The sequence below is a fragment of the Neoarius graeffei genome, chromosome 26 (assembly GCF_027579695.1).
Source record: "Neoarius graeffei isolate fNeoGra1 chromosome 26, fNeoGra1.pri, whole genome shotgun sequence".
Lineage (NCBI taxonomy): Eukaryota > Metazoa > Chordata > Actinopteri > Siluriformes > Ariidae > Neoarius > Neoarius graeffei.
The window spans coordinates 30,857,045-30,929,133 of NC_083594.1; the positions used below are offsets into that span (position 1 = coordinate 30,857,045).

The 72,089-nt window shown below is 42.9% G+C and overlaps 1 protein-coding gene across 1 annotated transcript; it reads left to right on the top strand.

Moving 5' to 3' along the window:
• The first annotated feature begins 1,880 nt into the window (after positions 1-1,880).
• Positions 1,881-57,877, top strand: katnal1 (katanin p60 subunit A-like 1). The gene is made up of 10 exons (XM_060910869.1): positions 1,881-2,126; positions 18,100-18,260; positions 21,408-21,573; positions 21,878-22,002; positions 23,313-23,418; positions 37,588-37,746; positions 37,947-38,073; positions 38,155-38,289; positions 38,510-38,636; positions 57,136-57,877. Exons 1-10 carry the CDS (start codon positions 1,965-1,967, stop codon positions 57,332-57,334), a joined length of 1,467 nt encoding a protein of 488 aa, XP_060766852.1. The 5' UTR covers positions 1,881-1,964; the 3' UTR covers positions 57,335-57,877.
• The last annotated feature ends 14,212 nt before the right edge of the window (positions 57,878-72,089 follow it).

The window sequence follows — 72,089 nt, forward strand, 5'->3', positions numbered from 1 at the left end:
GTATTAGTGTCTATTAATGTTAATAATAACTTATGGCTTGATGTATGTTTATGTTTGGCTGCTTATCATGAGTTATGTATTGCTATTTATAAATGCTCATGAATGTTTATTTACTATGAATGCATTTTATTGCTTATGTTGTGTTTATATCTGATCACTGAGTGATGTTTAGTACTGCCATTTATGATTACTGTGGTGAGTGGGAAGACCAATAACTGTTTTAAAATGCTTCTAGTTTTCATTTTAGACCTGAAACTGTGCATTTTGTATTGTTTAGGTTTTTACCTGCTGCATCCATTTTTGTACTGTTACATCTATTTTGCACTGCTGCATCCATTCTTGCAATTATTACAGCTGCAACCATTTTAATGCTACTATAACTGAATGCAGAGATTGAATAAAACAAAGAAAAGTGGAAATTGAGCCGAGTAATTCCTGTGCACACCTTGGTCGCCCTTTCCGTGGGATAACGGATCAGTCATTCATTATTTCTTGGTGAGTGGTGCATTTGGTGTCATGTACCATGACGTTTGTTGCCCAGCTGGAGTTTCCAAACATACTAGACCACCTCCGATCCTTTTCGCTATCTGTGTTGTGTCCCAGTCATAGCGAAGGAGACAATATCCATCCAGATCGATGTTTACGTCCCTGTTATGTTTGACAAGTACAGCAAGTTTGTGCATTTTATTCTGAAGTGAGTGTACATTAGAGTTATTGTTGGGAGGGGAAATCGACTTCCCCTCTGTTTGAGTCTATTCCAAATCCCACCTCTAGCTCTAACCCTCTCCTTTTCTTCCTCCTTCCATGATGGATAATTTCAGGATGGCTAAGAAGTTTTTGGGGTGTCTTAACCCATTGACGCCTGAAACGCCTGCAAAAAAACGTCTGCAAATGCCTAAGCCAGTTTTTAGAAAAGGTCCCCATCTGCCTGAGGGTTGTCTAAAATAAAAATAATTAATTGAAAACGCCTATGAAAAATTCATTATCTCAGCCTCTGAAGCACATAAAGACATGAAATAAGTTGCATTTAAAAGATAAAATTCTCTGCTTTTATTGGATCATGCTCATTCAGCATTAACGCTAACACATTTTTATAAAAAAAAACAAATCTGGCATGCGTCTTGAAAATAATGACAAATCAACAATGCTGTGTTATGCAACAACCAGCATTTGGGGCAATGTTGCGTTATGCAACAACCGGCGCTAGGGGCAATGTTGCGCGACGCAGCATCCGGCGTCAATGGGTTAAGTAAGTATCGGAGATTCAGCAGATCCTCCCGGGTGTAAATAGGAACCATAGGAACCAGTCCACTTTGCCACGGATTTCTGCTCCGAGTGCGCTTACAATATCCCAGATGATTGTCAGGATCCAGATGACTGCTGTAATCTTCATCAGCATGTTGTCCAACATGATCGCCACCAATTATAAGCCATCATAAATGAAACAAAGTCAATATTTGGTGTGAGATGACCCTTTGCTTAAAAAAAAAAAGTATCAGGTACAATGAGTGCAGTTTTATAAGGAAATGAGCTGTAGGTTTTACTGAGCACCTTGCAGAACCAGCCACAGTTCTTCTGGACACTTTGACTGACTGTCACACTCGCGTCTTCATTTTGCACCAAAACCCTTCATTATGTTTTCTTTTTTAATCTGAAAAGTGCTCTCTTATGGAATATGCTGCTCAGATTACATGCAAATTTTTTTTTTCCTGTAACATTTAATTTTGTGCTGGAAAATGAACGTTTGGAACTGTGTAATGTTTTGACTCGATAATGTAGAAGTCATAAACAAATAGGGGGCCTCAGACTTTTCCACAATACTGTATGTGCCTTTATTGTGTCATCTTCCAGGGCTTCTTTCTGACCTCCATGACTTATCTTCAGTTCAGCAACACCAGATTGATCTTCAATCAAGCAATTTTCGCTCAAGTTTGTAGATCAAGTTCCGATTGAGATTTTTCAGGATGAATTTGGCTGAGATTTGTGACAATACGAAAAAGGGAAGGGAATACGCATTGCTCGGAAACTATGACTCTTCTATGGTGTACTACCAGGGGGTGCTACAGCAGATCCAAAAGCACTATCAGTCACTTCAAGATCCTGCACTTAAGGTCAAGTGGCAGCAGGTAACACACACACCATTCACACTCACTGAAAACTGTTTATTCATCACTATTATGCTAGGAATAGGAGCAAAACCATAAAGTCCAAGCGTGACTCTATCCCCTTGTGACCTAGTTACATTAATGATAATCTTTTGCCATGGCTCCATTGAATTATCATGTTGTGACCAGTCATGATGTTGCTGGCGGTGATGATAAGGCAGTGATACTGCAACGGAACTACTGACACCTGCATAATCTGAATACTCGTACTCGGATCAAAGTTCTTCCCATGCCACCCCGGTGAAAAACCTCACAGGATCTTTAAGCATCCATGAGGATTGTCAAAGACCTGCCAAAGATCCTTAACGACAGGATATTTTATAGGATCCTTAAAGGATCTTAGAAAGATCTTCATATGAAAAATCATTTGTAAAGATCCCCAAGGATTTGACAAGGATCTTTTAAGGATCCTACAAAGAGCCTCAAGGATTCAACAAGGATCTTTCAAAGATATTAGAAGGATCCTTCTTAAGATCTTGTTAAGATCTTTGCTAGGATCCTTGAGGATTTGATCAGAATCTTTTCAAGATTTTTGTCAGTCTTCAAAATCTTTGCAAAGTTCCTCCAAGATTCTCAAATATTTAATGAGGATCCTTCAAAGGTCTTAAAAGGATCCTTTTCAGGATCTTATAAAGATCTTAACTGGAATCCTCAAGGATTTAATCAGGATCTTGTAAGGATCCTTGTCAAGGTTTTTACAAGATCTTTGTGAGGATCCTTTAAGATCCTTGAGGATCTAATGAGGATTTTTCAGTTTTTTTTTTTTTTTAAATTATCCTAATTCAACGGATTTGGCAAGGATGGAAATAGATTGAAACTTACATAATTATGATTCATAAGAATTGGATAAGGCTCCATGGAATCCTGAATAAAAGGATCTTTGAAAGAATCTTTCATGATTTTCAAGGTTTCAGAGATCTTAAAAGGATCTGGCCAATCAGTTGACTCCTTCTACTGGAAATGTCAGTGTATGTTATAATGGCATCAATAATTTTTTTTTTTTGGAATTGAATTTTTTTTGCTTTTTTAAGATTCTTGTAGATCTTGTCAAGAATATAAAGGATCATTGACGATCTTGGCAAGAAGTTAAAATATTGTTAGGGTTCACCCAGTCGGAAACTGTCAATTTACTTCTCGGGACCCCCGCCCTCGTGCCACCCAGACATCTGGGGGGGTTAGTCGCCAAGAAAGACAGGAACCCCAATGTAGTTCACATCTTTTTGTTATTATATACGAGTGTTGTGTGTAAATGACATTACTGTTTGATATCGGTGTGTGTGTGCATGAATGTGTGTGTGTGTGTCTATGGGGGGGGTGAGTGACATCATTTTGATATGTGTCTGTGTGTGTGACATCTTAATTACATCACTGTTCTAATGGAATGTTCAGATGTGTGTGTGTGTGTGTGTGTGTGTGTGTGTGTGTGTGTGTTTGACTTGCGTGCAAGTGAGCAGCTTGATCTTGGGGCAGGTCAAATAATCTCCATCTCTGTGTGTGTGTGTGTAAATCATAACAATGACATATATTTCTGATATGACATGATAGCAAGGTACAGACAGATTTTAAAGGTCATTGCTTACATACACCCCTTCAGGTCAGATATAACATAGGGCAATATGTACTTAAGATGGTGATAGAATTTTTAAACACAGGCATGTTATAAGAAAGTAAACAAAAAATAAGAACAAACCTAAACAAAGACAGTCATACGAAACATAAACAAAGAAGTGCTAAATCATGAAGGTCAAACAGGATTCAGGATTAAACTCAAAGTCTTAACATTAGAATCATAAAGTCTTAACAATCCTAAATTATATTCTGTAATTATAAAACTAACTTAAAACTATAAAACTAAAATCATTGAATGCATCTTAGATCTAACAATTAAATCTAAATCACTGCCATAGTATATGCAATAGTCCAAAATAATAAAGGATCTTAAAAAGCTCTCCCATATAAAGTCTTAACACTTTGTGCAGCAATAAGGCTAATACAAAACTATAAACTATAAAACTAACATGAATCATTGCTTTAAATTTAACTTTAATCCCAAATACACGTTGGATATGCAGCTGTGGGTGTGTGTGGCATCATTGCAGACCTTGGCGCCGTTCAGACACACCTCTGATCAAAAATACACATTTCATATCAAAATAAACAAAATGTTCCCAAACAATCTCCAGCCGAGACATAAGGTCATTTTAACTGAACAGAAATTAATCCTTAATTTTGTCACAAATTACTGCCTTCTTGGTCAAGAATTACAATTATTTATAAACCTACATAATAAACCTAACAAATATCTTTGTAGAGCCTTGCAGATCTTGCCAAGAATTTTGAAGATCTTTTGAGGAGCTTTGTTGAGATTCTCAACAGGTTCCTCAAAGACCCTCACAAAGAACTTTACAGATCCTTGAAAACCCTTAGCAAAAAGTAGTATACTTAAAGTTCATTTTATTAAGTATGCTTCAGTATAAGTATAGCAAGTATACTACAGACCATGTACTTTTAGTGTACTAGAAAGTATACAAATTTAATACTTTTTTCAGACTAAACTGGAACATTTCAAGTTTATAAAAGTATATTTTAAAGTTCATTTTAAGTTTGCAAAAGTACACTTTAAAGTATACAAGTATACTCATCTATATACTATCAATGTACTTGGTATATCCCTCTCGTATGTTTAAAGTATACCACAAGTACACTTATCGATATACTGCCATTGTACTAGTTATATACTTCGAGTCCCTATTTTTAATTTATTATTGTATACTTTAAGTATACTGTTATAAACGTTGGTTATTTCACTAGTTTGCTTGTTATACTTTAGGTTTGCTTGGCATATTACTTGTAGCTTACTATTTATATACTGGAAATATACTCCTTAAAGTATTCTTAAAGTTTACTCATACTGTGTGTACACGAGTGTGATGTATTTACAAAATCACAAGACAGAATGTTGAAAACAAGTTTGATATATTTTCAAACATTTCAAAAACAAAGACCTATGAAATCAAGTCCTTCCCTACTGGAGAAAATGAAAGGGAAAAAGTGCACATTTGCATGTAAAAATGTAAACATAATGGTCTCTTGATCAATAAAGTCAAGTCAAAAGTTTCTGTTTTTGTGTATGATTTTAAGGTACATAAAGATAATGCAATTGAGCACACATACTATATACTGTAAAGTTTTAAAGTCCAGCATTATATTAATATTATAAATTAAATGTTAAGCATGAGTCAATGACTTGACCTTATGCCCTTGGAGCAAGATATACTAAGTATTAGTACTTTGTGGCAGAAAAACGTAAAAAGTATACTAAAGTACAAGTTTTAGTATTAAAGTACAAGTGTAAGTCTTAGTATTAATATACTTAGTCTTAGACTTTTGTTTATACTTTTCAGTATAAGCCAAGTATACTTCACTATACTATTCTTAAGTATATAAAATATAGTTTATAAAAAGTCAACTTCAAGTATACTTCCTCAGTTTTAGTAAAAAATGAGTATACTCATAGTACTCTTGAATAAACTTCTTTTTGCTAAGGGAATCCTTGAAAGATTTTCACCAAGGTCAAGGCACATTGGACGGCGCCAATCTCCATTTTTATAGCCCTCGGCCTCTTGCCAATTACAGCCCCAATTCCAAAAATGTTGGGATGCTATGTAAACTGTAAATAAAAACAGAATGCAATAATTTGCAAATCACGGAAACCCTATATTTAACTGAAAATAGTACAAAAGACAACATATCAAATGTTATTTTTTGAAAAATATATGCTCATTTTGAATTTGATGTCAGCAACACGCTTCAAAACGTTGGGACCATGATGAGAACACAGATTGAGGGGATATCCAAAAGGTAACAACCCCATAGACTTGTAAATTCACTGTGAGTATGTGTTCGGTTATCCCACCGAAAGGGGGCATCAAGACGCAGTAGATCGTATTGGCTCGCGTCACAACAGTTATTAACCAAGGTGCACCACCAAGTAAACCACCAAGCCATCTAGTCGACCTGTTAAGAAGAGGAAAAGCCCTCTGTTAAGCTCCACTTCTTCATATAGCAAAATGGAGTCAACCGAAATTGTGGCCCTAAAGGGAAAGCGGGCCTCTGCACACGCAGCATTGACAAAAAGGAGTAACAAGCGCTCTCTCTCACTATTGACATTATAGAAAAAGGAGCACTCATTGAAGAAATCCGTGCACTTAGTGGTGACTTCGGCAAGGTGCATGACATCGGCCTAGAGCTCCTGGAGGCCTTAGCAGAGGTGGATGGTGCTGAAGGAGAGGCAGCGAGGGTCAAAGCAAAAACAGAGCAATGCCTTTCTGTCTACACTGAAACTATCCAGCTGGCCAGAGAAACCCTGTGGACCAAGTTTGCTCAGCCAGAAATCGAGCTCTATGCTGAAGCCACAGAAGAGAGATGTAAAGTGGTGGAAGCCACAAATATCCAAGACCTGCTGGAGCATGATTATGAAGCCCTACGTGACGGCCTACTTGAAATGATACATGAGCTAGAGCAGAAGGTGCTTGCATGGGAGCGTATCGTCTCGGACAAGGTCACCCATCATAAGCAGCATCTCTTCAAGCTCAGGAGCAGAGCACGGGACTGGGAGCTTGGCTGGAAGATATCAAGCCGCACACCCAAGCGAGAACCAAGCAGATCTGGTGTGCAGAAAACACTCAGCCAACCCACCACCCCAGCGGCCTTACCATCACCTAGCCCGCCTACCATCTTAAAACCACAAATCAGTCTGGAGAGAACACGGCTACCTGTCTTCTCAGGAGACATGACTGATTACTATCGATGGAAGGCTGAGTGGGCAGAATTGGAGCTATTGGGCAACCCACTGAGGACTGCTGCGGTCACTCGGTTCCACCTGTTGGCAAGCCTGAGTGAAAAGAGACCTTGTCTTGTCTAGTTGTGCCACGACCGATGAGATGTTCAGACGCCTTGATAACCGCTTTGGGAATAAAGCGAGGATCGTCCTGAAGATTGCTGAGGAAATCAAAGGCCTACCCCCTGTGAAGGGAAATGACCCCCGGAAAGCGATCGAGTTAATCCAGGCCGTGGAGCGGGCCCTGAGCAATCTGGTGATCTTGGGGGAAGAGGATGTATTAAAAAACCGCCTCGTTGCACAGTCATTGGAGAGAAAGTTGCCCAGCTCGTTAAAAGAAAAATGGATTGAGCATAAGGCAGAGCCACTGAATGAATTCAGCCCGCAAAACCACTTTGACTGTCTACTGAAGTTCCTCCAGAAACAGGAGGCTATGCTGGAGGAGTTGGACCAGTTGGATGACAGCCTCAGAAAAGGCAACTCCTCAGCAAAATCACCGGTGGACAAGTCAGCCAAAAAGGCATTCTCCAAAGCCACCTCAGGCCAAAGGGGGTCAAAGTTACAGGCAGGCTCATGCACAGCTTGCTCTGAAAAGACCCATGCTGGTAGGCTTTTTGCATGTGCCTCGTTTAGAGGGATGGATCTTCATACAAAGAAAAGTCATCTCAACTCGCACGGGCTGTGCTGTCAGTGTCTTGGCTCTCACATGCAAAGTGCTTGCAACAAAAAGTTCATCTGCACCAAAGCAGACTGCCGATCCGATGAGCCTCACCACTACCTACTCTGTCCCCGAGTCATGCCTCTGGAAAGTGCCAAGAGGAGGACACATAGCAAAGGCCTCGGTCTCACTAGTCGGCAAGAAGAACTCCTGGCAAAGGTCGCTCCTGAATTGAGGCAGGAATTCAGAAACGCCTTTTCAAATAAGACCTCTGCCATAACCTGTGCTGCTGGAAATGGACCAGTGGAGTATCCAGTAGTGATGATGCTGCTGGAGGTCACAACCAACTCAGGCCAGCTCATAGGCACCTTGATAGATCTCGCCTCCGACACAAATTACATCACCCATGGCCCCGCTCAGCGGCTCGGACTGAATGGTGAGAGCATTCGACTGATAGTTCATGGTGTCGGAGGAATGACCAAGAAGGTCAGAACAAGGAGGTATAGCCTCTGCCTGAGAGTGAGGACCACCAAGGGAACGGTGGTGGAACACAAGCTACTTTGCTACGGGCTGGAAAGCATCACTGAGGCCAGCCACCCTCAACAACTCCAGAAAATATTTCCTGATGTTGCTATGGCAGAGCTGGCCCGCCCTGAGACCATCGACCTCCTCATAAGTCATAGAGAAGGCCGTCTGGTTCCACAACCATTCAAGAGGGAGGGTGATTTCGTCCTCTGGGATGGCCCGCTAGGCAAAACGGTTGGCGGTACCCACCCTGACCTCTTCGAGTCTGTTGACCTGACGCTACACCAGTCTGAAACCCACTTTGCTCGAACCATGAGGACCTCCTCAAGGCTTTACAGAGAGGTCCGTGTAAGCATAAAAAGCCCGGATGAGGACTCAACACGGACCGTAACTCTCAGTAACACCAGTGCCACAAATAAAGAAATTTTTGAATGGTTCAAGTGGGACAGTATTGGGGCAGCGTGCAACCCAAAATGTGGGGGCTGCAAGTGTGGCAAATGTTCCCCGGGTGGCCAAGAGATGACCCTTGGAGAAGAAAGGGACTTGGAAAAAATAAAAGGCTGTCTCTCGTATGTCCTGGCAGACAAACACAGTGATTCTCCACACTGGGATGCTGCTTACCCGTGGAAGGCCAGCCTGGCAATTCTGCCAAACAACCGCCAAGCAGTTGAAGCAACCTTCCGGAACACTGAGGTGCGGCTGGCAAAAGAACCTTTGTGGAAAGCAGCTTATGGAGAGCAGATTCATGACATGGTGGCAAGAGGAGCAGCCATTAACGCTACGTTCACACTGCAAGGCTTAATGCTCAATTCCGATTTTTTTGTGAAATCCGATTTTTTTTGTGAGGTCGTTCACATTAACAAATATATGCGACTTGTATGTGATCCTCAGTATGAACGAAAAGCGACCTAAAAGTGTTCCGCATGCGCATTGCAGGATACGACGACGTCACACGCAGTGAGCATGGCCAGTGTTTATGGAAGTAAAACCGCCCGGTTGCGGTATGACCCATCCAATCTAGCTTGAATCGCTGCATCCCCCCAAATGGAAATCAGCTCCCTAACATCTGCGTCCTTCCATTGAGAAGATTCAGAACCTTCACAGCCCGAAGCGTCCCTCGCATTGATGTCATGCGCAGGGGCGCAGATACGTTTTTTGAACTGGGAGGGACAAAAAACTGGGGGGGGGGGGGACAAAGCTGCCAGCAAACCAACCCCAACCCCGATATGCCTGTCAAACTTGTTGTTAGTAACCATAGCAACCAAGCTCGAGCTCGCAACCTGTGCAGTCTGCGCAGCTCAACCAACCGAATATCAGTCTTTGCTTTGTGAGTTGTTGCAACTATGTATACACTGCTGTGCACCTCAATAAACCGAATGGTAATTAGTCTTTTGATTTTTCCGTGAGGTTTGCCTTATACAAAGAAAAACAGCATAGACGTTTTTTTCTCCCTATAAGTGGGGGGGACCGAACGAGGTGAATTTAAATCTGGGTGGGACGAGTCCCCCCCTCTATCTGTGCCCGTGATTATGCGCCATGTTGTTGTAACTTTTTTTGAGAGACCCGCCGCCTACTTCAGCGCAGAATAGTGACGTTTGTGGCTTGTTGATGACGTGTAAGTCGGATGAATGCGACCTGGCGGTTCAGACTGAAGTCGCATATGAAAAGAGCGGATAGGGATCGGAATTAGGACCACATATCCAAACGGCCTGGGTCGGATTTGAAAAAAATCGGATCTGTGTCGTTCATATTGTCAATAAAAGATCGGATACAGGTCACATATGGGCGAAAAGATCGGATTTGAGTCACTTCAGCCTGCAGTGTGAACGTAGCCTAAGCTCACCAGGAAGCAGATGGAAGACTGGAATGGGCCTGTGTGGTATATCAGCCACCTGGTCGCACCCAATCCTCACTCCAGCTCCACGCCAGTAAGAATAATCTGGAACAGCAGCCAGGAGTTCAAAGGGATGAGTCTAAACAACCTGCTCTATAAAGGCCCTGATGTTCTCAACCCTATCCGAGGAGTCCTCCTGAGATTCAGGAGCGGGTTGTATGCAGCTCTCGGCGATGTCAAGAAAATGTATAATTCGGTGTGGCTTAAGGACAAGGAAGTACACCTCCACCGATTCCTCTGGAGGGATGACCCCAAGGAGGAAATCAGTGAGTTTGCTGTTGTTAGGGTCAACATTGGCGACAAACCTGCCAGGTGCATTGGTCAGGTCACCATGAGGGAAACTGCTAACCTGCCCGAATTCGCATCCATGATCGCAGAACGCCGCATTCTGACAGAGGACTGCTATGTTGATGACATATTAACCTCCCATGATGACCTCCACGCTTTAATTAGGATGACCAGAGGAGTCGAAACTATCTTAAAGGCAGGAGGTTTCTTGCTCAAACCCTGGGTCCTGACCGGTCAAAGTGGGAGGAGTGAGGAACTTGACAGCGCAAGTAATGACAGGTCAACAGAGCCCAAGACACTGATACTCCCAAATCAGATGCAGGGACGAAAATTGGTTAAGAAAATCCTTAACAACTGTCACCTGCGCAAAGCAGAAAGCTAAATTGTGCCGCCAAGTAATGAGTGATCTGCCTCCAGAACGCACCCAGAGAGCCAGCCCCTTTGAGTTCACTACCCTTGACCTGTTTGGCCCCTTTGAAGTGAAGGACACTGTTCTTTCTGTGGCGTTTCCTCTGCGTTCAGCCATGGGGAAGTCGTTTGCTAATTTTATGTGCAAGAAGGATTTTCACCCAGCGTCAAAATCCAACATAAAGAAGGTATGGATGGCAGAACAGAAAATAACCAAGAAGAAGAAACAGGAGGAGCTGATGCAGACTTATGTGAAGGAGCAGGAGACCTACAACAACAGACTGCTGATGGGTGATGACAGGGTGAAAAACAGCCTGAATTTTATGTATGAAGCTCCTCCTGGTGTATCAAAAGAGGAAACCAAAGAGGAAGGAGAATCTGAATACAAGTTTGAGTGGCAGAAGGTTGCTCCTCGTGAAAAGTACGCTAAAGATGATCCTGAAGTAGAGTTCCTTAAATCTTTAACCATGAAGCTATTAACCTATAAACACGAGGCCATAAGGCCATGATGTAAGTGAAAGCCAAGTCCACTAAACATCAGAGTACACAAACGTGACCCCTCACCGAATCCAGGGACACGTCGGCCGAAACGAATTCAAGATAATCGCTAAAGAAGCATTTTTTTTTTCGAAATTTGTGATTTGTTTTTTTCCATCATGTGCAAGTTGAGATCTTGAAGAATGCAATCAGTATTTCAGATAATATATTTTGTTGGAAAAGCATACTTTTTTTTTTTTGCAAATTGTCTCGTTTTTGTCAGGACTGTAGCCTGCTCGGGGGTGTGGGTAAATTGCCATATGGGCCATTCACATGATTTAAGTCTTTTTTTTTTTTCCGCGAATCAGCTGTATGATACGGGCTGAGCGCATGGCTACTTAACTGCATACAGGTGTGTGATTTCACTATGGAATGAGTTACTAAACAGAGCGCAGAGGAGCTGACACACCACGAAGCAAACAGACACACGGTATTTACATCGGAGATGACCATTTCTAGCAAAAAAAAAAAAAAAACGCAACCTCGTTTTCCAGATTGAATGGAATACTTGAATGATTGGATGATACACGGACCATTCTAGGATTACATTCCATCAGAGGCATTGGTGTGTGCAAGGCGCCGTTTCTCTTTCTGATGGGGTAAGTTTATTAATCTAAGGCTGTGTGGTTATTTTTGCATGTAACGGAGAGTGTTGTGGTTTGGTTAAGCCTCGGTCACAACCGGACGTACGATTTTTGGCCTTTTTTTTTTTTTTTTTGTTCACGGAGAAAGACGCGCGTTGGCCGTAAGTTTGTCTTGCAACCTGAAAAAAAAAGTAAGCGCCCGTAGAGTTTGTTTGACATGACAAAGAACCTCTGCAGCCGGTCTGCGGCTCGAAAATCAGCACATCACACGTGCGCTCTCGTGCGTTTCATGCGCGCCCTCCGTGTGTTTCTTGCGTTTTTTGCATGTAGACCGGCTGTAGGAGCACATACGGCCGGTTGTGACCGAGGCTTTACATGAAACTAGTGTTGTGCTAGTTGTGTCATCATCGTGCTATATTTCTTACGGTGTGAGTAATTTTTCAACCACAAAACGTTAAAGTATACTATAGGACTTATTTTTGTACTTCATAATTGTGTTGTGCATACTTTGCATGGAAGGAAAATTGACGTGGTGATCTTTGTTTACATGAAAGTAGTATCGTGCTAGCTAGTAGGGGGTAGAGCTTTCCTTAATGTCATGCAAATGAGCACCATTATGTGCCCGCCCTACACCCAGAGTAGCTGAGATGGAAAACGTTGAGGGTGATTTTCTCCCTTTTCTGTTTTAAGAAGTATACACTTTCAAAAGGCCACACATTCTTCAAATATTGTCAGATCTCCACATGGAAGGCATCATTGGAAAGCTTAGAAACTGTACTTTCTGAATCTGTCAATAACTCAAAATGCCCCCGGGCAGACATGTGTCCCTGGATTCTGTGATCTGCCACATATATAGCAATAGGCTAAAAATGATCCTGAAGTAGAGTTCCTTAAATCTTTAACCATGAAGCAAAAACAGAAGAAAAAGACGACTGTGAGTTCCTCTAGCAGCACCTCAGACAGTAGTAGCAGCTCAGAGTCTGAATCTGAAAGGCCCAAAGCTAGAAAAGTGAAGAAGGGCAGAAAGAATAGGAGGAGGGACTCATCCAGTGAGAGCAGTTCTGATAGTAAGAATGAAGGAAGGTCGAGAGGAAAAAACAAGGAGCCTTGCAGTAGAAATCATGGTCAGAGTCCTGATTCTAAGCACAACCGAGACAAACATGCACGTGCACAGTCAGATGAGCAGGACAGACGACAGGAAAGAAGTCGGATGCACAGAAAAGAAAGTCTGCCAAATGAGAGCAAAGAGACGGAATGGAGGAATAAGAACAGAGAGAAGAGACCGTGAAAGAGAGAAGGGTGAAGATCGAACCGGCAGTCATCAGGAGGGATGTAAGAAGGCTGGTGGTCCTTCTTCCAGCAGAAGACAAAAATCCTCCTCTGGTGACCACTTGATCCACTTTCCTTGGGTCAAGTCGTCATTGTCAAAACTGGCTGGTGGTGTACGCCGAACGCTGCCACCATGCCCAGTACATTGCACACATGCGCCAGGCTGGTGGTGTACGTCGAACGCTGCCACCATGCCCTTATATTGCACAACACGAAGAACAGAGACTAACATACGCACTCGCTGCATTCCACATACCCAAGCGGGAAATCACACACCTGCCATGGAATGTACGTAACTATGGACACTGAACTGTGCATGGACGCTTGGTGCAACGCAAAAAAAAAAAAAAATTGTATATGTGGTATAATGTAATGTTTGTGTGTGACCTCACTAGATCTGTGATCACTCGGTCAAGTGGGAGGTGTTTTGTTTTGCTCACGGTGCGTGGCCGAGATAGTGGGTGGGGTTCACTAGGTTGCACGCAGCAAATGAAATTGAAAACAACGCAATGCAAGAAAATGAGTGAGAGAGATGTCTTACCTGGTTGGTGTGCAGGGCAAATTTAACTGTTGTGATGCGAGCCAATGCGATCTGAAGCTACCGATTTGGCATCCAATTGGAGCTGCACATGCGCTTTAAACCAGCGCGAGATCCAAAGTTTTAGGATGGCGTTCCATCGAGACAGCAGTACACCACTGGTAAGTCATCTCTCCTTCATTCATTCAAGCTGCGGTTTTAAATTGTACTTTTGGCCTTAATCCACTGTTTTAGTCCACTGGGTGAAATCCACTGTTTGTAAGCTTGGCGCTGGTCGCGGTATCTGATTTGATCCGACGTTTGCGTTGATAATGAATTAGTTTACTGATAATTGCATTTATGGCTTTGTGCTCTTGGTTGCGTGGATAAGTATTATTTGTGGGCTTGTCTTGTGTAAATGTAGTGTGTAAATATAGTGTTAAACTTACTGGTAATGGCTATGATGTTTAGTAACACAAATGGTTTAATGCAATGTTGAATGTTATGGCTGTGTGTTATGTTGCTAACTGCTATGTTGTGCTAACTGTGCTATGCTGTTTATTTACATTGCTAACTGCTATGCTGTGCTAACCCTGCTATGCTATGTGGTTTATTTGCAATGCTAAACTTGTGTGGCTAGAGTTAAAGAGCAAGGCTGTTGTTGTATTGTGGCCTTTTCCTTATTCAGTTAAATGTGCATTTACTGATTAATATGTTGACAGACAGGTAGTATAATGCAATTTACATTTAACTGTAATATTTATAATTCTGGGTACATATTTTCATCTTTAGCCTATTGCTATATGTTTGTGTACTCTGATGTTGTTTAGTGGACTTGGCTTTCACTTACATCATGGCCTTATGGCCTCTTGTGTTTATAGGTTAATAACCTAAAGATTTTGGAAGTAAACCTTGAATTCAACTAAAGAAATGTGGAAATGAACATGAATTCAGCTAATGAAAGTGTGAAACCACTAAAGAAAACATGGAACTAAACTTGAATTGAAAAGGAATAAAGAACCACAAAGAGTTATTACGATCTACTGTGTCTTGATGCCCCCTTTCGGTGGGATAACCGAACAGTTATTAACCAGTGGTGTACTGCTGTCTCGATGGAACGCCACTGGTTAATAACTGTTCGGTTATCCCACCGAAAGGGGGCATCAAGACGCAGTAGATCGTAATAACTCTTTGTGGTTCTTTATTCCTTTTCAATTCAAGTTTAGTTCCACATTGTGAAACCACTAAAGAAAATGTGGAACTAAACTTGAATTGAAAAGGAATAAAGAACCACAAAGAGTTATTACGATCTACTGCGTCTTGATGCCCCCTTTTGGTGGGATAACCGAACAGTTATTAACCAGTGGCGTTCCATCGAGACAGCAGTACACCACTGGTTAATAACTGTTCGGTTATCCCACCGAAAGGGGGCATCAAGACTCAGTAGATCGTAATAACTCTTTGTGGTTCTTTATTCCTTTTCAATTCAAGTTTAGTTCCACATTTTCTTTAGTGGTTTCACACTTTCATTAGCTGAATTCATGTTCATTTCCACATTTCTTTAGTTGAATTCAAGGTTTACTTCCACAATCTTTAGGTTATTAACCTATAAACACAAGAGGCCATAAGGCCATGATGTACAGTGGTGCTTGAAAGTTTGTGAACTCTTTAGAATTTTCTATATTTCTGCATAAATATAACCTAAAAAATCAGATTTTCACACAAGTCCTAAAAGTAGATAAAGAGAACCCAGTTAAACAAATGAGAAAATATTATACTTGGTCATTTATTTATTCAGGAAAATGATCCAGTATTACATATCTGTGAGTGGCAAAAGTATGTGAACCTCTAGGATTAGCAGTTAATTTGAAGGTGAAATTAGAGTCAGGTGTTTTCAATCAGTGGGATGACAATCAGGTGTGAGTGGGCACCCTGTTTTATTTAAAGAACAGGGATCTATCAAAGTCTGATCTTCACAACACATGTTTGTTGAAGTGTATCATGGCACAAACAAAAGAGATTTCTGAGGATCTCAGAAAAAGCATTGTTGATGCTCATCAGGCTGGAAAAGGTTACAAAACCATCTCTAAAGAGTTTGGACTCCACCAGTCCACAGTCAGACAGATTGTATACAAATGGAGGAAATTCAAGACCATTGTTACCCTCCCCAGGAGTGGTCGACCAACAGAGATCACTCCAAGACCAAGCCGTGTAATAATCAGTGAGGTCACAAAGGACCCCAGGGTAACTTCTAAGCAACTGAAGGCCTCTCTCACATTGGCTAATATTAATATTCATGAGTCCACCATCAGGAGAACACTGAACAACAATGGTGTGCATAGCAAGGTTGCAAGGAGAAAGCCACTGCTCTCCAAAAAGAACATTGCTGCTTGTCTGCAGTTTTGCTAAAGATCACGTGGACAAGCCAGAAAGCTACTTGAAAAATGTTTTGTGGACGGATGAGACCAAAATAGAACTTTTTGATTTAAATGAGAAGCCTTATGTTTGGAGAAAGGAAAACACTGCATTCCAGCATAAGAACCTTATCCCATCTGTGAAACGTGGTGGTAGTATCATAGTTTGGGCCTGTTTTGCTGCATCTGGGCCGGGACGACTTGCCATCATTGATGGAACAATGAATTCTGAATTATACCAGCGAATTCTAAAGGAAAATATCAGGACATCTGTTCATGAACTGAATCTCAAGAGAAGGTGGGTCATGCAGCAAGACAACGACCCTAAGCATACAAGTCATTCTACCAAAGAATGGTTAAAGAAGAATAAAGTTAATGTTTTGGAATGGCCAAGTCAAAGTCCTGACCTTAATCCAATCGAAATGTTGTGGAAGGACCTGAAGCGAGCAGTTCATGTGAAGAAACCCACCAACATCCCAGAGTTGAAGTTGTTCTGTATGGAGGAATGGGCTAAAATTGCTCCAAGCCGGTGTGCAGGACTGATCAACAGTTACCGGAAACATTTAGTTGCAGTTATTGCTGCACAAGGAGGTCACACCAGATACTGAAAGCAAAGGTTCACATACTTTTGCCACTCACATATATGTAATAATAGCTCATTTTCCTCAATAAATAAATGACCAAGTATAATATTTTTGTCTCATTTGTTTAAGTGGGTTCTCTTTATCTACTTTTAGGACTTGTGTGAAAATCTGATGATGTTTTAGGTTATATTTATGCAGAAATATAGAAAATTCTAAAGGGTTCACAAACTTTCAAGCACCACTGTAAGTGAAAGCCAAGTCCACTAAACATCAGAGTACATAAACATATATAGCAATAGGCTAAAGATGAAAATATGTACCCAGAATTATAAATTACAGTTAAATGTAAATCTCATTATACTACTTGTCTATAATGTCAACATATTAATCAGTAAATGCACATTTAACTGAATAAGGAAAAGGCCACAATACAACAGCCTTGCTCTTTAACTCTAGCCACACAAGTTTAGCATTGCAAATAAACCACATAGCATAGCAGAGTTAGCACAGCATAGCAGTTAGCAATGTAAATAAACAGCATAGCACAGTTAGCACAACATAGCAGTTAGCAACATAACACACAGCCATAACATTCAACATTGCATTAAACCATTTGTGTTACTAAACATCATAGCCATTACCAGTAAGTTTAACACTATATTTACACACTAGATTTACACAAGACAAGCCCACAAATAATACTTATCCGTGCAACCAAGAGCACAAAGCCATAAATGCAATTATCAGCAAACTAATTCATTTTCAACGCAAACGTCGGATCAAATCAGATACCGCGACCAGCGCCAAGTTTACAAACAGTGGATTTCACCCAGTGGACTAAAACAGTGGATTAAGGCCAAAAGTACAATTTAAAACCGCAGCTTGAATGAATGAAGGAGAGATGACTTACCAGTGGTGTACTGCTGTCTCGATGGAACGCCATCCTAAAACTTTGGATCTCGCGCTGGTTTAAAGCGCATGTGCAGCTCCAATTGGATGCCAAATCGGCAGCTTCAGATCGCATTGGCTCGCGTCACAACAGTTAAATTTGCCCTGCACACCAACCAGGTAAGACATCTCTCTCGCTCATTTTCTTGCATTGCGTTGTTTTCAATTTCATTTGCTGCGTGCAACCTAGTGAACCCCACCCACTATCTCGGCCACGCACCGTGAGCAAAACAAAACCGTATGTATTAAAGCTGTTCTAGATGTTCATGGCCAAGACTTTGCAAAGACACTTCATATTGGTTTTATGTACAGTTTATCACCTGTCTGTATGCGATGGCAGTCCTGCAGCCATGTCTTGCAAGTGCTGTTCATTAAATACTATGCATGTCATTAACTTGCTGAATTTAGGTTAAGCAGGAGCTGGTGGAAGAATATGAGCAGGTAAAAAGCATTGTAAACACTCTGGAGAGTTTTAAGATGGATAAGCCACTTGACTTTCCCAGTACTCGACCAGAGGACAACACGAGGGACCCTGATGTGTGGCCACCCCCCACTCCTGCGGAACACAGGTACAGCTGAGGATTATTATCCTGATCTATCACTGAGTTCATCAGAGTTTAATCAACTCCCTCTATTTTATCTTAGGCAAGTATATCCGTGTGATCAAACCAGCTGTAACAGGTTTTAGGCTGTGTGCATAGTATTTATTATTCTATCCACATTCACTGGATATGAGCAATCACGTGCTCTGATACCCTAGTAGAGTAGCCAATCAGCTCATATACTGTGAGTAGAGAAAAACAAAATGGTGGAGCATGTTCCTGAACCAACTGAGGAGGAAATAAAATACAAAAAAAAGCCACAAAATATGGAATAAAAGTATTTGATGGTAAAAACATATCTTTATTTTTCAAGAATTCTTCTCATTATTGCATTTTTCACAAATTGCTACTGTCATTTTGCCAGTTCATTTATGTTCATCTTTAAGCATTAAAACTTGTTTTTTTTTTTTTTAGACTGGTTCAAAAGCTCAAAGAAGTTTGAAAATTACAAAACTGAAATGTCCAAGGAAGAAATGTCTAAAGCTATTCTATACCTCAGCACGACAGCAAGATGGCACTTTCTACACACACACACACACACACACACACACACACACACACACACACACACACACACAAAACCACACTAAAGTCAATTCATGCAGCCATTGATCAGTTTTTAAGAAGTCCGCCTAAGCGGAAATTTTGTTGGACGTTTTGTATATAGTTTTTATTTATCGAATTTGTAAAAAAAAAATGCTCTGTTTCTCAAAATCCAGTGAATGTGGATAGAATACAACAGTTATTCCACTCAATCTCATGATACATGGCTTATAGCCAACTTGGTGCTTGCGTGCCTCGTTAGCTATCAGCTCATGTACGACTCAATTTCATGGAATAACTGTTAACTCGGGGTGTAATGACACACTCTGGTGATGATTTGATTTGATTCATGATACTGGCTATATGATTCACTTCAATTCGATTCTCATAATATTCTGAACACATTTGACTGAAACATTGACTGAAAACTCCTTTTATTGCTGAATCATAATGTGCACTTTTGTCTGTATCAAGCTAACTTCTCTGCAAAATATAATTCAATAAACAAAGTCTCAGACCTGGGAAAATGAAGCATTTAATCATAATGAGCTCTTTAGCAGCACCTGAGGCATAATTTTAACTGGAGATAGAACTCTAAAGTTGGCTAAAATCCTCCATGAAATAATGTGATCATGTGACCAGTATACACATGATATCTGTATACATATTTTAACTCTATAGGGTTACACAGCTTGGGACCTCTGATGTTTAAACAGTGCACACTGTCTCATTTTTTTCACCTGATGCATTGTTACACCCCGAAGGTTTAGTGTGTCAGGTATCTTGTCTATTTGCACCGTAATTTCTATGTGGTCAGATTCATGTGTTGATTATGTTGTACTCATACCTGATTGTTTTTGCTTTTCTATAAAATATTGCAGATGTAACTCAGAGAATATTATTTCTTCCTATTGTATATTTCTATATATTCTATCCACATTCACTGGATATGAGCAATCGCACACTCTGATTGGCTACACTACTATTAGGATACCAGCTCATATACTGTGAATAGAGAAAAACAAAATGGCGAAGCGTGTTGCTGAACTAACCGTGGATAAAATAACAACTCGACTTGAAAACAACCCCCCCCCCCCCAAAATGATCAATTATTTAAAAGAAACAGAAATAGCTAAAAGACTATAGTTTTTTGCCCACCAGTAGTGCCTGTTTCACACTCCAGCCCAGTCGGTGGCAGTAATGCACCTTTTAAGTTGACTTGCCAACTGCCAAAAAAAACCTAAAGAAGAACAAGAAAAGCCCCAAAATACAAAAAAGCAACAAAATGTGGAATAAAAGTATTTGATGGTGTCTTTTTTCAAGAATTATTTTATTATAGCATTTTCCCCAAATTGCTCCTGTCATTTCGCTGGCTTGTTAAGCACAAATGGTTTTGTCGGATGTTTTGTATAAAGTTTTTCTCATCTCATCTCTAGCCGCTTTATCCTTCTACAGGGTCGCAGGCAAGATGGAGCCCATCCCAGCTGACTACGGGCGAAAGGCGGGGTACACCCTGGACAAGTCGCCAGGTCACCACAGGGCTGACACATAGACACAGACAACCATTCACGCCCACATTCACACCTACGGTCAATTTAGAGTCACCAGTTAACCAAACCTGCATGTCTTTCGACTGTGGGGGAAACCGGAGCACCCGGAGGAAACCCACGCGGACACGGGGAGAACATGCAAACTCTGCACAGAAAGGCCCTCGCTGGCCATGGGGCTCGAACCCAGAACTTCTTGCTGTGAGGTGACAGCGCTAACCACTACACCACCGTGCCGCCGTATAAAGTTTTTATTTATTGAATTTCTAAAAAAAAAAAGCTCAATTTCTCAAAATTCAGTGAATGTGTATAGAATAAAAGTTATTCCACTCAATCTCATCGTACATGGCTTATAGACAACTCGGTGCTATGCGCCTTGTCGGCTATCAGCTCATGTACGACTCGATTTCATGGAATAACTGTTAAATGGCTAGAATGACAAAGCTCTGTACTCTGGTCTCCTTTTTAAATCCTGGATAACCCTGGTGAAAAATAAATGTGCTAAGTGTACTAAAATTTTTGTGTACAAAAGTGTACGAACTTTTGTGTACTTGAAGCCACACTAATCAATATACTTCGTGTGTTTATGATTAGTTAACTTGAGGCATGCTATTTTGGAACAACTAATTTTGTACTAAATATATTTTAATTGTAATTAAATTGTAGAAAAATGCAACTTGAAGTGTATTTAGTGTACTTTTATGTGCTAAATTACACAACTTTCACTTAAAGTATATTTTAGTATAATATATTTCTATAAAGTGTAATATAGTATAATTTAAAGTGTGCTAAAAGTGTTAGCATAAAAGCGTGATGTTAGTATACTTTTTATATATTTACAAAAAGTACAATTTGTGTAAGTACATTTTCAATATACTATTTAAAATATGAATATACTTTAAATACAATAAAGTACATTTATTTTTCACCAGGGAAGGAATGTTCACTCTGTGGTGAAGGGCCACGGACACTGTTTTATGTGTTTATATCATCGCATCTATCTTGTTTGCTTTCTGACTCCCAGGCCACCTGCTCAGGTGAAGAGACTGAACACTGGTGTGAAGGCCCAGCGCAAAGACTGGCCAAGCGTGCAGCAGCACCGTGGTGCTGCAGGGAAGGGCCAGCCAAATTCAAAATCAGACAGACCTACTGGCCGTGAGCCTCGTAATATGAAAGTTAAAGAAGAGAAAGTTAGTGGAAAAAATATATATCACATTTTAAATTAGAGCTGTATCCATTTCAGTTCAGAGCGACGAGCTGAATGTCTCACAGGAGATAAAATTACTTCTGTATAACGAATTTCAATGCATCATCTGGTTGAAGTGACAGTTCTGTCCCTAACTCTGCTAAAATCACAGTGAAATTATAGCTGGTAAACTATATAATATATAAGGTTAAAATAAAATGTATCCAGACTTAATTTCAGCTTTGCTTTACTGTACATATGAAGAGTATATCAATCATCAGTGGTCATTTTGTTTTTGTGCTCTTCAGAGTAAGCATACCCAGGAGGGGGCAGGTGAAGCAGAATTAAAGAAATTTGATGATATAGGTTACGACAGTGACTTGGTTCATGTTTTGGAGAGAGACATCATGTCAAGAAATCCAAATACCCACTGGTAAATACTGAGGAATCTCTTTTGTTTTGGACAACTATAAAACTAATAAGAAGCAATCTTTACTGAATTTTATAACTTCTTGTGGTTTAGTAGTTATACGTACAGGAGGTATTGCTTTTGTCAGAAATTTCTGAATGAACACAAAAAACCTAAATCTTGGATCAGGATTTTATTCTTTGAACAGGTGTTATTAGACACGACTCAGATCATGTACATTTAACAGAGAACAAAAATGGACTTAAAGGTAGACTGCCTTTCAGATTTTTCAAGTGTAGGTCATAAAAAGAATTTTCCCTGACATGCAATTATTTTTGTTTAGTGGACTGAAAGCTACTGAATTTGAATCACAGACTTCCAATTTTATTTATTTTTTAAAATAGAACAGTTAATTAATTGAGGGCCACATGGCCGTAATTCTCCGCTATTTTTTCCTGCTTCACCATGACCCAATTCAAGATAGTACGTCATTCATCATGTGGTGGGCTTTCAATGTTCACACAAGGCATTGTGGGATACAAATTTGAAACAGGAGAGAAAAACAGAGGATGTTAGTATGCGAATGAAATGTGAAAGACCGACTACAGTAACGGAAAGCGAAAAGGAAAGACGTTATGTTGCGAAGGAAAGGAAACATGGGACCAAACTAAGAAATATCGGCAGTCAGCAAGCACCTCAGTGTGATCAGCTGTTTGTTTAGCGACAGAATGATGGGAACGGTCAGTGCACGGTTAAGGTAAACCTGTAGATGGCAGTAATGCAACAGTGTGGATGCCAGCTGCTTTAAAACACGAAGATAAACCTGTGCATGTGCACATGGACTTCATCTGTCTGTGCAAAGTGAGCGATTTCATGCACATTATTAGCTAGGGAATCCCCTCAAATTAAATAACTTCCCAGCCACAGAGTGGCCTGATATTTTGTGAGATATTACAAAAATAAGCATATATCACAACGACCAAATTTCAGAGGGAACTAAATTTCACCAATTTTATGAATCAAAAGGCCATCTTGCTTTAACTCAACTGAAACTTGCAGAGTAATGCATTTTTTTTTTTTAAACCAGGTGGATTAGTATCAGTTTTTGGCCCATATGTATTAGCAGTTGTGATGCACTGTCAAATAAAGGAATATGGAAAATGGGCAAATTAACAATACATGGCAAAATTATATCCAAAAATCTGCTGATTTGTTTCTTCCTGGTGCTTTTCAGGATCAGATTCCTGTACTGTTTGTTACAGCACTCAGTGTTAAAAACCCCGTAGTATAGGACTGTTCGTCATACAAACTGTTGTGCATCATGACTCATGCAGGAATGATATAGCAGACCTGGAGGATGCCAAGAAACTGCTGCGGGAAGCTGTGGTTTTGCCAATGTGGATGCCAGATTTCTTTAAAGGCATCCGGCGCCCATGGAAGGTGAATATATTACAATGTATATTACAATATATTTTGCATGAGACACACACTGTCATACTTAATCTGATATAGTAAGATTAATGTTAGCAGGTTGCAGCAAGGTTTTCATGAGTCAGTGGCAATAAGCAAAAAGAATAGTAATCGATGTTGTAAAAGTCCATGTTGTATGAATGTTATAGTTTAACCCACTTGATGGTACAGCATCGTTAGTTTGATACAGTGAGCATTGTGATTTTGTTCCTTTAATACATATTGTTCCTTAAATAATAAGTGTGTATATATTTTATATACTCTCTCTCTCTCTCTCTCTCTCTCTCTCTCTCTCTATATATATATATATATATATATATATATATATATATAAGTGTGTAGAAATAGTTAAGGTGGGTGGAGCACAGAAGCACGGCAGGCCAGAACTGAGTTTGCAAAAACTCTTATTTTAGCTTTTCAGCTTTTAATTATTCTCCCACACACACACACACACACACACACACACACACACAAGTGCTCTCGTTCGGGGAGAGCCCCCTTCCTCTGCTCTCCCTCTTCAAATCAAATCAAGTTTATTTGTATAGCGCTTTTAACAATAAACATTGTCGCAAAGCAGCTTTACAGAATTTGAACGACTTAAAACATGAGCTAATTTTATCCCTAATCTATCCCCAATGAGCAAGCCTGTGGCGATGGTGGCAAGGAAAAACTCCCTCAGACGACATGAGGAAGAAACCTCGAGAGGAACCAGACTCAAAAGGGAACCCATCCTCATTTGGGCAACAACAGACAGCCTGACTATAATATTAACAGTTTTAACAGGTATAACCCTCAACTGTCCTCATGGGGCCGTCCTTCACAGGAGCGGTGCGATAAAACTCCGACCAGACACAGGGCACCAGGATGGATCAAGCAGGTCCGAGGGGCAGAAGAGGCCAGCATCTCAATCCCAGGATCAACATGTAACTCAGAGGGACAGATTGTGGGGGGGGGGGGGGGGGGGGGGAAGAGAAAGAAAACACGTTGTTAGGTATGCCCTAAAAATGACAAGTATTAAATCTGTGTGGTAGGCTCACAGAGACGAGAGTCTTTACATCAGGCATAACACACAACAATGGCATGTTAATATGGTAAAATATATCATGACCTGCTCTGGCTGGATGCTTGATTGGGTGATGGGAGCACACTCCTCAGCAATGATGAGATGCAGATGGGACCCTTAGGGCTGGCCAAGACAATTCAGTTACATTTCACCGGGTCTGGGACATGCGACAGAATGTCTGACGGCCGATTCCCTGCAGGCTACGATAGCCAGTCGAGGTCTCCACCCTCTCCACCAAAAGATTTCCTGTTGACTCCATGTAATTCAGAGGGACAGATTTGGGGTGGGGGGGGGAGGGAAAGAAAACACAGGTGGTTAGGTATGCCCAATGTCACCTGAATAAGTAGGAACAGTATACATATTGCACCGAGTACAAGCAGGGACTCCGGCAACTAACTATGACAGCATAACTAAAAGGAGAGAGCCAGAAGGTAACACAGGCATGAGGGAGCCCCGGGACATAAAGCAGCCAGCCACTACACCATCAACAAACTCGAGTGAGCAAGCGAGTGGGGACTGACAGCATCCATACATCCCAGTTTACCAAAACACTATGTCTGAGGACCCTCCAGATCTACTCCTTTACCTCATAAACACCATTAACAAAAGGCTTGACTAAACAGATATGTTTTCAGCCTAGACTTAAATGCTGAGACTGTGTCTGATTCCCGAACATTACTTGGAAGGCTGTTCCATAACAGTGGGGCTTTGTAAGAAAAGGCTCTGCCCCCTGATGTAGCCTTCACTATACGAGGTACCAGCAGATAGCCTGCACGTTTTGATCTAAGTAGGCGTGGCGGGTCATAGAGGAGCAGAAGTTCACTCAGGTACTGTGGTGCGAGACCATTTAGTGCTTTAAAGGTCAATAGTAGTATTTTATAATCAATATAAAATTTGATTGGGAGCCAATGCAGTGTGGATAAGACAGGCGTGATGTGGTCATATTTTCTAGTTCTAGTAAGGACTCTTGCTGCTGCATTTTGAACTAACTGGAGCTTGTTTATGCACTTATTGGAACATCCAGACTACTGTATTACAATACAGGCATTACAATAATCCAACCTGGAGGTAACGAAATCATGGACTAGTTTTTCTGCATCATGCAATGACATTAAATTTCTTATCTTTGCAATATTTCTGAGATGAAAGAAAGCTATCTGGGTGATGTTATCAATGTGAGTTTCGAATGAAAGACTGGGGTCAATAATCACTCCGAGGTCTTTTACTGCTGCACGTGAAGAAACAGAAAGGCCATCCAGAGTTACTGTGTAATCAGAAAACTTACTTCTAGCTGTATGTGGTCCTAGTACAAGTACTTCAGTCTTGTCAGAGTTAAGCAGAAGGAAATTAATAAGCATCCAGTGTCTAATGTCCTTAACACATTCCTCAATTCTATTAAGCTGGTGTCTCTCATCAGGTTTTGCAGAGACATACAACTGTGTGTCATCAGCATAACAGTGGAAACTAATACAATGTTTACGAATAATATCGCCCAGAGGTAACATATATAGAGAAAAAAGCAGTGGACCCAAGACAGAACCTTGTGAAACACCAAACTTTACCTCGGTACGTCTAGAAATATCACCATTTATATCAACATACTGATAACGATCAGTTAGATAAGACCTGAGCCAGGAGAGGGCCATTCCCTTAACTCCCACAACATTTTCTAGTCTATCCAGAAGAATGGAATGATCAATGGTATCAAATGCTGCACTAAGGTCAAGCGACACAAGTAGCGAGACACAGCCCTGATCAGACGCCAACAGTAGGTTGTTTACTACTTTAACCAGTGCTGTCTCTGTGCTATGATGAGGTCTAAATCCTGACTGATACATTTCATGGATGTTATTCCTATGTAAATATGAGCATAACTGCTGTGTCACAGCTTTTTCAAGGATCTTGGAGATAAAGGGGAGGTTTGATATTGGCCGATAATTGGACAGCTGACAGGGATCAAGGTCAGATTTTTTAATCAGGGGTTTGATAACTGCTAGTTTAAAGGATTTGGGTACATAGCCAATCATAAGAGAAGAATTTATTATTTTTAGAAGCGGTTCAATTACTCCAGGCATTATCTGTTTGAATAGATGTGTCGGTAAGGGATCTAGTACACAAGTTGAGGCTTTTGATGTAGAGATTAATGAAAGTAATTCAGTTTCTTTTAGGGGAGTAAAACATGCTAACTGATGATCTGATACAGTTATATTGTTAACTACAAGGTCACTTTCACTGTCTAACCTTAAATTAGTAGTTTGAATTTTTTGTCGGATATTCTCAATTTTGTCATTAAAAAAATTCATGAAGTCGTTGCTACTACATACTGCAGGTGTGCATGTATTGATAATGGACTTATTCCTGGTTAATTTTGCTACAGTATTAAATAGGAATCTAGGATTATTATTGTTATCTTCTATTAGGGAGGAGAAATATGTTGATCTTGCAGCACTAAGAGCTTTTCTATACTTCAGGAAGCTCTCCTTCCAAGCTAATTTGAACACTACCAATTTTGTTTGACGCCATTTACATTCCAATTTTCAAGTGGTCTGTTTTAATGTGCGAGTGTCATCATTATACCAGGGTGCTAATTTTTTGTCTCTGACCATGTTCCTTTTTAGAGGAGCTACATTATCTAAAGCAGCGGTTCCCAAAGTGGGGGTCGCGGAGGGACTCCAGGGGGGTCGTGGAGAGACGGGACTGTTTGCATAACACAGAAAAAAAAACGGGCATTGGAATGTTTTGAATGGCGTCGGAATGTTGGTAATGCGTCAGTGTATAGCTGCCACGGTCATTAGAATTCAGTTGCTCCCTTTCACTCAGTAATCGGGCTCCGCCCTTGAATATTAATTCCATTCAATTTATGCTAAACCGCCAATCTGTTGGATTGCTCTGATATTGTTGTTGTTATTAGCAAACCCTCCTCCTGTGAATACAAACTGTATAAAACAGGTCCCTATTTTGAGATTCAGAACAAAACATCGGACGGCGACTTTATGACAACATGGACAAGTTTCTACGCGTGCTTCCTACAAAACGCAAGGCTGCTGCACAGGACGAGTTCCCATGCACTTCGGCAGCGAAAAAGATAAGGCGGTATGATGATGCATACATCGAAATGGGCTTTACGAGCACATTGGTGGGTGGTGAGGAACGACCGCAGTGTGTTCTCTGTCTGAAGGTGCTGGCAACAGAAAGTTTAAAGCCAAACAAGCTGAAGCGTCACCTGGACACGGCACACCCCGAGCACAAGGACAAGCCGGTTGAATTCTTTCGGCGGAAACTTTTGAACTTTCAGGCACAACGGGTGAACTTCACTAAAGTTGCGTCTGTCAATGTCAATGCCCAGCTCGCCTCCTACAAAGTGGCCTACCTCCTTGCGCAGAGCAAGAAGCCACACACAGAAGCGGAGGAGGTGATCCTGCCCTGTGCCATTGAAATGGTGAGGACCATGGTCGACGAGGCAACAGCAAACAAGTTATGGGCGATCCCCCTCTCAAATAATATGATTGGAAGACGCATACATGACATCGCTGGCGACATTGAGGAGCAGCTCACCGACCGAGTACGTGCAAGCACCCGGTTTGCTCTGCAGGTCAACGAAGCCACTGACAGCAACCGAGACTGTTTATTAATCACGTACATCCGTTTCGTTGATACAGAGGACATGAGAGAGGATCTGCTATTCTGCAAGGAGGTGAAAACACGAGCCACTGCTGATGAACTGTTCCGAGTGATTGACACTTATTTGCAAGAGGCAAAATTGAAGTGGGAGTGCTGTGTTGGAGTGTGTACGGACAGGGCTCAGGCTATGGCTGGGAAGCGCAGTGGGCTACAAGCGCTCATAAAGCGTGTGTCCCCCAATGTGCAGTGGACCCACTGTATGATTCACCGAGAAGCGTTGGCATCGAAGCAGCTGAGTCCCGAACTGAACAAGGTGATGACGGACGTAATCGCCACTGTCAATTATATCAAAACGTGCCCTGTTAAAGCTCGACTCTTTGCTGCTCTCTGTGAAGAAATGGGCTCCAAACACACGGCAGTTCTGTTTCACAGCGAAGCGCGATGGCTGTCACGTGGGAAGGTATTGAACAGGATGTTTGAGCTGCGAGAGGAGATACGGATTTTTCTCGAGGAGGAGAATCATGCACTGGCACTCTGTTACAACGACGAACGGTTCCTGATGACAGTTGCCTACCTCAGTGACATTTTCCAAAAACTGAACGAACTGAATCTGCAAATGCAAGGACCCAACACCCATCTCCCTCAGCTTGTCGCTAAAATGCAGTCATTTACAAGGAAATTGGAACTGTGGGGAAAGATGATTGAGGAGGGAACAACAGATTGCTTTCAGAACTTGCATTCATTTCTCCATAACGCCAACAGTCACAACACAATCATGCCATGCATTCGTTCACACATTTTTGCCCTCCAACAACATTTTCAGAGGTACTTTCCTGTTATGAATTTGGCACACTATGAATGGATCACAGACCCCTTCAATACAAGGCCACCTGCTCATCTCAGTGTTGCTGAACAGGAACAGTTCATTGATGTGACCTCAGACATAGGATACAAACAGCAGTTTAGGGCCAAGTCACTGTCTGCCTTTTGGATTGGGGTGGAAAAAGACTACCCACTATTGGGTGGAAAGGCTGTGGCCATACTCCTCCCTTTTGCCACATCCTACCTCTGTGAGGTGGGCTTTTCTGCAGTGGCCTCCATCAAGACCAAATACAGGGCAAAGTTGAACATTGAAAACGAACTAAGGGTGGCGATCTCACAGTTATCACCAAGATTTGAAAAACTCTGTACTGAAAAGCAAGCACACACAAGTCACTCAAAAAATATTCTGATGTTCTGTGTAATGTTCAGTTTTATTATGATGTGCAGTGCTCTTTTGTGGATAATGCTCTTCTGTGAATAAAAAATAGCAACGTTAATATCTTTATTATTATTATTATTATTATTATTATTATTTATTATTATTATGGTTATTATTACTACACTACACACTGCATAATGGGTGGTGGTGGGGGGGGGGGGGGGGTCGATGTCAGGGGGTCCCAAAAATATTCTGAAGTCCAAAAGGGGGTCCCCAGCTAAAAAGTTTGGGAACCACTGATCTAAAGTATGGTGGAATGTTGACTCTAAGCATTCAGTTGCCTGATCAAGTTCTGCAGGGGCTGACAGTGACCCAATCAAAGTTGACAGCTCTGGGAGATCATTTATAAAGCTCTGTGCAGTAGTTGACGTGAAAGTACGTTTAATACAGTAGCGTGGTGAGGTGCATATATTATTACTCAGACATATTTTGAATGAGATGAGACAATGATCTGAGAACTTCAGACTGTGGAAGTATGACTATATTGTCTACGTTTAATCTGAATGTTAGTATTAGATCAAGGGTGTGACCACCATTATCAAGGGTGTGACCACCATTATCGGCCATTATCCCTCTTCTCTTATAGGGCGCGGTCACTGGGGAAGACACAAACACAGGTTAATTCCCATCAGGTGCAGTGATTCTGCCACTTACCTTCCCTGACTCCACCCTCCATTCACAGACCGATGCTTGACCACGCCCCCGCTGCCACATACCCCCACCGCCCGACTCGGACTGGGGAGCTGTCCGGCCTGCAGCTGAACCAAGACCACCGGGCTGCTCCAGTCACTGTGGGACTCCTTGATGATGCCCATTTCGAGCATGTCCTCGAGTTCTTCCCGAACCACCTTTTTCTTGTGTTCGGGCAGTCTGTAAGGGCGGCTGTGCACTACTACTCCTGGGGGCATCTCAATGTGGTGTTCTATGAGGTGGGTGCGGCCGGGCAGGGGCGAGAACACGTCAGAAAATTCTGTTTGCAACTGTGCTGCCATGAGCTGGGTCGGGGAGAGATGATCTCCACAAGGGACCGGAGCAGTGGGCGATGCCGATTTTCCCTTTTGAACCTCCGGCCCCAGCTCCGCCTTCTCTGGAACCACCGACACCAACGCCACAGGGACCTCCTCGTTCCAAAATTTTAACAGATAGAGGTGGTAAATCTGTAACGCCCCACCCCTGTCTGTTTGCCTCACCTCATAGTAGATGTCCTCGACTTGCCGTGTGACCTCAAAGGGTCCTTGCCACCTGGCGATCAATTTGGAACTCGACGTGGGCAACAACAGGAGTACTCTATCTCCCGGTGTGAATTCCCTTAGGCGCGTGCCCCTGTCGTACAGACAGACTTGACATTCTTGGGCCTGCCGCAAATTCTCCTGGGTTAGGTGCGTGAGGGTGTGGAGTTTGGCGCGCAGGTCGATAACATTGAATTTCATTTTTGCTTGTTGAAGGTCCCTCCTCCCAATTTTCACGCAGCACATCTAAAATGCCGCGCGGCTTATGCCCGTATAATAATTAGAACGGGGAGAACCTCGTGGAGGCTTGTGGGACCTCTCGCACTGCGAATAACGGGCTCGAGCCATTTATCCCAGCTGCGTGTGTCCTCGCTTACAAATTTTTGAATTATGTTCTTGAGGGTGCGGTTGAACCGTTCGATTTAAGCCATCCGTTTGTGGGTGATAAACGCTGGTGCGGATAGGCTTAATTCCCAGTAACCCATACAGTTCGTGGAGTGTGCATGACATAAATGTAGTGCCTTGATCAGTCAGAATCTTTTTGGGGATTCCGACTCGGGAGATGACGCAGAAGAGTGCTTCCGCAATACTGCGTGCTGAGATATTGCGAAGAGGCACTGCTTCCGGGTATCACGTTGCATAGTCCACCAGAACTAAAAGTGATTATCCTCGTGTTGACTGATCTAATGGCCTGACAAGATCCATCCCAATTCTTTCGAACGGCGTCTTGATTAATGACAGAGGGCGCAAAGGCGCTTTTGGGATGACCGCTGGATTTACTAACTGGCATTCGCGGCACGCCATACACCACCTACGGACATTGCCACGAATTCCTGACCAATAGAACCAGGCCATTATTCGGGCTAGTGTCTTATCCTGCCCTAAGTGTCCGGCCATGGGATTAAAGTGAGCCGCCTGGAATACCAATTCCCGGTGGCTTTTTGGAATCAAAAGCTGTGGGATTTGTTCTTTCAAATGAGTGTCCTGCGTCACTCAGTATAATCTATCTTTCACAATAGAAAAATAGGGGACGCAGGACACTCAGACTAAGGAACCGATAACACAGCTTTTGATCCCAAAGAGCCGCCAGAAATTTATATTCCAGGCGGCTCTTTGGGATCAAAAGCTGTGTTATCGGTTCCTTAGTCTGAGTGTCCTGCGTCACTTGGTATAATCTATCCTTAATAATGGAGAAATAGGGGAAGGATGGGGTGGCATTCGGCTGGAGCGTTTGACCATCGATTACTCTCACTTGGTCAAACGCATGCCACAGAGTCTCGTCTCGCAACTGCTGTAACGGGAAATCCGCGAGGGATTCCCTGAGAGAGGGAGGAGGAGCCTGCCGCTCCTCGCTATGACGCGGTGATGACGTAGACAGCTCTGTAACAGCTGCTCCCGCCAAAGCAACACCGGGACCTCACCCCACTAAACTATGGCAGGCCCCACTCTTCACTAAATGTCATTAATTCCCCGAATCCCAGCCAATCGTTCCCTAAAATTATCGAGTGGGTAAGGCGAGGATTAACCGCTGCCTTTACTCTAAATTTCTCCCCTCGAAATAGAATGTGGACCGACACTAAAGGGTAGTTGTGAACATCCCTGTGCACACACAACACCTTCACCAACTGTGCTCTTCCCAATGCCTCGTCTTGCACCAGGCTTTGGTGGATTGAGGTCTGATTACAGCCGGAGTCCACCAAAGCCTGATACGTATCCCCTTGGATACTCACTGGTATGTGATACGCTCCGGCCCAATCGAGGGCGGTCCCTGGCACGTCGGGGATCCGGACCACTGCGCCCACCTCCATCGCCGAGCACTGATGCTGGAGGTGCCCCGGCTCCCTGCAGCGCCAGCATACTGGCCCAGGCTTTCCCTCTGCACTGGTGTTCCGGAGCTCACTCACCTGAGGGGGGGGAAGACAGACACGGAAGTAGGAAACGGGAGGGCACCCCGGGTGCGGCAGGCCGGCTGGGGTGGAGCCCGCCTCCGCGGTGGGGGAATGGGGCAAGGACGAGGAACAGAAGGAGAGAGAGAGAGGGGAGAAGAGGAGACATGATGTCCTGCCGTCGGAACAGCCGCCATATGGTCCTCCGCCAGCTCAATGGCCTGATCCAGCGCCGCCGGGCAATGGCACTGGACCTACTCTGCTGTTCCTTCCGGAAGTTGGGCAATGAATTGTTCCAGCACCACCAAGTTGATGATTCCCTCGGCGTCACGGTTGTCTGCCCTCAGCCACTGCTGGCAGGCGTCCCGGAGTTGCTGGCCAAACGCGAACGGCCGGCCGACCTCCTCCAGGTGCAGTGCACGGAAGCGCTGCCGCTGCTGCTCCGGGGTGTGCCCCACATGTTGGAGGACGGCCCTGCGGAGGTCAGCGTAGATCAGCCGGCTGTCGGCAGGGAGCTGTAGCGCGGCCAGCTGCGCCTTGCCCGTGAGCAGGGGGAGAAGGCACACCGCACGCTGTTCCACCAGCCAACCCCATGCCGAAGGAAGGCTTCGGGGTCGTCATGTGGACCCATCTTCGTTAGACTGAGGTGGGGAGGGTCTGCGGTGATGGTGGACCCCGCCAATGCGAGCAGGTGCCGGAACGCCTGCCGATCTTCCTGCTGTGCCAGCACCAGGGCTTCGAACTGTCGTTCCTGCTCCTTCCGGAGGGCGACCAGCGCCTGGTGCTGGCTCTGTTGGGCTGAGGCGAGGGCATGGACCAGGTCCTTGAAGGGGGAGGACTCCATGAGGCTGTTCTCTTCTGTACTCCGTCCCGTGTTTCAGCACCACTGTAGAAATAGTTAAGGTGGGTGGAGCACAGAAGCACGGCAGGCCAGAACTGAGTTTGCAAAAACCCTTTTTATTTTAGCTTTTTAATTATTCACTCTAACACACACACACACACACACACACACACACACACACACACACACACGTGTTCTCGTTTGGGGAGAGCCCCCTTCCTCTGCTCTCCCTCTCCTAGGGTGCGGTCACTGGGGAAGACACACAAACACAGGTTAATTCCCATCAGGTGCAGTGATTCTGCCACTTACCTTCCCTGACTCCGCCCTCCATTCACAGACCGTCGCTTGACCATGCCCCCGCTGCCACTAATATATATATATATATATCGCAGTTGTAGTCAGAAGTTTACATACAGTGACATGAATGTCATGGCAATATTTGGGCTTTCAGTAATTTCTTTGAACTTTTCGTTTTCTGTGGCAGAATGATTGTACAGCATACATCTTTAATTAAAAAAAACCACTAGAATTTGGTGCACGAGTTTTAATTTTCTTTGGGTTTTCTGACAACACAGGGTCAAAATTATACATACAGGGTCAAAAATTTACATATCCTCACTTAGATTATTAATTCAGAGGTTCTGAAACTTCCAAAATGTTTATCTTGCCAAGGCCTCTTAACTTCCTGTTGGTGATCATGATTGACTACAGCTGGTAGCTTCTCTGTGCCTTCATTAAAAGGGTTTGTTTCCAGCACTCATTGGATTGACCAACACACAGTAAAATGGGAAAGTCCAAGGAGCTCAGTGCAGATCTGAGAAAGAGGATTGCAGATATGCACAACTCCAGAATGTCTCTTGGAGCCATTTCTAAACAACTGTAAATTCCAAGATCAGTTCAAACAATTGCATCCAAGTTATTGTGAGGTGTAGTCACTTTGCCAAGCCATTTTGCTTCAAGAAAACCCAAACTGTCCCCCTCAGCTGAAAGGAAATTGGTTTGGATGGTCAGGAACAACCTGGGAACCACCATGGCACAGCCCTGCCATGAATTGGAAGCTGATGGATTACTGTCTACAGTTCAGATCACCATGGAATAAGAGACTTCTATCCAAGAAATAACTCCCTGCTCCAAAATTGACACATTCAAGCTTAATTAAGTTTGAAGCTGACCACACGAACAAAGAAAAAAGCCTTCTGAAGAATAGCTGTATGGTCAAATGAGACAAAGATTGAGTTGTTTGGCTACAGTGACCACCATGTACAGAGAGACACTGTACCAGCTGGTGGTGGTGATAGGATCATCATGCCCTGGGGCTGTTTTGCTGCCAGTGGAACTGGTTCATTGCACAAAGTGGATGGAATAATGAAGAAGGAGGACTACCTCAGAATTATAAACCATCAGAAACTTGAACACGACTTGGGATTTACAACAGGACAATGAACCCAAACACACATCAGAGCTGGTTGTGGAGGATAAAGCAGGCTAACATTAAGCTTAAAACAAGTCCTGACTTCAACCCTATTGAATATATATCTGGACCGTGCTTATAAGTTGAGTCCATGCCAAGAAAAAAATTGAACTCTACCAATTCTACCATGAGGAGTCATGAAATATCCAACCAGAATTCTGCTAGAAGCTTGTTCATGGTAAACAAAAATATTTGGTCAAGGTGAATCTTGGGAAGAGACATTTTATGCAAATATTAGGTGCACTGTATGTATATTTTTGACCCTGTATGTATACTTTTGACCCTGTGTTGATTTCAGAAAACCCAAAGAAAATTAAAACTTGTGCACCAAATTCTATTTTTTTAATTAAAGGTGTATACTGTACATTCTGAAACAGAAAAAATAAAACACAGTTCAAAGAAATTAGTGAAAGCCCATGACATTCATATCCAAGATGACATTTGTGTCACTGTATGTAAACTTCTGACCACAACTGTAGCTTTCTTAAGTGTTATGAACATGAGAAGATAAACTTCATATCTTTGCACCACAATGTAATATTCTTTATATTATTGATAAGCCCTTTGTTGTCACTAGTCACATGTACCAGCGAAATTAGCCATCAACCTGTCCGTACATATACAACATACAATTGACATAGGGTAGACAGGACAAGAAGACGGATGAAGATAAAAGAAAAGGAAACACAACATGAGGAGAGATAAGGAAAAAAAAAGAAACCCCCCCCCCCCACACTATGCTCCTGTCAGGAGTACAGTATGGGAACATTTAAAAAACCTTTGCACATAAGCACACAATAAGACAAGTACACTTTAAACATGGGACTGAAAGGGGGGGAAAGGAAGGGGCAATTAGGAGTAGGGGGTAAGGGGGGGAGGTAGAGGTAATCCAGGGCAAGCAAGCAGCCGTCCGCTCCTGCAGCCATGACGGCGCTGGTCATGCACCCGCTTGTCACATTGGGGATGAAAATGGCGACCGCGGAAAGTTGGAGAAGGAATGCGAGAGCGTCTCCTGGCAGTGACCTTCGGGGGAAATATTGCCTCAGCAACTGCCTTAACCGAGGCCGGTGCTGCCTCAGGGAGCCGAATGTCGATAAGATATATAAATTGTTTGGTCTTTCCAGACGCAGTCTTTGCACGTCCACACCGCTCATCCATATCTGTCCATTCTGTTCAAATTGGTCTCCAAAAAACGTATTCCTTGCAAAGCTGAAAGCTTCTCCGAGATAACAACCATATTGTGGTTCAAGTTCTGAATGTCCACAGTCTGAGTGCCAACAGCTTTGCCCACCACTCCAATCATATCAGGCAGCTTTGTGGGGCTTTGAACAGCTGTCACCATTGTCTGATTTCCTTGATATACCAGGGCAATGCCTAATCCAATCAGCAAAAGTCCTGTAATCATGGTTCTGAATAGGTAGATATCTTCAATATCCTCCACAGAAAGAATCGCCAGGCACATGACCCGCCACCGCTCCCATGCGTCCATCGTGTAACCAGCCGCAAACGTTCCAGCAGGACAGACAGGTTCCCCCGAACCCAGGCTTCTCGTCGAGAAAACTGTCAATTTCGTTAGGAGACCAGTTTATCAATTCCATGCTTTTTTTTAGTTTAGAAAGTAATGCAGGGAGAGTCTCTTCAAAAAGTACAGCAGACGAGACAAGACACAGAAGCACAAGCAGGGAAAAAAGGGAGGGAAAGGGAGAGCAGAGAATGCGACCGCCTTCCGTGGAAGCACATCCACAAAAAAAAATACACAAGTTAAACGAAAGAATTTTAATTTTGAATTGGTTCACCATTTTGCCAACGTGCATCTAGTCAGTGGGAAAACACTTAGAGTGACTTCACCAGAGTGAAATATCAGGAAATCTGTCACTCAGCTCCGCAGTATAGTTCATATGAAAAATGCAAGTTTTTCAACATGAGAAGATAAATTTCATCTTCAAGCCAACATGTGATTTTTCTTTTTATTATATCGACACATTCACAAACAAAAAGTACCCAAATTTATCAAAACAATTCATCGATTTCCTCACGAGTGACAGAGGTTTATGTCACGGTTTTGGTTCTCCATGTACTGGATGGAGCTCGGATGAAAAACACTCGTGTCTTTATATAAAATTTAACAGTTATTCCACAAAATCGAGTCATACATGAACTGATAGCCAACGAGGCGTGTAGCATCGAGTTGGCTATAAGCCATATACGACGAGATTGAGTGGAATAACTGTTTTATTCTATCCACATTCATTGGATTTTGAGAAACGGAGCATTTTTATTTTTTGCAATTTCAATAAATAAAATCTTTATACAAAATGTCTGACAATCATTTCTGCTTAGAACGTAAACAAACCAGCGAAATGCCAGTAGCAATTTGTGAAAAATTGTGATAATTCTTGAAAAATAAAAAAAGATACATTCTTACCATCAAATACTTTCATTCCATATTTTGTTGCGGGTTTTTTTGTATTTTTGGGGTTTTGTCTTCAAGTAGAGGTTTTATTTCGTCCTTGGTTGGTTCAGCAACACACTCCGCCATTTTGTTTTTCTCTACTCACAGTATGGTATGGGAGTTGATATCCTAGTAGTAGCGTAGCCAATCAGAGCATACGATTGCTCATATCCAATGAATGTAGATAGAATTAATAAATAAATACACACACAAATATATGAAGCAAGATTTTTCTTCATTATACTTTGCTCCAAAATGTTTGCCACCGTGCTTTCATTTCCCTGAATCTGTGACCTACGTGTACTGTGTTTCCAGGGTGTATTGATGGTTGGACCTCCAGGTACAGGCAAGACCATGCTAGCTAAAGCTGTAGCTACTGAGTGTGGTACCACGTTCTTCAACATATCATCCTCCACACTTACCTCCAAGTACCGTGGCGAGTCAGAGAAACTTGTTCGGCTTCTTTTTGAAATGGTAAACAAGCCCTGTGATATTAATGACCCTGCGTCAACTTTTGTGAATTTGTGGTTAAAAAACCAAAAGCAAATGAGGCTTTATCAGTGAATTATACTTAATTTTAATCCTAAAATATGATCAGCTTCATTGGTTTTGGGTCTCTTGTATCTTCTCGGAATGTCTGGCAGGTTCTTTAAAATCTCTGTTATATGTAACAGGCTCGATTTTATGCCCCCACCACGATATTCATTGATGAAATTGACTCTATTTGTGGGAGGCGTGGCACATCACATGAACACGAAGCAAGTCGTAGAGTGAAGTCTGAGCTTTTGGTGCAGATGGATGGTAAGAGGCACATTGACAGATCAATAGATAGAGATTCAGGTTTTATTTATTTATTTGTGAATAACAGAATTTATTATTCAGGTGTAGGAGGTGCGACAGAAAATGATGACCCCTCTAAAATGGTGATGGTTCTGGCTGCAACAAACTTTCCATGGGACATCGATGAAGCCCTGAAGAGGAGGCTGGAAAAGAGGATCTATATTCCTCTGCCCACTGGTAACATTGGATCTATTTCTTGGACAGTCTTACTTGTACATTAAGTTCATAAACTCAGACACATTCTACACATTGCACAGTATGCTCCATTTACTGAATATTGCGTCTGCTGTTGTATTCATGAGTATGTCATCTTCACTTGGGTGCGCTGCTCATACTAATTGCTCATCCTACCAGAACTGGAATAAGACTTTTATCTACCTGTAACTGCTCTCTTCAGTACAAGGGCGAGTGGATCTGCTCAAGATTAGCCTGAGGGAGGTGGAAGTGTCTCCTGATGTTGACTTATCCATCATCGCTGAGAAGATGGAGGACTACTCTGGCGCTGACATCACCAACATTTGCAGGTACAGCAGCATAAATGCATACATGAGTTGGTCAGCCTATTCCAGACTTACCAATACACTAGTTAGTGACATAATACCTAAAAAAAATTAATGGAGACCAGCATTATACAAATAACAAATACAAAGTTGTGTTCCACAGCCGCCATCGCCCCCGCTCCCATTTCTTAAAGCAAGACGACCTTTCTGTTTCATAAAATCAGTGAAATTTAGTTCCCTTTGAAATTTGGTCGTTGTGATTATATGTTTATTTTTGTAATATCTCACAAAATATCAGGCTATTCTGTGGCTGGGAAGTTATTTAATTTGAGGGGATTCCCTAGCAAATAATGTGCATGAAATTGCCCGCTTCGCGCAGTTAAGCGGACAGAGGAAGTCTGTGTGCACATGTGCAGGTTAACCTTCTTCTTTTGGGTTTTATGGCAGCTGGCATCCACAGTGTTGCATGTCTGCCATCTACAGGTTTACCTTGACCATGCACCGACAAGTTACATCATTTTGTCACTAAATGAACAGCTGATCACACGGGGGTGCTTGCTGACTGCTGATATTTATTAGTTTGGTCCTGCGTTTCATTTCCTTCACAACATAACGTCTTTTCTTCTCGCTGTCTGTTACTATAGTCGGTCTTTCATGTTTCATTCGCACACGTCTTCGATTTTCCTCTCCTGTTTCAAATTTGTATCCCACAATGCCTGGCACGAACGGGGAAAGCCCACCACGTGATACATGACCTAGATCTTGAATTGGGTCATGTTGAAGCAGGAAAAAAACAGCAGAGAATTTAGAGCCACTTGGCCTTAAATTCATGAATTGTTCTATTTAAAAAAAACTAATAAAATTGGAAGTCTGTGATTCGAATTCAGTAGCTTTCGGTCCACTAAACAAAAATAATTGGGTCTCATCTCATTTTCTTCTGCTTATCCGGGGCCAGGTCGCGGAGGCAGCAGTCTGAGCATGGAAGCCCAAACTTCCCTTTCCCCAGACATCTCGGCCAGCTCCTCGGGAAGAACACCGAGGCATTCCCAGGCCAGCCGAGAGACATAGTCCCTCCAGCGTGTCCTGGGTCTTCCCCGGGGGGACATGCCTGGAACACCTCCCCAGGGAGGCGTCCAGGAGGCATCCGAAAGAGATGCCCAAGCCACCTCAGCTGATTCCTCTCGATGTGGAGGAGCAGCGGCTCTACTCCGAGCTCCTCCCGAGTGACTGTGCTTCTCACCCTATCTCTAAGGGAGCGCCCAGCCACCCTGCGAAGGAAACTCATTTCGGCCACTTGTATCCGCGATCTTGTTCTTTCAGTCATTACCCAAAGCTCATGACCATAGGTGAGAGTCGGAATGTAGATTGACTGGTAAATCGAGAGCTTCACCTTTTGGCTCAGCTCCTTCACCACGACAGACCGGTAAAGTGACCGCATCACTGCGGAGGCTGCACCGATCCGCCTGTCGATCTCACGCTCCATCCTTCCCTCACTCGTGAACAAGATCCTGAGATACTTAAACTCCTCCACTTGGGGCAGGACTTCTCCACCAACCCGAAGAGGGCAAGCTACCCTTTTCCAGTCGAGAACCATGGCCCTCTGACTTGGAGGTGCTGATTCTCATCCCAGCCACTTCACACACTACTGCATACCGCCCCAGTGCATGCTGAAGGTCCTGGTTTGAAGAAGCCAACAGGACATCATCTGCAAAAAGCAGAGATGAAATCCTGTGGTTCCCAAACAGGATTCCCTCCGCCCCTGGCTGCACCTAGAAATTCTGTCCATAAAAATTACGAACAGAACTGGTGACAAAGGGCAGCCCTGCCCTGGCTGTCTGACTTACTGCCGGCAATGCGAACCAGACTCCTGCTCCGTTCGTACAGGGACCGGACAGCCCTTAGCAAAGAGCTCCGAACCCCATACTCCCGAAGCACCCCCCACAGGATACCATGAGGGACACAGTCGAATGCCTTCTCCAGATCCACAAAGCACATGTGGACTGGTTGGGCGAGCACCCTATGAAGGGTATAGAGCTGGTCCAGTGTTCCACGACCAGGACGAAAACCGCATTGTTCCTCCTGGATCCGAGGTTCGACTATTGGCCGAATTCTCCTCTCTGGAGAATTACCCTGGAGTAAACCTTCCCGGGGAGGCTGAGAAGTGTGATTCCCCTATAATTGGAGCACACTCTCTGGTCCCCTTTCTTAAAAAGAGGGACCACCACCCTGGTCTGCCACTCCAGAGGCACTGTCCCCAACTGCCATGCAATGTTGCAGAGCTGTGCCAGCCAAGACAGCCCCACAACATCCAGAGACCTTGAGATACTCAGGGCTGATTTCATCCACCCCTGGTGCCTTGCCACCAAGGAGCTTGCAAACCACCTCAGTGACTTCAGCTTGTGTAATGGACGAGTCTACATCTGAGTCATCAGCCTCTGCTTCCTCAATGGAAGACGTGACGGTGGGATTGAGGAGATCCTCGAAGTATTCCTTCCACCGCCCGACAATATCCCCAGTCGAGGTCAACAGCTCCCCACCCGCACTGTAAACAGTGTTGGCAGAGTACTGCTTCCCCCTCCTGAGGCACTGGACGGTTTGCCAGAATTTACTTGAGGCCGACCGATAGTCCTCCTCCATGGCCTCGCCGAACTCCTCCCAGTTCCAAGTTTTTGCCTCTGCAACTGCCCGAGCTGCGGCACGCCTGGCCTGCCGATACCAGTCAGCTGCCTCAGGAGTCCCGGAGGGCAACATGGCCTGATAGGACTCCTTCAGCTTGACGGCATCCCTTACTTCCGGTGTCTACCACCGGGTTTGGGGGTTGCCGCCACGACAGGCACCGGAGACCTTGTGGCCACAGCTCCGAACAGCCGCGTCGACAATGGAGGCAGAGAACATGGTCCACTCAGACTCAATGTCCCCCACCTCCCTTGGAAGCTGGGAGAAGCTCTCCCAAAGGTGGGAGTTAAAGACCTGGCAGGCCCAAACGTATGGTGAGGGTCTGCTGGGAACATCTGGCTGAGCACTCTGTCAGGGAGGTTTTTAAAACAATTGGGTGTCAGGGAAAATTCTTTTTATGACCTACACTTGAAAAATCTGAAAGGCAGTCTACCTTTAAGGTGCACTAGAACAGAGAAATACAAACAGAACCCCCCCACCCACAAAACAAACACACACACACACACACACACACACACACACACACACACACACACACACAGCTAAATAAATAAACAGAACAGGTAGAAAAATAAACATAATGAAATAAAATGGGGAGGAAGATAAAATTAGAAGGATGCTCAAGACGCTCAAAAAAAAGGGATAGATCAGATCAGTTGGGGTCCAGAGATGTAAGAGTATTTATATTTGCAATAAAAGGCTGCTGTCTTTTTTATAAAAATTGGCTGTTGAACCTTTTAAGGAATATTTCACTTTTTCTAATGACAGAAAAGACATTAAATCACTTCACCAGGATGTAGTAGAAGGTGCATTTGGGCTTTTCTGCTGTAACAGGATATGCCTGCGGGGTATGAGCGAGGCAAAAGCCACAGCATCAGAATTTTTCTTCATGAGACTGGCTGGTATAAGAGGTACCTCAAAGGTGGCTATCAGTGGGCAGGGTTTCAATGTAATATTGAGGGCTTCACTAAACACTTAAAAAAAACAAACAAACAAAAAAAACAAGACCAGAAATTGGCCAATTTTGGACAAGACTTAATACTTTTAACCTTAATTAGTAAGTTGTGGTACAGGGTTCGAGTCTGCAGGTCCTCAAAACCTCTTAATTTGTCTGAAATGAATTTCTCAAATCCAAGGCTTCAATAAGAAATTATTTTAAATGTGTATCTAGGGTCTTATCTATCATGGTATAAACATTTCCCAAATGAAAGGGTTTTTTTTTTTAAACCTGTGCTCTATCAAACATATGTGTAACATCTGAACAGCTACCATGAGCAACAGTTGACTTGTTTCCTGGTATTTATAAGATGTTTTACATCAGAGTCATGGTAAGTGGAATATGTGAGCACCACAGAAGTTCCACTTCCAATACACTCCCAGGATAATTTGCATGGCCAATATGGACCAAAAGTGGTACAGCTTCACAATTTGAACTTGTCTGAACTCTTTTGCTTTACTTTTGCTTTGCACTTGAATTAGACCATTGTTCATTGCTGTTTATATTATTCTACAAGACATACAATATACCGCTCAGTACATAGGTTAGACACACATTACTTTGTATATCATCCATAAGCTTATGAATGTATGAATGAGCCCTTTGTCACTGTTACCAGTGAAATTTACCATCAACCTGTCCTTACAGAGGGGGAACAGGACAGGAAGACAGGGATAAAAGAAAAGAAACACATTAGTAACATGAGGAAAGATGAGGGGAAAAAAAGAACACCCCCACACTATGCTCCTGTCAGGAGTACAGTGTGGGAGCATTTAAAAACCTCCGCACAAGCACACAATAACACAAACAACAACACAAGTACACTTTAAACACGGGACTTGAGGGGGGGAATCAGGGGGAGGGGAGGAGGTAATCCAGCGCAAGCAAGCAGCCGTCCGCTCCTGCAGCCATGAAGGCGCTGGTCACGCACCCGCTTGTCACACTGGGGGTAAAAATGGCGACTGCGGAAAGTTAGAGAAGGAATGCGAGAGTGTCTCCCGGCAGTGACCTTCAGGGGGAAATGTTGCCTCAGCAATGGCCTGAACCAAGGCTGGTGCTGTCTCAGGGAGCCGAATGTCGGTAAGATATGAAATGTTTGGTCTTTCCAGACGCAGTCTTTGCACGTCCACACCGCTTGTCCATATCTGTCCATTCCGTCCATTCTATTCAAATTGATCTCCGAAAAACGTATTCCTTGCAAAGCTGAAAGCTGCTCCGAGATAACAACCATTTTGTGGTTAAAGTTCTGAATGTCCACAGTCCAAGTGCCAACAGCTTTGCCCACCACTCCAATCATATCGGGCAGCTTTGTGGGGCTTTGAACAGCTGTCACCGTTGTCTGATTTCCTCGATATACCCGGGCAATGCCTAATCCAATCCGCAAAAGTCCTGTAATCATGGTTCTGAATAGGTAGATATCTTCAGTGTCCTCCACAGAAAGAATCGCCAGGCACACGACCCACCACCGCTCCCACGCATCCATCGTGTAACCAGCTGCAAACATTCCGGCAGGACAGACGGGTTCCCCCGAACCCAAACTTCTCGTCGAGAAAACTGTGTCAATTTCGTTAGGAGACCAGTTTATCAGTTCCATGCTTTTTTTAGTTTAGAAAGTAATGCAGGGAGAGTCTCTTCAAAAAGTACAGCAGACGAGACAAGACACAGAAGCACAAGCAGGGAAAAAAAGGAGGGACAGGGAGAGCAGAAAATGCGATCGCCTTCCGTGGAAGCATGGAGAGAAAAAAAAAACATTTTGTATCAGTTTTATTCTTTGTCTGAATTAGCTACTCCACTAAGCAACATGAATTTGAAATCAACATGTCATATGACAAAATGTGCTCGAAACATGACAAGCTCACAGGCAAACAGAGGGAGCAAGAGGGAGAACGAGCTTTTATAAGTAGGTGTCCCAAATAATGGGTTTTTAACTCACTGTGCACTGTGACTGCAGTCTTTGCCAGCCTCTCCTCCTGAAACCATGTTTAATCTGTCCGAGAACTTTGAGTTTATGTCCAAGTGATAAATGTCCTTATTAGACGGGTAATTCTTCAGCAGAGAGACCAAAGTTATGAAATTATTAAGGTTGCCTTAACTTGTCAGCTCAGTGATATTGCTAAAGTCTGGACTCCAAGGCAAAATGTACTGAGAACCATATTTTAAAATCATCACCCCAATTATAGCAGTGTCGCTTCAGAGAAATCTTGGTTTGAATTTTAAGAAATGAAAGTTCAATTTTTTCTGATGTAATTCTGTTACTGACTTTTCTTTCCTCATCAACTCTGATTTTGCATTCAGAGTTAAACATAGAAAAATTGGCTGTTTTTTTTTTTTTTAGGGTCAAAAGATACCCTTTACAGTGTGAAAATTTTATTTAATACCATTATCTTGAGTATTGCAACTAAAAAAAGTTACCACATTTTGCTGTGAATGTAATTCCGTTACCAAAGAACTACCCTGATCCATATTAATGAAGATGATGTAAGTAATGAAGGTAGATGTAAAAAAGAGAATTTGATCCATTTTGACCAGAAAAGGGGGCAGGTCTAGTCTGGTTAACACCAGACCATATCACAAGTGAAATATGGTCTGGAATCCGCCTATTGAATTTCTTGTAGGGGAGGTGTGGTTTACGATTGTCAATGGCCGTTTATTGGACATTGCGAATGTCTATCATTTGGCGTATACGTAGCCCATGACCAATCATGGCAGTTGTACCCGGTGACGTAGTTAGAGCGACGAAGAGGCGAAGAAGAGAGAGAAGGAAAGAGAAAGAGAAGGCAAAACAAAAATAGGAAAACAATGGCACCGAACGATTACTGCAGTTTGTGCAAGACAAAGCTTGATCGAAAGTTTGGTTCGTATCGCTCGCCGCCATGTTAAATGTGATCCGTAAACAGTCCCAAATAAATTACAAGCTTCCGTTTGTTGAGTAGTACGCGTCACTGTCTTTCCACCCCTCCCCACTCTCTGATTGGCTCCCTAACTCAGGCGAGCCTTTAGACCATAGTTTCCATGCTGTCTTTTCAGATCGGAACGATTGTGCAAAGCAGCATGGGATTTCCCAGGCTAGGGCAGGTCTACCAAAGCAGTTACTTCACCCCTTGGTAGAAGAAGAAGAAGCCTTTGTCACATGCACACTCAAGCACAGTGAAATTCCTCCTCTGCATTTAACCCATCTGAAGCAGTGAACACACATGTGGCAGATCACAGAATCCAGGGACACATGTCTGCCCGGGGGCATTTTGAGTTATTGACAGATTCAGAAAGTACAGTTTCTAAGCTTTCCAATGATGCCTTCCATGTGGAGATCTGACAATATTTGAAGAATGTGTGGCCTTTTGAAAGTGTATACTTCTTAAAACAGAAAAGGGAGAAAATCGCCCTCAAAGTTTTCCATCTCGGCTACTCTGGGTGTAGGGCAGGCACATAATGGTGCTCATCTGCATGACATTAAGGAAAGCTCTACCCCCTACTAGCTAGCACGATACTACTTTCATGTAAACAAAGATCACCACGTCAATTTTCCTTCCATGCAAAGTATGCCCAAAACAATTATGAAGTACAAAAATAAGTCCTAAAGTATACTTTAACGTTTTGTGGTTGAAAAATTACTCACACCGTAAGAAAGAAAGATAGCACGATGATGACACAACTAACACAACACTAGTTTCATGTAAAGCCTCGGTCACAACCAGCCGTACAGTACGCGCTCCTACGGCCGGTCTACATGCAAAAACGCAAGAAACACACGGAGAGCGCGCATGAAACGCACGAGAGCGCGCGTGTGATGTGCTGATTTTCGAGCCGCAGACCGGCCGCAGAGGCTCTTTGTCATGTCAAACAAACTCTACAGGCGCTTACGTTTTTTTCAGGTTGCAAGACAAACTTATGGCCAACGCGCGTCTTTCTCCACGAAAAAAAACCCGCAGCGATTTGGGAAACGCCAAAAATCACACGGCCAAAAAATCGTACGTCCGGTTGTGACCTAGGCTTAACCAAACCACAACACTCTCCGTTACATGCAAAAATAACCACACAGCCTTAGATTAATGAACTTACCCCATCAGAAAGAGAAACGTCGCCTTGCACACACCAATGCATCCGATGGAATGTAGTCCTAGAACGGTCCGTGTATCATCCGATCATTCAAGTATTCCATTCAATCTGGAAAATGAGGTTGTGTTTTTTTTTTTTTTTGCTAGAAATGGTTATCTCCGATGTAAATACCAAGTGTCTGTTTGCTTCGCGGTGTTTGCTCCTCTGCGCTCTGTTTAGTAACTCATTTCATAGTGAAATCACATGCCTGTATGCAGTTAAGTAGCCATGCGCTCAGCCCGTATCCTATAGCTGATTCGCGAAAAACAAACAAAAGACTTAAATCATCATGTGAATGGCCCATATGGTAATTTACCCACACCCCCCAGCAGGCTACAGTCCTGACAAAAACGAGACAATTTGCAACAAAAAATGTATGCTTTTCCAACAAAACAATCTATTATCTGAAATACTGATTGCATTCTTCAAGATCTCAACTTGCACATGATGGAAAAAAACAAAAATCACAAATTTCGAAAAAAAAAATGCTTCTTTTGTGATTATCTCGGATTCGTTTCGGCCGACATGTGTCCCTGGATTCGGTGAGGGGTCACATATGTGAGCAATGAGTACACCAGTGGCGGCTGGTAGTCTTTCAAACAGGGGAGGCTGGTCGGTTAAGATATTTCCAGATTTTAAAAGAAAAAAAGAAAAAACACATCAATTTTGCCCATACTCTTGCCTCTGATCTGGCTGATTGTTGGCAGGGTCACAAACTGTGAAATAACAGGTTCTTTTGGCCCATTAGCCTACTGTCCAATATACATGATGGTGATGTTGGGGGTATATTTTAACATTTTATATTTTAAAATTGTGGCATGTTTAAAAATTGATCATTATTGAAAGCAGCTCTTTGTCAGGAACCTCAGCAGTAACAGCAGAGTGTTCTGGAATAGGCACAAGCACTGACCTTGGGGAGCCAAACATAGAGCTGGGTGCCACACATTTCATTCAATGACACTTTCCCTATATTTTCCTTATTTTGACTGAGAAATGTTTTATTGACAATTTTGATAACCCTTCACTTTTAATCCAGGTCTGTAGTGTGAAATGTTCTCGGCTGTGTTTTTGTTTAAAAATGTTTTCCAAATTGTAGGTGTTTAATTCATATCCAGAGAAATATATATTCCAATATAATATACTCAGTATAAACATTTTAAATAGATTCTATATTTTTGGTCTATCTATGACATATTACTAAAGTAGCCTATTACTGTTGTTGATGTGGGTCACTTGCTGTTAGCCAATTCACTTTCTCGTACCAGGAGAGCTGAAAGGAATGAGTATTATTCCCTACCTTTTTCACCAAGTCAATTTGAGGCGTTGGTCTACCCTGCTCTTTAATTTTAATTTTTTCCTTGAAAGGAAGACTGGCAAATGGCTTTGCCAAAATTAAATCAACAATGCTTGGCATCCGTGCGCAGCTTTCTTGCTAGCTGACTAGCCCCCTCAAGTTCAAGTTCAGTCACTCAAATAAACGAAATTTCTGGAATTAAGATAGCAAACTTGACAACACTATATTTACACTTTATTTACAATGAAAATATATACAAACTAAAGCTGGTAGAAACCGTATGTCTCATCTCATCTCATTATCTCTAGCCGCTTTATCCTGTTCTACAGGGTCGCAGGCAAGCTGGAGCCTATCCCAGCTGACTACGGGCGAAAGGCGGGGTACACCCTGGACAAGTCGCCAGGTCATCACAGGGCTGACACATAGACACAGACAACCATTCACACTCACATTCACACCTACGGTCAATTTAGAGTCACCAGTTAACCTAACCTGCATGTCTTTGGACTGTGGGGGAAACCGGAGTACCCGGAGGAAACCCACGGGGAGAACATGCAAACTCCGCACAGAAAGGCCCTCGCCGGCCACAGGGCTCGAACCCGGACCTTCTTGCTGTGAGGCGACAGCGCTAACCACTACACCACCATGCCGCCCCAGAAACCGTATGTAATGAATGAAATCGAAATGTAAGCTGATCTCTTACAATACACCACACCACTTGCGAATCTGCATGGGACTGAACTGAAATTCACCGCTGCCTGTCTATATTTGAAACGAGCTGTCAATCAGAGAAAATATCCGGCCGCTTTCACCAATCACCAGTCTCCTCGCGGAAAGCTTTGCCATGTCCCTCCCGCTGGGAGTCCGTGGGAGTCTGTGGGCGGGCGTTTTTGCAGTATTTGTCCAATAATCATCTTGCATTTTGATATTGAAAAGCGCATAGCTCCCAAATGCCATTGAAGTCCACTAAGGCTGGGCTGCATCGTGTTGTCACGAGGGGGAAAAAACTCATGCACACATTAGGTGAACTGGGGAAAGTTATAACAGAATGATTTCGCACTGTAGTTGGGTTGAGCACATTATACAGTGGGGCAAAATAGTATTTAGTCAGCCACCAATTGTGCAAGTTCTCCCACTTAAAAAGATGAGAGGCCTGTAATTTTCATCATAGGTACACTTCAACTATGAGAGACAGAATGGGGGGGAAGAATCCAGGAAATCACACTGTAGGATTTTTAATGAATTATTTGGTAAATTCCTCAGTAAAATAACTATTTGGTCACCTACAAACAAGCAATATTTCTGGCTCTCACAGACCTGTTACTTCTTTAAGAGGCTCCTCTGTCCTCCACTCGTTACCTGTATTAATGGCACCTGTTTGAACTCGTTATCAGTATAAAAGACACCTGTCCACAACCTCAAACAGTCACACTCCAAACTCCACTATGGCCAAGACCAAAGAGCTGTCAAAGGACACCAGAAACAAAATTGTAGATCTGCACCAGGCTGGGAAGACTGAATCTGCAATAGGTAAGCATCTTGGTGTGAAGAAATCAACTGTGGGAGCAATTATTAGAAAATGGAAGACATACAAGACCACTGATAATCTCCCTCGATCTGGGGCTCCACGCAAGATCTCACCCCGTGGGGTCAAAATGATCACAAGAACGGTAAGCAAAAATCCCAGAACCACACGGGGGGACCTAGTGAATAACCTGCAGAGAGCTGGGACCAAAGTAAAAAAGGCTACTGTCAGTAACACACTATGCCACCAGGGACTCAAATCCTGCAGTGCCAGACGTGTCCCCCTGCTTAAGCCAGTACATGTCCAGGCCCGTCTGAAGTTTGCTAGAGAGCATTTGGATGATCCAGAAGAGGACTGGGAGAATGTCATATGGTCAGATGAAACCAAAATATAACTTTTTGGTAAAAACTCAACTTGTCGTGTTTGGAGGAGAAAGAATGCTGAGTTGCATCCAAAGAACACCATACTTACTGTGAAGCATGGGGGTGGAAACATCATGCTTTGGGGCTGTTTTTCTGCAAAGGGACCAGGCCAACTGATCCATGTAAAGGAAAGAATGAATGGGGCCATGTATCGTGAGATTTTGAGTGAAAACCTCCTTCCATCAGCAAGGGCATTGAAGATGAAACGTGGCTGGGTTTTTCAGCATGACAATGATCCCAAACACATAGCCCGGGCAACGAAGGAGTGGCTTCGTAAGAAGCATTTCAAGGTCCTGGAGTGGCCTAGCCAGTCTCCAGATCTCAACCCCATAGAAAATCTTTGGAGGGAGTTGAAAGTCTGTGTTGCCCAGCGACAGCCCCAAAACATCACTGCTCTAGAGGAGATCTGCATGGAGGAATGGGCCAAAATACCAGCAACAGTGTGTGAAAACCTTGTGAAGACTTACAGAAAATGTTTGACCTCTGCCATTGCCAACAAAGGGTGTATAACAAAGTATTGAGATGAACTTTTGTTATTGACCAAATACTTATTTTCCACCATAATTTGCAAATAAATTCTTTTAAAAATCAGACAATGTGATTTTCTGTTTTTTTTCCCCTCATTCTGTCTCTCATAGTTGAGGTATACCTATGATGAAAATTACAGGCCTCTCTCATCTTTTTAAGTGGGAGAACTTGCACAATTGGTGACTGACTAAATACTTTTTTGCCCCACTGTATTTCTATGATTCTGGATCTGAAATAGCAATGTTATAAGGTCGGCTATAACATAAACCTAGCGCAATTCATCCTACACGATGTTCGTCATTTTTAGAGGAGGCTGAGCCTCCCTCGTTGTCTTAGAGCAATCGCCCATGGAGTACACACACACATACCCAGAGCAGTAGGCAGCTATGCTACAGCGCCCAGAGAACAGATGGGGGTTAGGTGCCTTGCTCAGGGGCACTTAGGCCAAAGCCATCCCATGTTAACCTAACAGTATGTCTTTGGACTGGGGGAAAACGGAGTACCTGGAGGAAACCCACACAGACATGGGAAGAACATGCAAACTCCACACAGAAAGGCCCCCGTCAGCCACACTACTGTGTAGACTGGAGAAGTAGAAAGTCCTTAGTGTGCAGACTCTGGTTGCAAATTTGAAAACATGGCATAGATATTCTGGCTAAATTTTTATAGAATGGGAAAGAACAGGAGCATTTTTTTTATACAGCTGGTGTGATTATATAGTACTGTGCAGAAGTCTTAGGCACATGTAAAGAAATGCTGTTGACCAAAAATGACTTAAAAAAATTATGAAATGTTTCAGCATTAAAAAAATACTATAAACAGTAATCAGTAAGCTATAATAAATGAAACAAGGTCAATATTTGGTGTGAGATGACCCTTTGCTTTAAAAAAAACAAAAGAAAAAAAAGAGTCTCAGGTCCAATGAGTGCAGTTTGATAAGGAAATGAGCTGTAGGTTTTACTGATCATCTTGCAGAACCAGCCACAGTTCTTCTGGACACTTTGACTATCACACTTTCTTCTTAATTTTGCACCAAAACCCAGTAGCCTTCGTTATGTTTTCTTTTCTAATCTGAAAAGTACTCTCTTATGGAATATGCTGCTCAGATACAAACATTGTTTTCTCATCTCCTTATCTCTAGCTGCTTTATCCTTCTACAGGGTCACAGGCAAGCTGGAGCCCATCCCAGCTGACTACGGGCGAAAGGCGGGGTACACCCTGGACAAGTCGCCAGGTCATCACAGGGCTGACACATAGACACAGACAACCATTCACACTCACGTTCACACCTATGGACAATTTAGTCACCAGTTAACCTAACCTGCATGTCTTTGGACTGTGGGGAAAACCGGAGCACCCGGAGGAAACCCACGCGGACACGGGGAGAACATGCAAACTCCACACAGAAAGGCCCTCGTCGGCCACGGGGCTCAAACCCGGACCTTCTTGCTGTGAGGCGACAGCGCTAACCACTACACCACCGTGCCGCCTAATGTAGAAGTCATAAAATAGAAATCGATAAAGTTTGTATGAAAAAAAGGGTAAGACTTTTGGACAGTACAGTGAGACAAGATGGCGCAGGTGAATGCGTCGCAGGTGGCAGAGACAGATACTGGTAAGATACTGGTTTCTACTTGCCAACATTCTACATATCAACTTTCTACGTTTATGTAAGAAAAACAACTCGCCGCCTCAACCCAGAGTGAGTAGCTTTAAAAGGTATGGACTGATTTCTGGCAAACGTCGTCACCATCTGAAGCTACCAAGTAACATACCAATACTACTCACCTGTGCATACCTGATGCTGGTGCCTCTGTTTAAAAGACAATGTTTTCCTACTCATGATTCAAGTGCGGACTTGCGGCTTCCAATAAACCCTAGCCTACAGTCGTTTGGTTTTGGTAGTCATGTCATCTTCACCTGTGTATTTAGGAATGGCTAGACATGAACTTGCAAGCTGGGTCACAAGAACGCCAAATACATTCGGAACAATAAACGTGCTTGGATAAAGACTGTTTTAACTCACGCCTTGCTGCTCTTGTTGGCGGGCGATATCCAACTGAATCCGGGACCCAGCGACGCCCTATACTCGAGCCTCAGCTGCGGACCCACATCCCTCAAGCTGCATGCCGTGGGGGAGCACTCCATGAGCGAGAACTTGATCGTGGGCAGAGTTGCCGAATGTTCTAACATGGTTCCCGACCTTGTGACGGGATCCTTGGGCCTCAAGGCAGACACGAACTGTCTTGAACAGCAGGGTGTTGGGTTGGTAGCCGGAGACGAATTGCGACCTGAGGACTCGGTCTGCTCATTGCCAACGGAGATGTGTGGATGTAACCGCATGATCTGTAAAGGCACTGGACCCAAATGGAAAACGCATAAAAATTGCATAAAGCATATACTTAACAAATCAACGATTAAACGAACAAATATCTTTCATACAGTTAATTATGCCAAAGTTATATGGGACCCTTCTGCCAAACCAAGGGGTATGTTTGGGGGGCATCTCAACATTAGAAGCCTCCTCCCCAAATGTGACGAAATCAAAACATTACTGTTGGATTCAAACTTGGACTTTTTATGTCTCACTGAAAGTTGTCTTCATAGCAAGATTTTAACTTCTATTATTGATGTGCCAGGATATAAATGTTTTAGAAAAGACAGGGAAGTTGGTAGAGGGGGTGGTGTGGTTGTTTATATTAGGGATTCCTTCAGATGTGCTGAAATCGAATTTGACCTTGACGAGCTTGAATGCCTTGGATTAAATGTTTATCTATCCCCGGAGATGCATTTCTGCATCTTGGTTGTATATAACCCGCCAATATATGATGGAACTTTTTATGAAAAATTAGAGAAAATACTTAAAGCCATTATTCATAAAACAGAGGTGATAATATTCGGGGATTTTAATATTAACTGGGCTGATAAGAAAGCCAGAGGTAAACTGAAAAGCACCATGTCTAAGCTCGACTTCAGTCAAGTAATTAAAGGGCCGACACGAATTACTAGATCGAGTCAATCACAGATAGACTTAATATTTACAAATAGGACTGAGCGAATAATAAAAACCTTTAATCTCATAACGGGCTTGTCAGATCATATGATCTTGGCAGCTAGGAAGTTGACCAAAAAACGTTTTGCCAATTACAGTCTAAATATAGGATTACCAAACGCTGACAAACTTATAATATCCAAGCAAGAGCTACCAATTCTGCAATGTCAATTAAGCGAAGCAACTTGGGACGATGTGATGCAGAACACAGACCCGAACATATGTTGCAATGAATTTATGAATGGCATCAATAAAATAATGTCTAAATTTCTCAAGCCGGCTAAAAAATCTAAAAGGAAAAATTCCCTTCCATGGGTGGACTTATCAATTAGACAGCTCATGAAACAACGTGATCTTGCACTTAGTGTGTTTAAAGAGCCGGACAAACACTGCCCTCGCACAATATAAAGGACTCCGTAATAGTCACTAAAGAATTGCGCACAGCCAAAGCAACGTATTATATTACACTTTTAACGGAGGCTAGGGGCAATAGTTCACTTATTGGAAACAAATGAAAACTCTAATACAACCACAGAAAGCACAAAGTATCATACAGGAATTAAAAATAGGGAATGAAACTATAGCAGACAATGGAGAAATTGCGCAAGCACTAAACAACTATTTTGTTGGGTCAGTTGAGGATATAGCCAGAACTTTTAAGACAAGTGTCTGGTCTGGCCCAGCTATAGCTGCAAAGACAGGCCAACTGTTAGAACTCAAACAAATATCAAAAAGTCAAGTAGTAAAAATAATTAAGTTAAAAACTACCTATTCCAAAGACCTTTTTAATTTAGATATAGTTTTTATAAAAACACACGTTAATGCACTAGCTGAGCCGCTAACCCACTTGGTAAACACCGCCATAACAAGTGGGACGTTTCCTGAAGCCTGGAAACAAGCAAAGGTTACTCCTATATTTAAATCTGGTGCGGCAGACCAAGTGACCAACTATTGGCCCATCAGCATCCTGCCTGCTCTAAGATCCTGGAAAAGGCAGTTGCCACACAACTAATGGAACACCTAGAAGGCAATAAATATTTACATCCATTACAATTTGGTTTTAGAGCAAAATTCTCCAGAGTGCTAACTGCTTCCTCCTGGAGCAAATTAAATCATCTATAGATAAAGGTAACCTGGTGGGGGCTGTATTTTTAGATCTTAAAAAAGCATTTGACACGGTAAATCATAACATTTTAACATCTAAACTTAATTATAATTTAACAGAAAAGACAGTGGCCTGGTTTAAATCATATCTCACAAACCGTGAACAATGTGTTGCTATCAGCAATGCAAAGTCTTCATTTCAAATAATCAAAACTGGCATTCCGCAGGGTTCGGTATTAGGACTGATGCTCTTTAGTATGTTTATAAACGACCTTCCTGACTCCTGTCCAGAGGCAGGTTTTCAAATGTATGCAGATGATGTGGTTCTATATGTTCATGGAAAACAGCTGCTGCAGTATCACACAAATTAAATGAACAACTGGAGGCTGTAGCTCACTGGCTAAACAGGTCATGTCTAGCGCTAAATGTAAGTAAAACAGTGTCAATGTGCTTTTCCTCTGGGAGGCGCCCCACACCAACTACCTTAAATATCAATATCTATGACAAACCAATTAGTCAGGTTACAGAGGTCAAATACTTAGGATTGATATTGGATGAACATCTCAAATTTGACAAACATATTAAGATCAGTAAAACAGTTAGACTGAACTTGTACACTTTCAGACTAATTAGATTGTTTATCATTTGAAGCAGCCAACATATATCTTTACTCAATGATTCTCTCACACCTTGGCTACTGCATAACTGCATGGTCACAGGTAGGTCTTTCAGCAGTAAGACCTCTGGAGAGACTCTATAACCACGCGTTGAAAACCCTAGGTAAGAGGCCAATAAGAGCTCATCACTGTGATGTCCAGCGGGACCTGAACATGCTAAGTTTTGATAATTATATTGCTTTGTCAAATATTAACTTGATCTATAAATGCCTGCATGGCCAAGCCCCTCAAGTGCTCTGTGACCTTATCCAACCAATGCAGGTTGTTGGGCGGTCCACCACGGGTGCTGTAGCAGGGAACTGTAGGATACCCCACCGTAAAACATCCTTTGGTCAGTCCTCATTCTTAATTAAAGGACTACATTTATGGAATAGTTTGCCCCCTGAAATCAAGGCCATTCATAGTCATGGGTGGTTCAGGAGTCAGATGAAGGAGTTCCTAAAAAGCAACCAGGTATGTAGCCATGTGTAAATATGCATGTGTGTGTGTGTTGGGTGAATGGGGTGGGGGATGTCGACTTTGTGTGTGTAAGGCTACATCCACACAACGGCAACGAGATGTTATTTTAAAAAATATCGCATCCACATGGGCAACGATCAGTAAAATATCAGGTCCATATGGCAACGCTTGCTGAAAATGATGCAATACACATGCCACACCTCTAGGGGCGCTGTAAGACGGTCCCTTCAGAGACACCAGAACAATAGAAGAAGTAAGGATGCATGCGCATAAACTATTATGCGCGAGACTTCATATTAGCCACAAAGTCAGAAAAATCTGTTCGTAAAATTACATTATAATGACCAAATACAATGAAAAGTATTTTTCCAGTCTCACCTGTGAAAGGTAATCCCATGTGATCTCGTTTGGACGGTAAACCTGTTGGTACAGTTAAACGCAGCAGATGAATGAGGCATCTTTATTCTCTGCTTTGACCCATCCAATATGGCGGCGAGGATTACGTATGATTCTACGTGGAAGGCGGCGTCTTTAATGGTCCGGAATAAATTGAATGCTACACGTTGATGGATTAATTTGTTCTTCTACGCCCTTTTTGAGGAATGTATTGTAGGACTTAAACCAACATCTGAAGAGGTGAGATCGCTCCTTTTTTTCCCTATTTTTGCTGGCGGGATTGACTCTGCCCTAAAAGCTATTCTCTCTCTCTCTCTCTCTCTCTCTCTCTCTCTCTCTCACTTTGCACCATTACACAATAAATATTCAGTGAAAATATTTTGTAAGCGCGTTTCATGAACCAAGTTATAGGATTTGTTGACAACTCGCATCGAGTTCGTTACACTTCTACCCGGCGTGAAGCACTCACAGTCATGTGGTTGTGACGTCATCGTAAACAAATCCGTTCTACTCATCCAGACGACTTCGCAACGGCAACGTTGCCAGATCTTTCCACTCTGGAACCCGTTCTCAAAAGTTTGCGTTTTGGGGCACCCAAACGCCGGTGCCGTGTGGACGCCAGGCCGAAACGATAAACAATTGTATCGGATTCACCTGAATCCGTTGCCGTGTGGACAGGGCCTAAGTGTGTGTGTGTGTGTGGTGATCTTAAGTGTGCTGGTGGGTTAGGGGATGGGGGCTGTTAATTTTGAGTGTGTGTGTTTGAATTAGTGAGTGTGCATGTGTGTTCGTGATAGTATGTTTATTATGTAGAGCAGGTGTAAAGAAAGGTAGGTAATGTCTGACCATTTTTATTAATTTTATATTTAGTGGATGGATGGATATGTGGATGGACATTGACATATGGTTAGTATACGGATGTATATGTATATTGGCTGTATTTTAGATTGAATGAATGGCCTGGATGAATGGATAGGCTGCTCTTTAAAAAATTTTTTTATATCATTTTAAAAGCCCTTCTAGGGACGGGCATTGGAAATTAGCCTATGGCTATAAATGCTATGATGCCTACTGTTAGGCTGTTGCACAGCCTGCATGATATGTATCTGTCCCTATCAAATAAACCATAACTAACTAACTAACTAACTAACTACTGTATGCAGTGTACATACTTCCAAGGTGAACCTCATAAAATGACAGTGAATGTTGGTGTCAGGGAGGTATAATCTAACAGCCTGAATTTCCTTCATATTATTATAGTTGACAAAGCATTCAACAGTTTGCGTTTGTGTGCACAGAGATGCGTCCATGATGGCAATGCGTCGGAGGATTCAAGGCTTGAGCCCGGAGGAGATTCGAGCACTGTCCAAAGATGAGTTGCAGATGCCTGTCACCATGGAGGACTTTGAAATTGCACTCAAAAAGATCTCCAAGTCTGTTTCTGCTGCTGACCTGAAAAAGTATGAGGCCTGGATGAATGAGTTTGGTTCTGTTTAATTCAAAAGACGGCACAGAAAGGAAGAGAGGAATCGGAGACTTCAAATGTAGTGTGAAATTGCAATTTGAACAAAGAAAAAACACTGAATTAGGTGTGTCCAAGCATTCTGTGTGGTACTGTACGTATTTAAAACCACAGTGTCAAACATGTAGAATCTGTGAAAGGTTGTTAACTCCAGTTTTAAACTCATTTTGCAAAACTACAGTAACAAAGTTCCAAGCAAGCGCTCGTTTAAGCAAGATCACACTTGAGGTCATGCTGGTGTACCTGAATATCAGCCGAGCTGTGGTTCAGTCATGGATAATCGACTGTAGTTAATCACAGCCATGCTGATGTACAGCACAACCTCAAGTGTGATATCACTTTTATACAACAATTCTATAAGCAAGAAATTAATTTTGGACACAATGTGGCAAGATGTTCTGTTTATTTTTGCACTGAAAGCAGACACAGATCCTGAAGAAGCTGTATTCACTTTATAGCCCACCGGTTAGCTGGCTAGCTCATACTGATTTGTATTACACAGACACGAGTGTTTTACTGGGAAATATACCACTCGTATTTTTCATTTGAGCTCCATCCAGGACATGGAGAACCAAAACCATGACATAAATCTCTATATGTCACTCGTGAGGAAATCGATGAGTGAGTTGTTTTGATAAATTTGGATACTTTTTGTTTGTGAATGTGTCGATATAATAAAAAGAAAATCACAGGTTGGCTTGAAGATATGAAGTTCATCTTTTCATGTTGAAAAACTCACATTTTTCATATGAAATACACTGGGGATCTGTTGCAACTTAAACTCCTTATAAAGACGACGGAGTCATTTACTTCGTTCCTTGCACTCGGGAACATTCCAGTGCATCTTTATTCAACTTCAGGTCAAGTGCATGAGAGTCAACGTTGCCCCAGTAACCACGCATGCACGTTGAGGTGCGCACCACACTCACTCCACACACCAGGCACACACACAACATTCATGCATAAGGGGAGAAGCCCCCCAAATTATCCCCAGTTACAACATCCCTCCCCCCATAGTCCAAACAAGGAACCCCAGCGTCTTTTTTTCTTCTTATTTTTTCATAACTACTAAAATAACTGAACACATGAACTAGAACTACCGGAGAGTGAGGGGTAGACTGCCCTCACTCTCGCGGATAGGCCGGGGGATTATTATGCCCCCGTCTTGAGGCCCTCCGCCCTAACTATAACTACAAATCTAAAAGAGAAGGTACTTTCCTCACTCTAGATGATCTCCAGGGCACAACAGCAGGCTCAGTGTCATCTGCTTCTGCCGACCCCGGGCCTGGAAACTCGTCCGCATCTGACGGCTCCACAGCAGAGTCTGCCGGAGGAACAGGATCGGGCTGGTCACTGCTCTCCGGCTCCCAGTCCTGTCTGGCTTGAGGAAAGGTGCTTCTGCATAGCAGGTGGTCGACATGCCTACGCCACACATTCCCTGCTACCTCCACCCTGTAAGACAGCGGCCCCGTCTTGTCGATCACTGTGCCTGGCAGCCACTTTTCCCGTCCAGAGAAGTCTCTGACCCACACAGCGGCCCTGAGTGGTATGTCTCGAATGACTGTGTTCCTTTTAGAGTTGGCTACCATCGTCTCCTGACCACGGAGAACCTTCGCTTGTACATCCGGTCGCAGCAGATCCCATCTGGTGCGCACACGCCGACCGAACAGCATCTCTGCTGGAGACAGCCCGGTGGTGGCATGCGGAGTGAACCGGTATGTCGCCAGGAATCTTGCAAGCCTTGCCCTTAGTGTCCCCGCTGCCATCTTCTTCAATGATTTCTTTAGTGTCTGCACTGCCCTCTCCACCAGCCCTTTGGAGGACGGGTGATGGGGGTAGAGGTCAGGTGGCGAACACCATTCACCTTTAGACACTCCTCAAATTGAGAGCTGGTGAAGACAGAGGCATTATCTGACACAACAGTGTGTGGGAGGCCATGTGTACTGAACACATCACGCAAATACCCACGGTAGCTGTTGAAGTGGCGGATTTCACTGGAAACACTTCCAACCACTTGGAGTGAGAGTCGACCAGCACCAGGAACATTTCACCTAAAAAGGGGCCAGCCTAATCGACATGTAGGCGTGTCCAAGGCTTGCCAGGCCACTCCCATGGACACATGGGCACTGCTGGAGGGGCGTTCCTGATTTGCTGGCAAGCTGTGCAGGACTTCACTAGATCTTCTAGGGCCGCATCCAGCCCAGGCCACCACATATACGCACGTGCTACAGCTTTCATTCACGACGCCCCAGGCTGAGCCTCATGCAGCTCCTCCATTAGGGCTTGCCGCCCCCGTGGAGGAATTATGACACGGAGCCCCCATAACAGAACCCCGTCTTCAACAGTGAGTTCGTCACGCCTCTTGAAATATGGCAGCAACTCATTTGTCGGACACGTCAGAGGCCAGCCCCCCGTCACATATTGGCATACTCGGGCCAACAGGGGGTCCCGTCGGGTCCAATCCTTTAGCTGTCCACTCGTGATGGGCGCCGTCTGAAGCTGCTGCATCAGACACACCAGCTCCGGGGGAGTGGGGGGTTCTGGTGCATTGTGAAGCAATGGCAGCCTACTCAACCCGTCTGCATGTGCAATCAGTGCCCCCGGTTTGTAGGTCAGGGTGTATTGGTATTGCATCAGGAGGAGAGCCCACCTTTGCAGGCATGCCGAGGCTGTGGGCTGTATATTTTTCAGCTCTCCCAGCAACCCGAGAAGGGGCTTGTGATCAGTTTGGATTGCGAATTTGTGCCCATAGACAAACTGGTGGAATTTCTTAACAGCGTAGATCACGGCCAAAGCCTCCTTTTCCACTTGGGCGTACTTCCTTTCGGCTGGAGCGAGAGTTCGGGAGGCAAAGCACACTGACCGTTCGGTTCCATCTTGGTACTTGTGTGACAGCACCGCGCCCAGACCAAATGGTGAAGCGTCAGCAGCAATCACAAGCGGTAGTGTAGGGTTGTAGTGAGCCAGCAGCGCCTCTGATGTCAGCATGGCCTTTGATTTCTTGAACGCTTTGTCATGTACAGCAATCCACTCCCACTTCGCTCATGTGCCGGAGCAGGGCATGCAGGGGGGCGAGCACCGAGGCTAAGTCCGAAAGGAAACATCCATAATAGGTGAGCATGCCCAGATATGCTCGGAGATCGCTGACGTTCTGCGGCCTTGGAGCATCTTTGATTGCCTGTACTTTCTTTTCCAGGGGCTGTAGCCCCCTCACTGAAATCTTATGGCCCAGATATTCCACCTCAGGGGCCATAAAAACACATTTGGACCTTTTTAGTCGAAGCCCTGCTCCCTCTAGCCGCGACAACACTAGGTCCAGGGTATGCAGGTGTTGGGCTTCACTGACACCCGTCAATAGTATGTCGTCAAGGTAAACAGCAACGTGGTCTATCCCTGCAAGCAAGCCTTCCATCGCCCTCTGAAAAATGGCACATGCGGATGACACACCAAATGGAAGGCGTGTGTACTGGAACAAGCCACGGTGGGTATTGATTGTCACCAGCTTCCATGAGTCTTCTGCTAAAACCAGCTGCTGATAGGCATGGGACATATCTAACTTGGAGAAACAGATGCCTCCAGCCAGCTTGGCGAACAGTTCGTCGATGCGTGGGAGCGGGTAGTGCTCCACTCGAGACGCCACGTTCACTGTCAGTTTATAGTCACCACAGATGCGGATGGAGCCATCTCCTTTTAGAACTGGCACGATCGGAGCAGCCCATTCTGAGTAAGTCACAGGTTGGAGGATTTCCGATTCCACTAGCCGAGTCAACTCTGTTTCGACTTTCTTTTGCAAGGCCAGCGGAACTGGCTGGGCTTTGCAGAAACGCAGTGGCACACTGTCGTCCATGCTAACAGTTACTTTTGTCCCTTTTAACTCCCCTAGCTTGTCTTCGAACACGGCTTTGTGATCTTTGAGAACAGCTGCTAGGGAACAATCAGACACCTGGAAGAGTCCATCCAGCAGCGCAGGCCAGTCTAAGAGCAGAATCTTGATCCAGTCATGCCCAAGCAAATTGGAGCCCTCACCGGCCACCACAAGTGCGCTCAGATGATAGGGTTTCCCTTTGTAAGACACTGTAACTTGAGTAGTCCCCTTCAAATGGATATGCTGGCCTGTGTAAATGTTACATGGTTCCAAAACCAGTAATGGTGTGTGAGCATGCAGGCGTGAAAACGTCCTTTCTGCCATGACGGTGCGGGATGCCCCAGTGTCCACCTCAAAACGTGTCTCGCTGTCATTGATGTTTAAATCCATGACTATTGGGCTGGGTGCTTTCTCTGTTACGGCAAGGACATATGCAATGTCTTCTTCCACACTGTCGGCCTGTACGTCCAACTGCTCAGTGATTGCATTGGCCCCAGCCTGGCCAGGCATAGGGCTCTGACTGTCACGTTCCTTTTTGCGACACCAGCGGGCAATGTGGCCCCGCTTACTGCAGTAGTGGCACTCTACATCTTTTTAAATCTGCAGCTCTCAGGCCTGTGGGCCTCACCACATCTGTAGCAGCGCTGTGACTGAGATGTCACTGCTTTGGTGCTAGGCCCCCTCCTAGCCTTACTAGACTGATAATGTGATGCCACTTTGTTGATATCTTTTGAGGGCTGTAAGGCTAAAGCACCCTTCTCTGCCGTTTCAAAAGCCAAGCGCATCTCTAATGCTTTCCCCCATCTTAAATTCAAGACTGCTAAGAGACGTTTCTGGAGCTGCTCCATATTTATGCCCCACACCAGCTGATCCCTCAATCTTTCTTCCAATGTGGCTGCGAATTCACAGCGCGCAGCCTGATGTTTCAAACGAGCAACGAGCGAGTTCACAGATTCATCACAGCTGCGTGTGCATGACTGAAACTTGAACCTTTCCACTATGACATTGTTCTTTGGATCGTAGTGTTCCTGTAGCTTGGCTACTAAATCATCAAAAGACATGTCCGCAGGGGCAGCTGGTGCAATTAAGTCACGCAGCACTCCATAAACAACCGGCCCGCACACCGTTAAAAGTATGGCTCTCTTCTTATCACCATCAGAAATGCCATTAGCAACGAAGTAAAAGTTCAGTCTTTCTGCATACCTGCTCCATTGCTCCGTGTTAGAGTCGAAAGCATCAATCTTCCCAAACGTCGGCATGTCAATTTACTCGTCCCAGAGTTGTGATTTTAGACCGCAGTTTCAGTCCATTAGATTAAACAGGGGCACACAAAGTCCAACGAAAGCCAAGTTTATCCTCATCGCCAGTTTGTTGCAACTTAAACTCCTTATAAAGACGACGGAGTCATTTACTTCGTTCCTTGCACTCGGGAACATTCCAATGCATCTTTATTCTATTTCAGGTCAAGTGCATGAGAGTCAACGTTGCCCCAGTAACCACGCATGCACGTTGAGGTGCGCACCACACTCACTCCACACACCAGGCACACACACATTCATGCATAAGGGGAGAAGCCCCCCAAATTATCCCCAGTTACAACAGGATCTGAGTGACATTTTTCCTGATATTTCACTCTGATGACATCACTCTCAGCGTTTTCCAGCTGAATAAACGTGCCTTGTCAAAATGGCTAACCGGTTCAAAATTAAAATTCTTTTGATTAACTTGTGCATTTTTTGTGTGGATCTGTCCATAGAATATAAAGAACATTACACTGTGGTACAGAGATATGAAGTTTATCTTCTTGTGTTGAAAAATATATACATTCACCACTTGAAGATAAACTTCATATCTTCACACTACTGTGTAATAGCCTCTCTGTACAAATCCACTGTTGGTCACATCCGGATTGAGAATATGCCCAAATTCATTGCTTTAGTAGAATTAATTTGTAAATGAAATAATATTCACTTTGAAATATCTAAATTGTATTGAATTTGTTCAGTGTAAACGTCCTCTTAATGTTAATCAGTCTGGACTGTTTGAATTTGTCTAGGTGTGTTAAGTGGGTAGGAGAGGGGATGTGAAATCCTGAACTCAAGGTGGAGAAAATGAGTAAATTATCAAATTATTAACTTAGACACTTAGACAACCTTTATTGTCATTCATTATGCAACAAGTGTACACCGAATGAAATTTCGTTGCAATTTGGCTCAGCACAGAATTAAATATGAATTTTATTAAATTAAATTATGCAGCAGCAAAAATATTATAAAGTGCAATAGTATAAAGTGACCTGTGGAATTTGGAATGTTCAAGTTATAAATAGAAGTTTAGAGTTTGAGTTTGGAGTTCAGTAGTCTGGTGACCTGGAGGAAAAAGCTGTTACAGAACCTGGTGGTCCTGCACCTAATGCTGCGGAACCGCTTTCCAGAGGCCAGAGGGAAGAACAGTCTATAGTGAGGGTGTGAGGGGTCACTGATGTTGTTTCTGGCTCGAGACATGCAATGCCTTGGTGCAATGTCCTGAATGGAGGGAAGAGAAGTCCCAATAATTTTCTCTGCTGTCCTCACCACTCTCCTCACATTCTTCCAGTCAGAGGCACTGCAGCCTCCACACCACACAGAGATGCAGCTGGTTAGAACGTTCTTCTGTGCTTCTGTAGAATGTAGTGAGGATGGGCTCTCCTCATCCTATGCAGGAAGTGCAGACGTTGAGGTGCCTTCTTGACCAGTGACGCAGTGTTCACAGACCAAGTGAAGCTGTCTGTGATGCGCACCCCTGGGAACTTGGTGCTATTGACCACCTCCACGACCGTGTTGTTGGTGAGAAGTGGAGTGTGGCTGGGTTGGTTTTTCCTGAAGTCAACAATGATCTCTTTAGTTTTGTCCATGTTCAGGATCAGGTTGTTTTCCCTGCACCAGCCCACCAGCTGCTCCACCTCCTCTCTATAGGCCAGGTTGTTATCGTCCCTGATGAGGCCCACCACTGTTGTGTCGTCCGCAAACTTCACAATGTGGTTGCTGGTAGCCCTGGGGACACAGTCATGTGTAATCAGAGTGAACAGCAGAGGGCTCAGGACACAGCCCTGAGGGGAGCCTGTGCTGAGGGTGATGACACTGGAGGTGTTCTGTCCGACCCGCACTGACTGTGGTCTTTCAGTGAGGAAGTCCAGCAGCCAGTTGCACAGGGGGGTACTGAAGCCCAGGGGTCAGACCCAGTTTGTTCACCAGATGCTGTGGAATGATGGTATTGAATGCTGAACTGAAATCCAGGAACAGCATCTGCACATGAGTGTTCTTCTCCAGGTGTGCAAGGCTCAGGTGAAGAGCGGAGGAGATGCCGTCTTCAGTGGAGCGGTTTGGCAAACTGGAAGGGATCGAAGGTGGGAGGGAGCCTGGAGGTGATGTACTCCTTTACCAGCCTCTCAAAGCACTTCATCATAATGGGAGTGAGTGCGACAGGCTGGTAGTCATTGAGTGATGTGATATGAGGTTTTTTTGGCACTGGGATGATGGTGGCAATCTTGAAACATGATAGGACTTTGGCTTCATCCAGTGAGGTGTTGAAGATGTCCATTAGAACATGAGCCAGCTGGTCTGCACATTCCCTGAGCACCTGACCAAATTATTAATTTCATTAAGTTAATTCCATTAAGTTACTACAACATGAATTGTTTTAAATCAATTAATGCAGAAATCTGAGTTTAAATTACACACTATTACATTAATATAACTATCAATATTATCAAAACAGAATACATGTGCATCAATGAGAATGGGGATGAGAGTGTAGTGAAGATGCAAGGAGTAGACGTAAAGTTGACATAACGAAAGTAGATGTAAAGAAAGTTGGTGAATTCAAGTACCTGGGGTCAACTGTGCAGGAAAATGGGGGCTGCGATAGTGAGGTGAAAAAGAGAGTGCAGGCAGGGTGGAGCAGTTGGAGAAGGATTTCGGGAGTCATTTGTGATAGGAAAGTCCCAGCAAAAGTGAAAGGTAAAATGTATAAGACAGTAGTGAGACCAGCTGTGATGTATGGATTGGAGACCGTACCCTTAACAAAGAGACAGGAGGCAAAGTTGGAGGTGGCGGAGTTGAGGATGTTAAGGTTTGCGATGGGAGTGACAAGGTTGGACAGGATAAGGAACGAGCACATCAGAGGGACAGCACATGTGGAGAGCTTGGGAATTAAGCTAAGAGAGATGAGACTGAGATGGTATGGGCACATCCTGAGAAGAGATGCAGAGCATGTGGGAAGGAGAATGTTGAGGATGGAGCTGCCAGGCACACGAAAACGAGGAAGGCCAAAGAGGAGATGAAAGTGGCAGGTGTGGTAGAGAAGGATGCAGAAGACAGGGAGCAATGGAGATGAAAGATCCGCTGTGGCGACCCCTAATCAGGAGCAGCCAAAAGAAGAAGAAAGAAGATCTCCATGCGCAAAGGTTACACGGCCAACCACAATATAACTGCTCCTGACCATCACAGAAGTGCGAACAGCATGCCTGAGTGCTTCTCTGGCAGTTGCACAGCAGTCACCGAGTGCTGTACAAGTGTTATGCAAGTAGCACTGGACCGACACTCAATCACACATCTCATAAATAATGTAGTAAACAACACATTTCCTGATTATTCTTTGCATGAGTTTCAAGCCGTCAACTTATTTTTTTTATTATTCCTATTGTTTTGCAATTATTCATACATATTAGAATCCTATTTAACCATTATATTTCTGAATTATGAAAGCGCTTATCACTGTATTTAAATGCGCTATGAAACTGCTTCTGATATAGCACTTGTATAGCACTATATCTGACTTTTTTTAAAAACTATTTTATCACGTGCATAGAGATGGACAGTAATGAAGTACATTTACTTGAGTACTGTACTTAAGTACACTTTTTGAGTATCTGTACTTTACTTGAGTGTTTTTTTTTTTTGGAAACTTATGACTTTACCTTCACTACATTTGAAAGGCAAATATCATACTTTTTACTCCACTACATTTCTATCAAGGTCCTCATTACTCGTTACTATGAAGCAGCTTTGGAAGTGGATGTTTTTTCTTTTCTTTTCGAAAATGTGATTGGTTTTTTCACAGGTGACACTGAGACACTAGGGTCACATCCATAGACTGAATAAAATCAAGTTCAGTCATTTCTCAGCAGCATTATTGAACACGATCAGTTGATAGCATAATGGAAGGAGGCAGTTCTTCTGGGGAATGCATGCACCCATGGCTATAGCTAGAACCCATGTTTCAGTTTTCTGAAAGGATTAAAGAGTTGTTTCGTTTTAAGTGTTTGCTTTGTTTGCTGAAAACGAACCATATCACAGCCTACAAAAACTTGCTGTCTGTCCTGCGGAAGTATATTGAGGTATATAAACATTTTATTCCAAGAGAAAGCTTGTAATGAAGTTGTCTGTGCTTTTAGAGCTAGCGATAACATTGCAATAGCCATGCAGTCTGGTTAGCCAAATGACTTTCTATGGATTTTCCCACCAAGTTGCCGTAGCCTTGTCCATGGCTAATGGTAACACGCAGCTAGTTAACTTGGACACTGTTAGTTAGCATGTAAAAACGGAGTTACGCTAACATGAATAACGTTAACTTATCTGAAGTCCTTTCAGAAATATGTTTAGCATAATCTTGCCAAATAAACAATGTAGAAATCTTTCTTTTCTAGTAGCTAACACGCAATATGATTTCAAGTTTGAAAAGAGTTTGCTATCATGTCAAGTGAAGTTTCACTGACTCTACAGCTTAACGTTAAACCACCATGATGGCACAGCATGCGTTCATTTTGTGAATTCACATTTCTGTCTTTAGTAACAGCTTTAGGTTTTGTAAGTGTTGTGGCAATAATACAACGATGCGCTGACAGAAAATGTACTTTTAATACTTAAGTATTTTTAAAAGCAAGTACTTCAATACTTTAACTTAAGTAAAAATTTAACTATACAACTTTCACTTGTATTGGAGTAACATTTGGCCAGTGGGATCTGTACTTTGATTTGAGTAATAAAGTTGGGTACTTTGTCCACCTCTGCATGTGCAATTTAAAGACCTAATCATGCATTAATTCTTTTGATATTATCCTACAAAATATTTTTGACCTCAAATATACAATTATTGATTTTCAGTGCAAAATTTACATGAAAATCAAGCGCTCTCAGAGCGATTTATGAAAGCACTATCTTAGCGCTATGCCCATGGTATTGACCTCCAACATTTACTTTTCTAAATGTAGCCTATAGGCCTACAAAATACTAATTTACGTGTATGCATGCCTCTTGAGAGCTTTTATTGGATTCTATATGTGTTGCTCCTTTATAAATATCCACAGTAGGTATAAAACTGACATGTCAGATGTGCCTGTGAGGAAAGTCCCGACAAGCTATACCACTCCTCAGCCCAAACCCAGGAGTGTGGGTCCAACCCACATAACACCAAAGTCTCGGATGTCCAGGAGGATAGAATACAAAACAGTGATGTCAGAATGGTCACAGAAGAAGGACCAAACACCACAAAGAGAGATGGATATTGCCAGTAAGTAAAAAAAAAAAAAGTGGTTAAATTAAGGTGTGATATACAGTGGTGCATGAAAGTTTGTGAACCCTTTAGAATTTTCAATATTCCTGCATAAATATAACCTAAAACAATATCAGATTTTCACACAAGTCCTAAAAGTAGATAAAGAGAACCCAGTTAAACAAATGAGACAAAAATATTATACTTGATCATTTATTTATTGAGGAAAATGATCCAATATTACATATCTGGGAGTGGCAAAAGTATGTGAACCTTTGCTTTCAGTATCTGGTGTGACCCCCTTGTGCAGCAATAACTGCAACTAAAAGTTTCCGGTAACTGTTGATCAGTCCTGCACACCGGCTTGGAGCAATTTTAGCCCATTCCTCCGTACAGAAAAGCTTCAACTCTGGGATGTTGGTGGGTTTCCTCACATGAACTACTCGCTTCAGGTCCTTCCACAACATTTCGATTGGATTAAGGTCAGGACTTTGACTTGGCCATTCCAGAACATTAACTTTATTCTTCTTTAACCATTCTTTGGTAGATCGACTTGTGTGCTTAGGGTCGTTGTGTTGCTGCATGACCCACCTTCTCTTGAGAGTCAGTTCATGGACAGATGTCCTGACATTTTCCTTTACAATTCGCTGGTATAATTCAGAATTCATTGTTCCATCGATGATGACAAGTCGTCCTGGCCCAGATGCAGCAAAACAGGCCCAAACCATGATACTACCACCACTATTATCACAGATGGGATAAGGTTCTTATGCTGGAATGCAGTGTTTTCCTTTCTCCAAACATAACACTTCTCATTTAAACCAAAAAGTTCTATTTTGGTCTCATCCATCCACAAAACATTTTTCCAATAGCCTTCTGGCTTGTCCACGTGATCTTTAGCAAACTGCAGACGAGCAGCAATGTTCTTTTTGGACAACAGTAGCTTTCTCCTTGCAACCCTGCCATGCACACCATTGTTGTTCAGTGTTCTCCTGATGGTGGCCTCGTGAACATTAACATTAGCCAATGTGAGAGAGGCCTTCAGTTGCTTAGAAGTTACCCTGGGGTCCTCTGTGACCTCGCCGACTATTACACGCCTTGCTCTTGGAGTGATCTTTGTTGGTCAACCACTCCTGGGGAGGGTAACAATGGTCTTGAATTTCCTCCATTTGTACACAATCTGTCTGACTGTGGACTGGTGGAGTCCAAACTCTTTAGAGATGGTTCTGTAACCTTTCCCAGCCTGATGAGCATCAACAATGCTTTTTCTGAGGTCCTCAGAAATCTCCTTTGTTCGTGCCATGATACACTTCCACAAACATGTGTTGTGAAGATCAGACTTTGATAGATCCCTGTTCTTTAAATAAAACAGGGTGCTCACTCACACCTGATTGTCATCCCATTGATTGAAAACAGCTGACTCTAATTTCACCTTCAAATTAACTGCTAATCCTAGAGGTTCACATACTTTTGCCACTCACAGATATGTAATATTGGATCATTTTCTTCAATAAATAAATGACCAAGTATAATATTTTCATCTCATTTGTTTAACTGGGTTCTCTTTATCTACTTTTAGGACTTGTGTGAAAATCTGATGATATTTTAGGTCATATTTATGCAGGAATATAGAAAATTCTAAAGGGTTCACAAACTTTCAAGCACCACTGTAATTTTTATTGTTTGTATATTACATTATATTTAATTTGTATCATACAGGTTTTGAATTTAAGAATTTTAACTTTGGATCTGGTCATTTCTCTCTCAGATTATGCTAAAGCACATTGGATATGTTCATAACATTTGGGATCAATCTCAGAATACCGGTATATGATCCTTTGAAGCTATATGTAAAAGAAAATATTTGACACATTCCTGACTAGGTCAGTGTATGAGGATACTTTGCATACAACCATATATTATAATATTTGTTTATTTATTTATGGTATTCTTTATATCAGTGGCGGCTGGTAGTCTTTCAAACAGGGGAGGTTGGTCGGTTACAATATTTCCAGATTTTAAAAGAAAAAACATCGATTTTGCCCATACTCTTGCCTCTGATCTGGCTGATTGTTGGCAGCATCACAAACTGTAAAATAACAGGTTCTTTTGGCCCATTAGCCTACTGTCCAATATACATGGTGGTGGTGTTGGGGGGGAGGGGTATATTTTAACATTTTATATTTTAAAATTGTGGCATGTTGTTTAAAAATTGATCATTATTGAAAGCAGCTCTTTGTCAGGAACATCAGCAGTAGAGCTGGGTGCCACACATTTCATTCAATGACACTTTCCCTATATTTTACTTATTTTGACTGAGAAATGTTTTATTGACAATTTTGATAACCCTTCACTTTTAATCCAGGTCTGTAGTGTGAAATGTTCTCAGCTGTGTTTTTGTTTAAAAATGTTTTCCAAATTGTAGCTGTGTTTAATTCATATCCAGAAAAATATATATTCCAATATAATATACTCAGCATAAACATTTTAAATAGATTCTATATTTTTGGTCCATCCATGACATATTACTAAAGTAGCCTATTTACTGTTGTTGATGTGGGTCACTTGCTGTTAGCCAATTCACTTTCTTGTACCAGGAGAGCTGAAAGGAACGAGTATTATTCCCTACCTTTTTCACCAAGTCAATTTGAGGCGTTGGTCTACCCTGCTCTTTAATTTTAATTTTTTCCTTGAAAGGGAGACTGGCAAATGGCTTCACCAAAATTAAATCAGCAATGCTTGGCATCCGTGCGCAGCTTTCTTGCTAGCTGACTAGCCCCCTCAAGTTCAAGTTCAGTCACTCAAATAAACGAAATTTCTGGAACTAAGATAGCAAACTTGACAACACTATATTTACACTTTATTTACAATGAAAATATATACAAACTAAAAAAGCTGGTAGAAACCGTATGAATGAAATTAAAATGTAAGCTGATCTCTTACAATACACCACAGCACTTGCGAATCCACATGGGACTGAACTGAAATTCACCGCTGCCTGTCTATATTTGAAACGAGCTGTCAATCAAAGAAAATATCCGTCCGCTTTCACCAATCACCAGTCTCCTCGCGGAAACTGCCATGTCCCTCCCATGTGAGGCTGGGAGTCCGTAGGCGGGCATTTTCGCAGTATTTGTCCAATAACAGTCTTGCATTTTGAGATTGAAAAGCGCATAGCTCCCAAATGCCATTGAAGTCCACTGAGGCTGGGAGTCCGTGAGACTCCGTGGGCGGGCGTTTTCGCAGTATTTGTCCAATAACCGTCTTGCATTTTGAGATTGAAAAGCGCAGAGCTCCCAAATGCCATTGAAGTCCACTGAGGCTGCGCTGCATCGCGCTGTCACGAGGGGGAAAAACTCACACGCACATTAAAGTTATAAGGGAATGATTTCGCACTGTAGTGGGTTGAGCACATATATTTCTATGATTCTGGATCTGAAATAGCAATGTTATAAGGTTGGCTATAACATAAGCCTAGCGCAATTCATCCTACACGATGTTCGTCATTTTTAGAGGAGGCTGAGCCTCCCTCGTTGTCTTCGAGCAATCGCCCGTGCTTTATATTTCTTTCAGCATTGGGAAGGGCACTTCTTGGACAAATGTCAGAGATCAAAGATATGTTGCAGTCACTATCAACGCGCCTACCCAATTTGGAGAAGAAAGGGAAGGGTACTAGCATATCTGATGCTTTGAAAATTCTGCTCCAACACTGGAAACAAAGGAGGAGGCTGACGCATTGGAAGAGATTGTCTCCAACAGCGAGGCAAGCAGGAGTGCAGTGATGTCTAGTTGTACTTTTATTATTCAGGAAAGAGGCATGTGAAATCTCATGAGAATATGAATCTAATGGACACTTTAAACACAAGAGACAGAAACATGTCACCATCCTGTGGTCTGTGTGTGTGTGCGTGTGTATATATATATATATATATATATATATATATATATATATATATATATATATATATATATATAGTGTGAGTGTGTGTACCATATACAACCCCGATTCCAAAAAAGTTGGGACAAAGTACAAATTGTAAATAAAATTGGAATGCAATGATGTGGAAGTTTCAAAATTCCATATTTTATTCAGAATAGAACATAGATGACATATCAAATGTTTAAACTGAGAAAATGTATCATTTAAAGAGAAAAATTAGGTGATTTTAAATTTCATGACAACACTTCTAAAAAAAAAAGTTGGGACAAGGCCATGTTTACCACTGTGAGACATCCCCTTTTCTCTTTACAACAGTCTGTAAACATCTGGGGACTGAGGAGACAAGTTGCTCAAGTTTAGGGATAGGAATGTTAACCCATTCTTGTCTAATGTA

Bases quoted from the DNA above. Each gene is read 5' to 3' on its own strand.
- katnal1 (XM_060910869.1), top strand. From the start codon at position 1,965: ATGAATTTGGCTGAGATTTGTGACAATACGAAAAAGGGAAGGGAATAC. The intron at 22,003-23,312 runs GTAAATACTGAG...TGACTCATGCAG, and splicing joins AGAAATCCAAATACCCACTG to GAATGATATAGCAGACCTGG. The intron at 38,074-38,154 runs GTAAGAGGCACA...TTTATTATTCAG, and splicing joins GCTTTTGGTGCAGATGGATG to GTGTAGGAGGTGCGACAGAA.